This window comes from Notothenia rossii (genome assembly GCF_949606895.1).
Source record: "Notothenia rossii genome assembly, chromosome: 3".
Taxonomy (NCBI): Eukaryota; Metazoa; Chordata; class Actinopteri; order Perciformes; family Nototheniidae; genus Notothenia; species Notothenia rossii.
The window spans coordinates 10,296,048-10,356,995 of record NC_136901.1 but is presented as its reverse complement, the minus strand read 5'-3'; the positions used below and the strand labels follow the sequence as shown (position 1 = coordinate 10,356,995).

General features: G+C 42.7%; 3 protein-coding genes across 5 annotated transcripts; 2 read left to right on the top strand and 1 right to left on the bottom strand.

Moving 5' to 3' along the window:
- Positions 1-2,695: 2,695 nt before the first annotated feature.
- On the top strand, positions 2,696-4,635 carry LOC307031571 (helix-loop-helix protein 2-like). Its single transcript, XM_079668784.1, has 2 exons — positions 2,696-3,025; positions 3,764-4,635. The coding sequence occupies exon 2, from the start codon at positions 3,801-3,803 to the stop codon at positions 4,173-4,175; it is 375 nt and encodes a 124-aa protein (XP_079524910.1). The 5' UTR covers positions 2,696-3,025; positions 3,764-3,800; the 3' UTR covers positions 4,176-4,635.
- Positions 4,636-12,744: 8,109 nt separating this feature from the next.
- On the top strand, positions 12,745-59,368 carry LOC307031544 (vang-like protein 1). Of its 3 annotated transcripts, none has more exons than XM_079668742.1 (9): positions 12,745-12,872; positions 26,837-27,062; positions 34,161-34,296; positions 47,567-47,998; positions 48,598-48,773; positions 53,301-53,461; positions 55,696-55,843; positions 56,103-56,337; positions 56,639-59,368. In XM_079668742.1, exons 2-9 carry the CDS (start codon positions 26,992-26,994, stop codon positions 56,897-56,899), a joined length of 1,620 nt encoding a protein of 539 aa, XP_079524868.1. In that variant the 5' UTR covers positions 12,745-12,872; positions 26,837-26,991; the 3' UTR covers positions 56,900-59,368. The 3 variants fall into 3 exon arrangements, with proteins under 3 accessions (XP_079524868.1, XP_079524869.1, XP_079524867.1); XM_079668743.1 differs by lacking the exon at positions 12,745-12,872 and adding an exon at positions 16,251-16,408 and having other exon boundaries at positions 53,301-53,434; XM_079668741.1 differs by lacking the exon at positions 12,745-12,872 and adding an exon at positions 16,251-16,408.
- LOC307034610 (general transcription factor II-I repeat domain-containing protein 2-like) lies at positions 17,119-23,954 on the bottom strand (the record flags this gene model as incomplete). The annotated part of the gene is made up of 2 exons (XM_079673439.1): positions 17,119-17,159; positions 22,595-23,954. The coding sequence occupies 2 exons, from the start codon at positions 23,952-23,954 to the stop codon at positions 17,119-17,121; spliced, it is 1,401 nt and encodes a 466-aa protein (XP_079529565.1).
- Positions 59,369-60,948: the final 1,580 nt, after the last annotated feature.

The window sequence follows — 60,948 nt, the reverse complement described above, 5'->3', positions numbered from 1 at the left end:
TTATTATTTTAAAGGGGATGTCGATGTGGAAGAGAACACGTGATTGAATATGCAGATGAGATGTTGATATAGGCATTTTACAAACATGATCATAGTACATATATTATCTATCATTCTTGTTATTCTTTGGTGAATTTAGGAGAAATCTTCAGAAGCAAATTGACAAAAATAGCGATATCAACACCTTAATGTGCATTTTAAATAATGTCTTTCCATTTATCAGAAAGAAACATGTTAGCAAGAAGCACTTTAGTGAAAAAGGATGAACTGCATTTTCATGTTTCTGGATCTTCATGAAGTATTACATGTTACTGACATGTTCTAAAACAGAAGTATGATCTAATGTGAGTTTCAGGCCACCAACACAAAGTCTTTACCAGAAACATCTTGACTACAGCGAGTGTCACCCTCTGCCTGAAATGACCATCCTCTGGTGACTGCACCACCCGTGTGCACCGCCCTACATCAGCTGTGGGATGTAATTGCAGCAGGCACAAACAAAACAGCCTTGGAGGGGTCCTTCATGTCTTTGGCCAAAGGCCTGGCGGACTGAGGGAGGGTGGGGGAGGGGGGGGGGGGGTGACGCAGACCAGCGAGTGCAGACCATCTCCACTTCTCCGTCTGTGGAGCAATTAGGGTGGTGGGCCGTGTGTGTGTGTGTCCGTGGGCTCCAGCTGTCAGGAGGCCTCTGTCTCCTGGTCCTGACATGTCTCCGATACACCCCGCTGTGAGTCTCTCTGTGTCACACACACTCCGTGGACCCGGCCGGAGCCCACGGCGAGCTGTCCGTCAACTCACACACACACACACAAACACACACACACACACACACACACACACACACACACACACACACACACACACACACACACACACACACACACACACTCTCTCTCTCTCTCTCTCTCTCTCTCTCTCTCTCAAGCACACAAACATGCTGAGTTTTCACCGATATTGTCTTTCTGGCTCTATGGTACTTCTCTCTCACTCTCAGTGTGTTTGTGTGTGTGTGTGTGTGTGTGTGTGTGTGTGTGTGTGTGTGTGTGTGTGTGTGTGTGTGTGTGTGTGTGTGTGTGTGTGTGTGTGTGTGTGTGTGTGTGTGTGTGTGTGTGTGTGTGTGTGTGCGTGTGTGTGTTTGTGTGGCAATAAGCATGGCGGTGGCTGCGGGCCACGGCTAGTCATCCGTGCTTCCCCTTATCGTTTTAATCACCTCGTTAGGCGCAGCTAGTCCCCACACTCGCTGCCCACTGCCCCCCCCCCCCCCCCCTCTGTAGCCCGGCCCTCGTGACCCGGCGCTGCCACCGGGCACAGGAGGGCATCATGGCAAGAGGGCGGGAAGAAGGGAGGAAGAGAGGAGAAACTTTAGAGCATCCAACAGGTTACAATACATTTCCTTAAACTGTTTCTTAAGACACTTAATGTAATATTTCCATGTTATGCTGTTTTACATTTCAATGGGATACTCTACTTGAACTGTATTTATTCGACAGCTGTAATACTGAAAAGAGAGAGTAAAGTTCAAAGTTTTAAATATCAGAACTTCCTCTCTCTTTATTCTCTTGTCTTTTCTTTTTCTCTCTCCGTGGAATCGCAGCAGTGCCATGAAAGTAACATGAAATCAAGATTTGTTTTAACTTTGGCAGCACAGAATGGTTAAGGGGGCAGCTGTGAAGGCTAGTAACCCTTAGCATGGGCTTAATTTAGTCACTTTTAATATTTTCTAATAGCTCAAATAGTGCAGGAAAATAGGTTATGTGTTTTTCCTCACACTGTTTTTCCCTTGGGCTTAAGAAAATAATAAAAGTGTCAAACATGTATTTTCTTTTTGGTTGAAAGAGTGATTTGGACAGCATCAGTGTCTTTTCCCCCCATGTTGACTAACTTAAGTTATGAGTTATTATTGTCATTTGTTGTTTTTATTTAATCAGGCATGGATGTTAGCTATAACCAAAGACAATACTTTTTCTTCAGTGACAAACACCTGAGTCTGCTTCATTCCAATTTTCACCAAAACGTGTTAACAATCAAAGGGGCATTTTGACAGGACCAAATGTCAGTGTCGAGTGTCATTTCAAAATAAAATACAATAAGATTATGAAAACATTAAAGCCAACATGACACAAAGATGTAAACTAAACTGACTGACTTTTCCAGTGTTGTTGAATGACCCTCTTGGGGAAAACAATCCCTTATCTTATCTCATTTTATCTTAAATGACAATGAAATAGAAGTATAAAGACCCTTTTATAATCAGATTAAAAAACTCCCATACCTATCTGTATTTACTTTTTCCAATCACCACTGAAAACCTTCTTTATTTCCCTCCCCATCTTTTATCATGCACACATCTCTGCTTTCCCTTTGCCCACTGTACTCCCACGGGAGAAAGAGCCTGAGGGCTGAGGGGCGTGAGGAGGGAGGGGGGAGAGAGGGAGGGAGGAGGTGTGTGTTTGTGAGGGAGAGAGAGAGAGAGAGAGGGGGCGGCGTCAGACAATACCATTCCTCAAATATATTCCGTCCCTGAAGTGAGCCTTTATTAGCCGGGATCGTTTGGATCTTATCTTGCATATGACACTGTGTGGAAGAAAGGCTGGAGGAAGAGCCAGAGAGAGAGGGGGATTATCTGTGAGCTGCATCCGATCCTCTGCACCCTGACACGGGAGAGCCTCGCTTATCTCCCCCTTCATCCCCATCTTCCAGGGACGAGTTCTCCACTGTCTCTTCTTTTGTCTCTGGATCCCACGGACTGACTCATCACTCTTATCTCTCTTTTTTTGTTTGTATTATCACATTTGTCTCGTGCAGGAGCATTCACCCTGCCTGACTTGTGACCCCCCATGCTGCAAGTTTCCATGCTGACAGAGTCCAGATAGATTATTTTATTTCGGAGAGTCTGAAGGTGCATCTGTTGAACATCTGATGGTTGTTTCGGTGGAATATGACTTAATTTGGAGTTGAAGCTCCGCCAAAGCGCGCTTTTTAAGTTCGTTTCCAGAAGAGTTTTGCTTCCAAATTATTTGTCAAGGTGAGTCTCAATTTTTAAATGGATTTTTTTCCATATGAAAGTTTGTTATTAAAATGTTTGTCCCCCAATTTGATGATTTGTTGTGCTGCCAAGTTCTTTATTTTTACTTTCCTCGTTTTTTAAAAACACATATCTCCATTAGTTCCATGTCCAGCAGATGTCAACATTATTCTTCCTTCTTTGCCTCCATGCTGTCAAGTCTCTCTGGCCTCAGCCAAGCAGATGTGTTCATCACACTGTGACAGATGGCACATTCTGATTATGTTAATTCACAAAAAAGGGACTTTCTCCTCCTAAAAATGATCACAACTTACGCATTTCTTTATTGTAAGGATTATCAAACAAAATAATAATAATTTCGAACGAAAAAACGAGACTTTAAAATGTGTTTTCCTAATTAGTAAGGCCTTAGGCATTGATCAATTATCCATTACACGAATTGTTGGATGCATTTATTATTTATGGAGTTTAATGTTATTATGCAACGAACGTAGACTGATTTTGGGTTTATGGGGGGCCCTGGCACCCAGACAAGCCCCCGCTGGGGCATCTCTCATACTTGGGCCTCGGGGTGGCAGAAACACTAAACACAATTCCGTTTAATTGACATTTTCTCATTATTGAAGATGCATCGAGGAGGCTCGTAATTTAAAATGTAGAAATGTTTTTAGGACATTCAAGTGCAGTTTTGGGGAGAATATAAATAAATGCTTAATTGTTGTTCTGTCCTCACTACAGTTTCTCACGTAGGAGTGACAGCCAACAGAGAATAAAGATGATGCTCAGTCCGGACCAGACGGAGGCCGACCTCTCCTGGACTCAGTCCGACCCGGAGTCCATCCTCAACGGCCTCAAGTCCACCGGCTGCACCTCGGACGAGCCCTGCACGGAGGGCGAGGACCGGCCCAGATGCAGATCTGACCAGCCCCTTAGCCGGGAGGAGAAGAGGAGGCGGAGGAGGGCCACGGCCAAGTACCGCTCGGCCCACGCTACCAGAGAGCGGATTCGGGTGGAGGCGTTCAACGTGGCCTTCGCCGAGCTGAGGAAATTACTCCCCACCTTGCCCCCGGACAAAAAACTCTCCAAGATCGAAATACTCAGACTGGCTATATGCTACATCTCCTATCTCAATCACGTGCTGGATGTTTAAAAGTGACCCCCACCCCCCCATGAAACAGACATGCTTTGGTTTGGGCTGAAGACTCAAGCGCGTAAATGCTGTGCGTCAGTTGGGTATGGCAAGGTTGGCTGAGGAGGGGGACGGATACGCGATATTTTCGTAGCCTTTCATTTAGTGCAGAGATGACCTGGAGAAAATGTGTTTAAAAAAACAGAATAACGTTAAATGATTGGAGGTTAAGGACAATATTTGTGTGCTACAATATGAGTGAAATGCAGGGACTCAAATTCAATATTTAGGTTTTAATTACAACAGAATCAGCTCACTTAAAATACAAATCTATGAAATATTCCCCTCTTGTCCCCGGATCCTCGGATGCTGGGACTTTGCCATACCTGCCAGTTGACTGAGTTGCCCCCCCCCCTCCCCCCGCAGTCTTGGTTATTGTGACGGGGGTTTAAAAGTTGTGGGAAAAAATGCACAACTTCCAGCCCAGACCTGTGAACAAAAAGCAACAAGCGCCGAGGAGCTGTTAGATGCAATAATGAGAATTATGATTATCACCCAACATGCAGTGGGGGGTGGGGGGGTGGGCTGCAGGGGCCCCGCAGGCATTCATGTCCCCCTCCCGGAGCTGGAGGAGAGGAGGGAGAAATGTGGAGGGATATCAAGAATTTGGTTTTGAAATGATATTAGTTAAATCCTAATGTCATGGATATATTTAAATCACAGTCCTGCCCTCACTGTACAAATCTGAGGTCTAATAATTAACACATTTCACATCGAGAGGAAGGATGTAAAGAGATAGCTGCTTTAGATCTAGTTTAGATGATGTGTTCCGTGAAGGAAGAAAAAAAATGCGTAAGTGCCACTTATGACATATACAATTGTGACCTTAATAATTTTTTTAAAGTGTATGGAATTATTTATTTAATTGTGTTTATATTTAAGGCTAATGTATTTATGTTTATATCATAGGCTGGCGTCTTTTTGTATAAATGTATATTGTTTTGTTGCTTCTATATTTTAGGCTGTGAATTGAACTTGGAAAGTGATGGTGTTCTGTTACAAAAGGGCCGTTCTGTTACTCCATCATTTATTCGTTTGGTGTATGTTTGATGTATGTCATTTTTATATTTATTTTAATGTCACGTCTATTGCCTATCAATAGCAACGATAAGCACTTCAAGATGGGGTCCAATGGCCCCATAAATGTTTATTTCCCTCCACCGTTGTGTTGCTCGAAGAATAAGAAACGGGCTGCTCAAATTTGCAATTTCAAAATGTCAGAAAAATGTAATAAACGGGCTCATCAGAAGCAACCCTCTTTTTTGCTGTTACCAAAAAATAACACTGATCATTTTGAAATAATAGTCTGAATTTATTCTCCTCAATGCTTTGATGTTATATTTTGGTTTATTTATTTATTTGTGTCATGCTTTGTATTACGAAAATCCAATAAGTCATTTTATAGTGAAGGAAAAAAACAAACATATCCTCTATCCAAAGATTTTGTGTCTCTTCAGGGTTGTGTAGGCTACTTGTTGCTTTATGCAGATCTTTTGTAGTAGAGGTGTCTGTGACAGCTGGTTTCTAATGAACAAACTTTCATATTTTCCGCTTTTATTTTTAATTAAAACGGAAATACTTGAAAAATCCCTCTCCTGGTTTGAAATATTTTTGTTACAAATGTTTTTGAAATGCATGGAAAAAATAGCGACAGCTGTAAATATCCAGCTGATTGGCATGATGGATACTGAGCAGGATGACGTAAGGCTCGTGCTCTTTGACGCGCGTGCACGTGCACATGCGCTGGGTGCTATAAGTGCAAATCAGTCCAACATATAGTCTACTGTACACACACACACACACACACACACACACACACACACACACACACACACACACACACACACACACACAATGCATGGGGAAAGAAGCAAACCAATTTGGCACACTCACACATATCCTACTGTACACACATACAATACAAGAGAGTGCACACCAATACAGATATTAAAAACAAATCTGTGCGCACACACACATATCTCTCTTTCTCTCTCTCTCTCTCTCTCTCTCACACACACACACACACACACACACACACACACACGCACACGCACACGCACACACACACACACACACACACACACACACACACACACACACACACACACACACACACACACACACACACACACACACACAGTGGTCAGCAGCTAAAGGCAGTGGTAGCCTCCATGTGTGCTCCTGGCTGAAAGGCTCTCCTCCCCAGAGAGGGGGGGCAGGTGTTACTCCAGACGAGCCAAGACAACCAAATTACTGGCCGTCTGGCACCTCCCGTGGGAAACCCGGGAAGAGAGGAGGGATGGGAGAGATGGAAATTTATGAGCGAGCGAGCGCCGAGATGTAATATTGCCAAATGGTATGAACAAAAAGATCCAAATATTTATATTCATCTGTGATATATAACGGCCATTCCCATCGATTGGGCTATAAAAAGCGTGTAGTTGAGTTACAGAGCAGGAGATGTGTGAATGCTTTTATCCACATCAGATTATCATTTTACTGAACCTTTTATTTTATTTTGCACAAGCATTGGTTGGCCCTTTGGGAATCAAACCCTTCACCCAGGAAATGCCACATAAGCTGTTCCAATTGGGGAGCAGAATACATAGGTCAAATTATCAAAGTCTATCTATCTCTTTTTCTCTCTCCCTCTCTCTCTCTCTCTCTCTCTCTCTCTCTCTCTCTCTCTCTCTCTCTCTCTCTCTCTCTCTCTCTCAGGTGGCAGCTGCAGTGATTTTAGTGAATCCATGTTGCCTGTTCCAAATCTTTTTATCCGTGGAGACCGAAGGTTGCATGAAATGTACTTTGCTTTTCAGCTCAAGGGCCCCCTGTGTGCTTATTCTTTTCCATTTGGCGCCTGTCAGTCTGTCAGTCATCCACCTTGTTTTACCTTCAGCTGCACCCACACGGGCCCCGGAAGTTTGTATGGGGACAAGGCTGCTGTACAAGTCAGATTGACATTTTTGGAAACTAACTTTAAAGCAACTTTCCACAGAAGATATGGCACAATGGTTCCTCTCATGAAAAGATGCATTCATGAGAAGTAAAACGCAATTTTGCTCATTTCAATACCACCAGGGGCCTTGCTGCTGCAGGATTACTCGTTCCGGTATGTCCAATAACTTGTGGCGGGTAAAAACTTGAAGTTGTGCAATAGACTTTACTGAGTAAGCTTGCTGCCTTTAATTTATCATTCTTTTAACAAGTATGTGACAGTTGAGAATCTCAATCTGCAATCCCTCGACATACTGAAATGTACACAACTTTACTGTTCGCTTCACTCCCACTACTAGACCATGTGCATAGAACCTCCTCAGCAAACACACACATGTAGAAACTAGCTAGTGAACATAGTGGAGTATTTAGCATTTAAAGAGACATATTCTCCCCTCAGGAGTTGTTGGAGACCATAAACAGAGCTAAAATAGAGAGAATACTGGACACTCTAAAGGTGAAAATGTGTCAATGTTGTGTTAACAGTTTCTGAGGCTCGGTAGTAGCAGCTTGGGGCGGATTTAAAGCAATAGACTGAAGAGATATGTTGGGAAATATCATCCTGTTATATGTAATGCTACATTGGACACTGTTAGCAAATGTGTGCCGTTGGTCATTCGCACCAATGGACTGTTGGTGTTAATTCGCCCCAAACAGCCAATACACCAACTGTTCAGACGTTAGCTTCAGGCTAGCTAGCAACGGGTGCTCCGACTGTGTTTGGTTTAGCCCTGGCTTGAACTCAGAATGCAGAAACTACTACTCTTTCTGTTATTTCCTTCCAGTTTCTCTCCTTTCTTTTTCTTTTTCTTTGTATGTTTATGATGCAAACACTAAAACAGGCACATTTTTCGCTCACGTTGTAACATTTTGACGCATTTTTGTGTCATTGAATTTGCAGCCAGAGAAGTTATGTCATTCTGATTCCTGGTCTGTCCAAAGACACAGTTAAAATATGTCACTTAGAAGAAGACTGTCACGCAAGTCACAAAGTAAAGGCGGCATATTTGTTTCATTCTTCCAGCACTTTGCATCACATACAAAACCATTCATTTAAATGTTTGATCATCATTTGATCATCATTTGATTCTAATTAGACACCATTCCAACCGGACTGGTCCAATATTAAAGACAGCTCTGTCTTTAAAAAAAGAAAAGAAGCCCAATATGTTGCATCAACAGATTGTCCTCTTCAGAACACAAAACAAGCTCTGTGATTCTGGCAGGGGTGGACATGGACTTCTGCTGCAGCTTATTGAATGGAGGAGTCCATCTGCACGTCTCCGTGAAGCACTACAAGGCCATTTGTGCTCCTCATCCCAAAAGCTTCCGTAGCACGAGTCCTCTTCAATTTATTCTTTACAAACCCCCAGAAGGGGCAGGGGAGAGGAAAGTGACAGGCGAAGCCCAAACTGCTGAGGGCGGCGAACAGCCTGGCTGACAGTGTGGCCGCTGCATGTGTGTGTGTGTGTGTGTGTGTGTGTGTGTGTGTGTGTGTGTGTGTGTGTGTGTGTGTGTGTGTGTGTGTGTGTGTGTGTGTGTGTGTGTGTGTGTGTGTGTGTGTGTGTGTGTGAGTGTGTGGTGTGTGTGTGTGCGTGAGAAAGTACCATGTTTCACCAAAACATCCCCCCCCCCACCCCCACCATTATGCACTGTGGGTTTATGTAATGGTGGAGGCCAAGGAGTGACCATATGTCAAGAGGTGTGTGCAGACAGCAGGGGATTATACAGCGGCCATTATCAGCGTCAGGGCATCCTCCTCATCACCATTCAGGTACACACACACACACACACACACACACACACACACACACACACACACACACACACACACACACACACACACACACACCCACACACACACACATTTAATTCTGAGGGCTCACTAGCTCTGTGTAAATTGGACAGGGAGGGAGAGTATGACAACAAACAGCCATATGTTCACAGTACGAGAACAACACTTGGGGCTTTTGGTGCTGCCTCATTTTTGCGCCCTGGCTTTTATTCTTCACATATTATGAAAGTGTTCATGTTCAAGGGGAGAACTCCCCCGTTAATATTGCAACCTCCCGCCCCATCTTTTCTCCCTCATAGAGGTGTGTGTTTGTAGGTGAAGCCTGCACATCCCAAGTGTGTGTGCAGCATGAAGGGTGCTCGTGCAGCAGAAGTACAAAGCCTGGTCCATGTGTTGAAATGCAGCCCCCGGGATGGGCCGTATTCTTCCTGCCTCCTTCACCAGCAGGGTCCCGGGGCTCGAGCTGGCTCATGGCCCTTTGTCTCCAAACAGATGGAAATGGGCAGAGGAGAGGAGAAGTGGAGAATCAGAGAGAGAGGAGGGGGAGAGGAGAATGGTCGGAGGATGGAGAAGGGGAGGGGAGGGAGAAAGAGTCAGTCTGTTCTCATTAAGTGCTGTATTGAAGACGACGTCCCCCCACAATGCGTCAGCAGCGCGGATGGTCCCCCTCTCATTCAGACTCACGCTCGGACCATCTGTACCCGGCCTGTCAGGAGGTGTGTGCATGCATTAGGCCCGGCACACGGCCCAATCTGCCCAGTTAAAACACTGATATTCATTGGGTTTCAATTTGGTTAAGATCTTTAAATCCAATTGTTGGCCTTTGTTGTGGTCGCCTCAGCGCTTGTGAGTCACCATGAGTCAGGACGGAGTTTATTCAACACCCTGCTGTCCCCTTTCCCTGTCAAAGGGGCCACAGCCAAGATGTAGATTTGCAATTAAAGAAACATAAAGACATTATCTCAACTTTAATCCCCTGTTTTAATGACTCCAAAATGAATGATTTGCTTATCTGTCCGACTCAATTTCAAAACATTTAGTCATTATTGCATAAAATAATTTTCTTAATTGACCAATTAATCAGATGATCTATATACAATGTCAGCAAATAGCAGCAAATGCAACTATCCAGACTCTATTTTGTCGTTTTTAAGCGTCTTGTTTTGCTTGTCAAACAGTCCAAGATATTTAGTTTGCCATCAAAATACAAAGATAACCACAATTGATCTAATTTATCTCAATTTAACTAATGTGCCCCATAAATACTCATCTGTGGGAGTATTTGCAAATGATCTGAGTGATCACTGTGCTATAGCCACAATTAGGGACACAAAAGTCCAAAAGGGTAAACCTTGCATTATCAGTAAGAGAGACAAAAAACATTTTGTGGAGCAGGGCTTTGTACGTGATCTGTTTGGGTTTGATTGGGGTAAAATTGATCTGTGTGCTGATGTAGAAACTGCATGGTCTTATTTTTATCTTGGTTTTATGGAAATTATAGATAGACATGCACCCCTGCGTATATTTAGAGTGAAGAGAGTTGGTTGGTTTTCTGCTGAATTGTCTAGTCTCCTACATGAGAGAAATAAGGCCTGGGCAAAGGCTAGGAAATCAGGCTCAGAGGTAGAATGGCTGCGTTTTAGGCAGCTAAGGAATAGCTTCACTTCACAAATAAAAAGTGCTAAGTCTAAGTATTATCTGTCAGTTACCACAAAGAACCTGAATAATCCTGGAAAATGTTGGAAAGCCATAAAATCGATATCCACCGGTGAAATCCGTAATGAGCTACCTCTGTGCCTTACCACAGCATCTGGCACCATATCGGACAGGGCCACTATGTTAAATTGTTTTAATGAGCATTTTGTGTCCTGTGGCTCTCTGTTTGATTCTGTTACTAACTCTGCTTCTGTGAACACCACAGTCTGTGACTCTGAAAAATGTGTTTTGGAAAATCCTTTTAGTTTTACTCCTTTTACTGTTGATGTTGTTCGTGAAGCATTAACCAAGTTAGATCCTAAGAAACTGGCTGGTCCGGACAACGTAGAACCTTTCTTTTTAAAGATAGCTTCAGATTGTATTGCTCCACCTTTTACTACTCTTTTTAACCTCTCCCTCAGCTCAAACACAATTCCAAAATTGTGGAAGTCAGCGTATGCCTTTTCTAAAAGGTGGGGAGGCCACTTTATTAAATAATTATAGGCCCATCTCTAAATTATCAGCTCTGGCTAAGGTTCATGAACGCCTAGTGAGTGAACAGGTAAAGGTGTTTTTATGTACAAATGAAATCCTGTCTAAACATCAGTCAGGCTTCAGAAAGCAACATAGCACCATCACTGCCACAATGAAAGTGGTGAATGATGTGGCGAGTATTTTTATTGATCTTTCCAAAGCGTTTGATACCGTCGATCATCGCATCTTAAAGCAGAGGCTACTCAGTATTGGCATATCCAGCCATGCAGTGGGGTGGTTTGTGAACTACCTCTCTGAAAGGTCCCAATCTATTCATTTTGATGGGCTGTCTTCTGAGTGGTTACACATTACTAATGGTGTTCCTCAAGGTTCTGTTTTAGGTCCAGTTTTATTCTCCATCTACATCAATAGTTTAGGTGAAAATGTCGATGGAGCAACCTTACATTTTTATGCGGACGATACCGTGATGTACTGTGCAGGTCCCTCCATTAAGGAGGCTGGTGTTGAATTGCAAGCTGTTTTAATATTATTCAGACTCAGCTCTCTGAACTAAAGCTTCTTTTAAATGTTGATAAAACCAAGGTAATGCTCTTTTCAAAAGCTAAAAAGACACCAGAGCCTGTTGTAGATATTGTAACTACACAAGGAATAAAACTTGAAGTGGTTACCTGTTACAAATACCTTGGTATCTGGCTTGATGATTGTCTCTCTTTTAAACGTCATGTCAATAACCTGCTTAAAAAGCTGAGGGTTAGGCTAGGTTTCTTCTACAGGAACAAGTCCTGTTTCTCACTTGAGGCCAGGAAAAGGCTAGTCACTGTGACCTTTTTACCTGCGCTGGACTATGGTGATCGGATTTATATGAATGCACCGGTCAATTGCCTGGTCAAGTTAGATGCTGCGTATCACAGGGCGCTGAGATTTGTGACAAACCGTAAAGCATTAACCCATCACTGTACCCTGTATGCAAGGGCTGGTTTGCCTTCACTAACTGTACGGAGGCTCAGTCACTGGTACATTTTCATATACAAAGCCATGTTAGGGAAACTTCCATCTTATATCTGCTCCCTGATCTCACGGAAAATTGTAAGTGGCTACTGCCTGAGATCGAATGCTGTGGTTTTATTAAATGTGCCAAGTGCTAGGACTGTCTTAGGGAAGACAGCTTTTAGATGCGCAGCTCCAATGTCTTGGAATATTCTGCAACTGAAATGGAAACAAAAGCAATCTGGTGCCACTACATGTTTTTAAAGCTCGGTTGGATGCTACTCAATCGGAAGCTGTTGGTATCTGCTCATGTGGATAGAAATTGTAATCCCTGTAATGATGCTGTATGATGTCCTTTTTGTTGTTCTGTTTATGTTTTTTGTTTCATGTGGAACCTACTTGAGCAGTTCTCCCTTGAAAAAGAGATCAATGATCTCAATGGGATACACCTGGGTAAATAAAGGTTTGAAATGAAATGAAATGAATTTGAGAAGTTGGAATAGGTGAGTTTTTGCTGGGAATCTCTTTTTTTGTAAGCTTTTCTCATCCTAACAATTGAATTGCACATTTTGTATTTAACGTTTCTTTTGTCCTCACATTATTTGCAGCTCAACATGCTTGGCAAAATATGCTGTGGCCCTTATGGATCACGTTTAGATGGAAGAACTGCTTTGAGGCCTGCAGCATTTCAGGTAATATCGAACTTCAGTCACTTTACCTCACAAATTGAAAAACCAAAAACATATTGCCATAACGGATCAACCTTGAGGGCCTCGAGGGTCTGGGGCCCGGATCATTTTCCTGTTTTTGTTAATCCAGCCTTGCTCTCTCCTTGTCATAATACAGTTTATGTTGGTTCTATGTAGTATTTGTTCCTTTTTAATGGTAGTATTTATTTTCGTATAGCAGCCTACATAAACAGAAGACTATGTTCATAATAGACTGAAGTTTACTATCATTTTTTTACACCTACTTTTGCTGCGGTGACATTTTGTTCCAGACGTTCACACGCCAGTTCAGTCACCTTTATATGAAACCTATGCATTTACATATATATTTATTTTAAATGTCATTCCACATCCCACCCTCAACTGTAAACGGCATACATGCACCTACTTGGATTGGCCCTTTAAAGCTTATTCATCAAACACTGAATGTAATTGGCCCCTGAACATAGCATCTCATCTGACTGACTGTAAAGTGGCTTTTCCCGGGAAAATATCCCATTTGCACAGCTGTACACTGAATATAAGTGTGTGGGGGGGTCTCATAAACTGCATCTCTTCCCACTTCGTCTTCATTTTTACACGGGTTCATTTTTCTCCCCTATTTACCAAAAGCCCCTGTAAACTCATAAACTCCGTGTCTTCGGGGAGGGATCCATCCATCTTCCGGACACCAAATTGAATTGATCTCGAGGCCCCCACCTTGCCTTTTCAATAGGGGCCATCTGCGCGCGCTTGCTGCTTTGAATGCACGTGAAAGAGTGACATATGACGCGCGTTCCTCTTTGTAATCTGATTTCAGAGCAGCTGATTGATTCACACACGCCTCTTTTGTTAACGTGTAGATGCCATATTGACTTTTGAGTTATTTAAATTAAAACTTCTCCTTTTTAATTGTTACTTCCAACTCTTGACTGTTTATATTGCTTGGCATAGTTGTTATTTAGGGCCATTGCAAATTAGCAAACGATCAAAACCCAGAATATCGATATACTATTGTACTGCTTTAAAGTTCGGAGCAAATACATACGCTGAAAAAACTGAAACATTGGCTTTAATTAAATGTATTTTGTCACATAACTGTATTAGGTTAGTTGAAAGCATATTAAGTTTGAATAAAAAAATATTAGGTTCAACTTAATATTAGTACTTTTTCGTTTCAGTTTTTTCAGTGCAGATTCATTTCTGATATACATTTGTCTTTCATTTTAATGACTGTTTTATATGTGAGAAAGAACTGTCAGGATTACTTGACAATGAAACAAGTCAAATTAAGTTTGAACTCATGTAATAGTGAAAAAGAACCACATGGTGGTGCACTCATCTCAAACTAGGATGCTTGACAGCTTATATTCATATTCTGAGAGAGTATAAGTATAACAAATATATGAATAATATACTTTATTCATATAGCACCTTTCAGAGAGAGTTTCAAAGTGCTTTCACATGAAAACAGAACACATTTTATACACACAGAAAAAAACACTTTGTAATATGTAAGAGTAAATTGCAATTAAAATATTTTAAAAAATGTCATAATAGCAATTTAAAAAAAGTGAGCTTTAAGAAGTAAGTAGAAGTAAATGTATGTATTTGTTAACCTTTCAATACATGTGTGTATGCAGAAATATTGAATTAAACACTCACCCCTCCCCCCTCCTTGACACGGCATCAGTGTTTATTCTTCTCTCCATGGGGTCGTGTCCCAGTCATGACCTCCATTGTGTTCTGGAGGGGATGAGATATATCTCAGGGCGTGTGTGTGAAGTGTGTGTGTGTGTATGTGTGTGTTTGTCGGGGGCAATGATGCAGTTCAAAGGAGGACAAAATATTGATTCATATACAGCCGTGTAATTGCTGGAGGCATCTGTTGCCTTGTGGTTTGAACTTCCATGTGTTAGGAGTGTGAACGAACTGGTGTGAGACCCCTTTGTCTGCCAACACAATGGCAGAAACAGCTGAGTAATGTCAAATCAATCGCTGGGGATATATGTTTTTAATTGCTTGTCGGGACCTTTATTTAACAAGATACAGGTGCACTATAGGAACTGGAAATGGTGACTATTGTGCATGAGATGTTATGAGTGTGTGATCGCTTGAAATAAAATCAAAGTGTGTACATTATACAGCACGTTTCTTATAATTCTGATTAATACCAAGTTTCAGCCAATCAGGGTGCAGCTTCCAGACTGCTGTGGTGCTCAAACCCCTACACTTTATAAGAGAGGATCAGCGTTCTCATTTATTTTCTGACAGAGAAATTGGACATTGGTTTGCTTTCCCTTTTAAGAGTGTGCCTGAAGGCCTCAGAGGCTTCTTTGTGTCTCTGTCACTGACTGTGTCCAGGCCAGATTGTTATCTCTGCTCTGTTGTGTTCTGCTTTGAGTGAGTGAGTGTTGTATCCTTGTTTACCTTGTTCAGCTTCATGAGCTGTGACCAAAACACTCTCTTTGCATGGCTAGATAAGAGCATGATAGTTGATTTGTCTAAATATTTGAGAAACCTCTGTTAAAAGTAAACCACTAGTACTTATAGGCTTTGTGTTCTGAACTGGTGTCTTCATAGTAGAGCAGACAGAAGACGTGGTTTCCATGGCATCAACAGTTTATTGATCGATGTCAAATTGTTGTCGTTGACATGTGTGACATCTGTAAGGCAAATCTAATTCTTGTTGAGGCAACACCGCTGTCCTGTCAACTTAGTGCCCATCTGCTTCTTTGAAGAGACATGCTGATTTGTCAAGTAGTTTCTAGTGATTTGGAGATATTGATCAATCGGCAGTGACATGCATGGAATTGTATTTTTCCATAGACATACTAGTCATAGGTCAAAAATACTTATCAAATTAGTGTTTTTATTTAGATGAGTATAAATGTGTTGGCTTACCTTGAGCTTTATTTTGCAGAACATTATAAAGCTGTTTTCACTGTTTGAGACGTTTTCTTTTCATACAAAGAAAATGAAATATGATGCAAAGAATCTATAAAAACAGATCAACAAATAATAACAATGATATTACATCTGTAAATACAAAAAGGCAGAACCCATACTATAGCATGCAACTATAACTTTTTTTTAGAAAACCACTATGGAAAGAAAGACATTATCATTTTAAGGCAGTATCATTACATTTATTGTAGCCATATGCAGTAAGATCATATGATAAATAAATAAGTCAAACTACTCATCATTTGGACTTGTATTGGTGCGCACATAATCTCTCGTGCCCCTCTATACCAAACATTACTGTAATTAACCAGACCCGTTTGTAATATTGGCAGTGGCTTCACGTGTTATAGACGCCTCCTAGCGGCATGTGTCCGCACTGTAGCCCATATGCTGAAGCACTGCCCCCTGTGAAATTCCTAACTGCCAGGGTGATTCCTCCGGTCACTGAGGGCTGCTTCCTACTACAGCCAGCCTAGCGTGCGCTCTGGGACAAACTATTTAATAACCTCTGGATAAATGATCAACCACTGGAATGATATCTCCAGCGATAAAGGGTGAGTTATGATCCAATAACGCAGTGTCAGTCATATGTATTCTGCAGATCATAGTGCGGACTCAGTACACTATAGTGTGAAGCTCTGTCGTACACTATAATGTCCTGATTCTTAAAGCCTATTAAATGTAGGTTACCGAGCCTTCTTATTTTTATTTCTACAGAACAAAGGCTGTTGCTCAGTGTTAGTCTGAAAGCGTCTTTTTAAAGAAAGGCTAGGGAACACGCCCTAGCTGTCTTTGCTACCTGTATGAAAGGGAATGCTTTCAACTTCATGTGAATGCCCTCAAACTGCGGGCACAAACTGACTGGGGAACTTAACCGTATTTGTTAATGTTTCGAGTTTGTTACATAGTCGGTGTGTCGGTTTATGGCTCCTCTTTCAACCAGAAAGTCAGACAGCCACTGCGAGACAGTACAAAAGTCAACTATGTTGCATACGGGTTGACTGGATCCGCAATACCCCCGTGGTGCACCGCAGCTCAGCTGTAAACTGTAACCTGCGGCGGCGGAGTTGACGCGGAGGGATACATTGTAGCAATGCCATTTATGCAGAAAACACGGAACACCCGTTTAAAACCGCTATAACGTGGTTTGGTGTTTCAAGTAGCCTCACATATAGGTTATTGAGGTTAGGGGCATGAGGGGGGGCTTCAGAGGCCACGGTGATACCAGGGAGTTTCCTGCCGCTAGGTTCGCCTGCCTGACGGGTCACAGGTAGGGGCTGGGCAGGGAAACCTGCTCTGGAGCTCCTACAGACAGAGAAATTAGAGATAAAGACAGACGTATATTCGCTCCTCTATGTCTAGGCTTATGAAACTCTTCCTTTTTGTTTGACTGTTAAGACTGGATATCTGCTCTGTTTTATTGACCCACTTCTGATGTAAATTGACAGAAATGTAACTTAAATAAAATGACTACTAAATACTAGGCGTTTGTTGTGTTGGGCTCATGATATTTGTTCTTGATTATTATTATGCAATTAACATGTGCTTTATCAACAAATTGTCAAGATAGAAGAAATAAGCCCTTCCAAAGCCAAATATACATTTAAAAAAAATACTTTTTGTCTTTCAAACTGTCCAAAACCAAAATATATTGTATTTGCCATTTTATAATACAGAGGTAAGAACAAAACATCACATTGAGATGAAATGTTCGGCATCAGTGTCAAAATAGTTAAATTGAGTAACTATAGATTTTCAACTTATGCCAGAAAACAAGGAAGGTTTTATCATTACCTCAATAAACATATTTGTAACAGATGGCAAAGGTATTTATAACTAAATATCACATTGCAGTAGGAATGCACACTGTATCTGACATCCTTGTAGCTGTCTTAGCTAAAGCTGCATGGGAGCAGTGTGACATTGTGAGAGCCAGACCGACATTAAATGGTGACAACAACTGTTCTTCCTCTCTTTAAATGATGTAACAGCCTCATTATCATGAAGACATGTATGTTCTGGATTAGCGTTATGTTGGAGAGTTTATGGATTCTCATTCACTTTTCCTAACAGAATTATTTTGCATAACAGCTGCAGAGAATATCGATGGCGATGATGACACCTGTCAAGAGCTCTCAGATGTGAGGGTGTGTTTGAGCGTGGCGTGCTACATCATGTGAGAGCTCACAGCATGTGTGTTAATATCAGTTATAAGCATTTAATGTTGCAGGGTGAATATGTTCTACATGACGAACTTTAGTTGGACAGAGTTATTCCAGTCACATCTCTTCTGTCTGCAGTGCATAGTTCCGCATTAGCTGGTAAGGCAAGATGTCAGTCAACTGCAACAGCCTTTGTGTTGCCATGGTGATTCTAATAAACATTATCTCCATTTCATGGAAAGGTCAACAGTCGGACGTCTTAGCCTCTGGCTTGTTCTCAGTGCTGTATTAGAGGGAAAAAGTTGAGAAATGTTAATCCCTTGATAGGAAATATGTCAGTTAATTGTTTCTTGCCGTCGTCTGTTAACTCATTGCTATTCCACTCCAGCTATGAAGAGCATGTTCTTGTGACTTGCTCGATAGATTATTAGGTCATTTTGGCAGCAAAAAAGTCATAATTCACAAAGTATATCAAATGTGTCCACACGTTACAAGAAAATAAGACTCTGTAGAAACCCTAGTTATAAAATCCAATTTGTAAAAGTAACCTAACTTTGTGCAAAAGAAGGCCTACCTAAATACAGTTCTAGTTTTCATCATGATGCATTGTTTTTATGCAGTTCATCAATATTCTATGGTGCCTTTCTTGTCCTATTTTTGTCACGTGACTAACAAACCAATTTGTCTCAATTGAATCTGAACACAGAAACATGGATACACACATTTGTACATCCAGTATGAGTTAAACTTCTTAAAGGGGCCCTATGGCCGGCTCTGTTGTGATTGATCAGTAGGCCCCGTGGTATTAAACACCCCAGGTTTATAACAACCCATGAGTCCGTTTACTCACTGACTCAGGATCAAATCATTGTGGTTGCCTAGTAACACCAGCAGAAAAATGCAACAGGTAAAGGCCAAGTGTGAACGAATCACAAAGGTGTGAGTCATCGTTAATCACACATACCTGTTATTGAGAGCAGACAGCAGTTTGTAACCAACACTGCACAGAGTTGACATGCTAATGATGCTATTTATAAGCAGATATAATAACCACGACCTCTTTAAATGATAATGATAAATAATAGCCCGTGGTTCTGCTGCTGTTTCTCCGATCCGAGGGGTTAAATACTATGACTCTCAGGAATGTTGATTGAATTCCTCAGAATTAATGAGTCTCATTTGCTCAGTCATGGACAGCAACTTGTGACCGGTCAGACTTCCAAAGTGTCTCGCTGTAATTTCCCCACGTGGCCTGGCACGGAGTTGCCTCCTCTCGACCTGAAGTGATATCATTAGCTTATTTTCTTCAATTATGGCGTGAGGAGAGGTGTTATCACGGTGCTGATAGGGGCAGAGGGCGTCATGGTTACGCAGGGTGGGATGAGGCGATGGGGAGAAGTGTCAGTATGGCTACTTTCTAATTATTTATCATTTCTATGATTAACAGATATTTTTTAGAAGATTATTTCAAAACTCAGGTCAAATCACAGAATATTTATTTATTGTTTTCGCTGTGGTTTAGTTGAAATGATTATTCTACTGAAGTAAAACTGTTGTTTCCATAGCGGATCAGTGAAGAAAGCAGTGTAGGAAATCAAAGGCGTGCCATAAAAGGCTGAGGGATTTGAGGATGAATCACTGCTGAGTGTGAATGAGCTACAGGGGGCTTTTCACAGCTCGCCTGAAAGGAGGGTACGAATGAAAACATAGGGGATCATCTGATCTGGTTCATTAGATGCTTGATTTGCCACCAGAAGTTCTACTCTATAATCAGTGGTCTGCAGAGGTTCACTACTTCACTAACTTCACAGACTCCCTTTCAAGGTTTGTCCCTGTGCTATAGGCTCAGTCAATCCAGGAGGTCGTGACTCCTCCTTCCCTAACTGCGTCAGAAAGGTCAGTTTGAAGCTCCAGACATTTTCCAAATCAGCCCTATTGTCCAAAAAGGGATTGAGATGAATGCTGATTGTGAGGTTACACTACATACTGCCATAGGTTGTCAAAGCGTCAGCATTTCCATCATCCAGCAGTTGAAGATGGACTGATGTATCATACGTGCAGCGGATCAGAGCTGATGGGTTTACGGCGGCTGACAGCAGATGTCTTGTGTCTCCGGAGTAACTCTGCTCCAGCTCCCCTCTCCGACATGAAAGTGCATTCTTGGGCTGTTTACGCACCGCTGTTTGTTCACAGTTTATGCCTCTGGATGTTTACCCTTGAGTTCCTCGAGTCTATGCACAGGTTGTTACACCTGTTAGCTTGTGGGTTTTCAAAAGGCATTTGTAGTCCTGAAGTTTGGCACACAGTACGGCTATAAACATGATTCATATTTCCACACACCGAATAAAACGGTCTTGTGAGACTCTTCCCTTCATGCTTGCTGTAGCCCTTCCTCCTCTTCGCTCCTAGTTGCCAGTGTTTGCCAGGACAAACAGACAAGCCGGCGGCTCAGCGGGGGGGCTTAGATTACTGTGAAGAACCTGCCAGCCCCCCCCCCCCCCCTCCCTTCCTACCACAGTTGGGGGATTCCTGTTTCAGCGCCGGACTGGCCCTTAAACTTGAAGTGGTTCCGCTTACCAATTTTCTCTGACACGGCAAAGAGAGAAACCACATGTGAGAACGCCCTCGGATCGTGTTCCACTTCCACATAGACCTCAGAGCCTTCCTCTAGTGCTAGTGAGGAGCGCAGTGCTCAGCGGGAAGTATCTAAACAAGTGGGAGACTCCAGATTTTAGCGAGGAAACACACAGGGAATAATCGATGAGTTTTAAACCGAGCTGCCCTTTGACTGAACCTGGAGCAGACCCTCATGTAACCCTATTAATCCCTCATTTAGCCCTTGCTTTTAAGAGGATTAAAACAGGTGATGGAAATGCCTCTGTGATTGCGCCCAGCTTGCGTAGCAGTCATTATTCATCTGCTACATTCCTGCAGTACAGCATTAGCAGTGTCTGCTTCTATCTTGGTCCCTTTAAAGCAAACAGATGGTTCTCCAACCACCTGTAGCTGTATCAGGGGCCGGACCCAGAATCCATTATTATAAGACCCCAGACATGCAAATCCCTTGTTGGTGCTGTGCGTTGCATGTGTACTTGTCTAAAGGTCATTTACGCTTTGAGACCCCTGAGTCAGACTTTCATATGAAAATAAGTCAGATAAAAAGAAAGTAATTAGTCATTTTTACATCTCGGAGGAAAACTGGAGATGCCATCGAGTAAAGAAGTACACCAGGGGTGTCAAACTCATTTTCACAAAGGGCCACTCTGGGAAATTGGAATCACATTAAGGGCCGGACATATGCTTTACTGACATGCCTTTTTTATTCAATAAACAACATAAAAACATATCTTTCAATGTATTGTTGTATGTACTATATAGCCTTCCCATATATATTTAAACACATTGCTTGGCAATCATAGCATTGGGTAAAGCAAAATAATGCTTTCTGGCTAGCATACAGCCAACTCAGAACCTGTTGCACAGGCCTGAATATGACAACAATATGAAAACATTGTTGTGTTGAATAATAAACAAACACAAATCAACCTAATATAAAAGGAGAAATATTGAACGTTGTCCCACATTTCAACAGATATCACAAGCCTTGATACAACAATTAAATGGTTGTGTGGAACATTGTATAAAAGTAAAACACATCTCAACATGTTGTCCCTTGCAGTCTGTCCCATTGGCATAACATCAGCTGCAAATAAAACCCCCAACATTTACATACTAACCTCACTGTCAAGCAAAACACACATTTAACCTAATTCACAGACCAGTACCATATGTACATTTATATATATATAAATATATATAGCCTTTTCACATTAGTTGGTCAACATAAAGCCCAAACTAAGTCGACAAAAAACAAAATTTCTTAGCATCATAGCATTTAGTCAAGCAAAACAATGCCTTCTGAATACATTTGAACTGGTAGGCAGCCAACTCAGAGCAACCTCTTTCACAGGCCTGAATAGGACTATTTAAAAAAAGGTTATTTGGGACATTATATAAAAAGGTATGGCCTGATGTAAAAGCTAAATAATGAATAGTGAATGATCTTGCCCACATTCTACAACTCTCAAAAGGCTTGTTTTAAAGTCCTGAATATGGTTGTGTGGGACACTAAATAGTAAGCAAAAAAGTAACAGTAACAGATCTTTGATCATATTGTTAACACGTCCCATATAAACTGTAGCCTTCTGATTTGCAACCAGGTGCACATAAATGTCAACAAACGTACAAATAAACTTTTCAGTCAAGGAAAACTCACATGCAGCTAATTTCCCAGATTTGACACATCAATATTGGCATGCTATTTTAAGCCACCAGACACCTGACATCTTTTCTTTGATGCAAGTTCATCTATTCTTGGCTGAAAGTCCTGAGCTGTAGCCACTTTCAGAATGGAGCCAAGGTGTTTGTCTGTGAGTCGGGATCTGTGAGAAGACTTGTTGATCTTCATCAGAGAGAACATCTGCTCACACAAATATGTGCTCCCGAACATGCTCAGGACACGGGCACACAGAAGGCGGAGCTGTGGCATTGTGCTTGGGATGAATGTAGCAAACTCACCTGCCCCAACAGAGTCAAACTTGGCCTTTAGTGGCCCATTGCATTGTAGTTCTATTAGTTCTAACTGTAAGTTATCTGGGGCGCTTTCCACATCAACTGAAAATGGATTTGTAAAAAGGTCAAACCTGAATTTCTGGGTCTCAAAGTCGGAAAATCGCCTTTCGAATTCGGCTTTGAGTGTTTTCAGTTTTTCTGCGCATCTCTCATTCGGGAAAGCAGTGTTGAGGTTGTCTGCAACAGACTGACAGGTCGGGAAGTGAACATAGTTTCCCTGCTGCATTTGGTTCTCCCACAATCGCAGTTTTGTCCGAAAGGCTTTCACTGCATCGCGCATGTCCGTGATCAGCTGTTTGCGTCCCTGCAGTTTCACATTCAGTGCGTTGAGATGGTGCGTTATGTCACACATAAAAGCCAAGTCATGTATCCACTTTTCATCGGCCAGCTCGGGGACAGCTTTCTCCTTCATAGCCATGAAACTAGCAATATCCTCGCGCACCTCATAAAATCTGTGCAACACCTTGCCACGGCTTAACCAGCGTACTTCTGTGTGGTATGGCACATCTTCATACTCCGAATTTCTCTCCTCCAAAAGTGCCCTGAATTGGCGGTGGTTCAAGCCCCGTGCTCGGATGAAATTCACCGTTTTCGTAACCACTGTCATGACATGTTCCATACCTAGCACTTTTCCACACAGGGCCTCCTGATGAATAATGCAGTGGTAAGCAGTCAGCTCTCCTCCCGTCTCCTTCATCTTCTCTCGCACCTTTGCTACCAGTCCACTCCTTTGCCCACACATAGCAGGCGCCCCATCGGTCGTCAGCCCCACAAGTTTATTCCATGGTAAGCCGGTTCCACTGATGCACTCATCCACCTTTTTGAAAATATCCTCGCCGGTGGTTGTTCCGTGCATCGGTTTTAAGTCCAAAAGCTCCTCAGTAACAGACAACTGTGCATCCACTCCGCGGATGTAAATCGCCAGCTGAGCCGTGTCTGATATATCCGAACTTTCATCCACAGCAATTGAGTAGTTTACAAATTCTTTTGCTTTATCTTTGAGCTGTGATTGCAAATCGTCAGAGAGCTCATCCACACGGCTGGCTATGGTATTTCTTGTCAGACTGACATTGGCAAAGTTTTGTTTATTGGCGGGGCAGACAATGTCACAAACTTTAAGCATACAGTTTTTTAGAAAGTCCCCCTCGGTGAATGGCTTCCCTGATTTAGCGATTTCCTCTGCTATGATGAAACTTGCCTTTACAGCTCCATCTGTTAAAGATTTGGCCCTATGAAACATATTTTGCTGTTGTTGCCTGCCTTTTTTGAGCTCCGTGACTTTCTGAAGCCTCTGTTCCCTGTCCATGGTGGCATATTGCTGCTGGTGGGCCGTCTCAAAATGACGACGCAAATTATATTCTTTGAACACGGCTTTTGTCTCATTGCAAATAAGACACACAGGCCTCTCTTTATACTCACTAAAGAAGTATTCTATCTCCCACCTCTCTTGAAATAGCCTCCCTTCAACATCAATCTTCCTTTTTTTTGACATTCTCTGTGTTACTAGCTAACAGGTGCGGGCTAGCAGACCGTTAATGCTTCTGTGTTGGCTGCTACGTAGGCTCCGCAATTGGCCATAGGAATTGAGAGCGTTCTGCCTGTGCCAATCAGGTACCAACAACGTAATTTGCGTAGCTTACGGCGTAGGCTCTTCGTGCCGCCAGAACAGTATCATACATTTAAGCGGGCCACATTGTATTGATGATATAAATTGATATGCGGGCCTGATCAAAATTGTAGACGGGCCGGATTCGGCCCGCGGGCCTTGAGTTTGACACATGTGAAGTACACTAACACTCATACACTTGGATGAGTAATCCATTGGTTGACTTAATCGACAGTAGAGTAAAGCCACGTTCTTAGGAAGACCCTGCTTCGCTCTGCGTGTTGTGCGAGATGAGCAGCAGCAGAGTTGAGCGAGGATTTGTCACCTTGTGAGGATGATTCAGGCTTTTTAAAATGATTTGCACAACCAGCACATCAAAATATGCCGCTGCACAACCTTCAAAGCGTTTCAGTCGTCTGTCAGTCACGCAGACTTGCACATACACTCAGATGTGCCGGCACCACAGAACTGGGTCACACTACATGTCTTGTGAGTGTATTTCTGGACCTGGTGAAGTGTGTTTTCCCTCGGATAAAGATTCCAGTTTGTGCGGACTAAATCTGAAGGGAGTCTTCTTCCTGAACGCAGATAAGCAGGGATGTCTCGTGAGCATTTCTCAGATCGGAAAGTATTTTAAAAAACTGGATGATAGATGCAGAACAATAGGGATGTGTTCACTCTAATACTGTAGAATGATAGTCTTAAACATGCTGTCACTTCAAAGGACAGCCTTCTGGTTTAATATCAGCTGTCCTCCTCTTCATAGGATTTATGGAATTGTAATGCCAAGTGTAGGCGTGCTGGATCAGAGTCCATGTGTGCAGGGGAGTTGAGTTAGGTGCTTTTCACTTGGTGATTTAACATATGTTTGTATTTCACACTTCACATTTTTCACCTCACCCAAAGCACTTTGAGAAGCTGTGTGTGTGTGTGTGTGTGTGTGTGTGTGTGTGTGTGTGTGTGTGTGTGTGTGTGTGTGTGTGTGTGTGTGTGTGTGCGTGCGTGCGTGCGTGCGTGCGTGCGTGCGTGCGTGCGTGTGTGTGTGTAGGTATTATAGGAGTGTTTACAGCCTGCCTCAAGCTACACGCATGACTCACCTCTCTCCCGTTGTGCAGTTAATCACATGTGCGCTTTTAATCGGACTCTTTTGAGCCACATGTATCTCATTCCAACAGCTCTCATCTTTTACTTTTTCCCATAATTCATCTCTGCACACTTAGTCTGACCCTAGTAAATCAAGTGTGCTCTACTACAGCCTCTGATCATCCACCATTTCCTCTTAATGCAGTCTGGAATCCCCCCCCCCCCCCCCCCCCACCTGCTCCAGGGACCCTACATGTTATTAGTCCGTGGCTTTTTACTGCTATTAGAAACAATTTGACGCTTAAGTGGGTCCTGCATCTGCACGGTTATCCTCTGGGGGAAAGAATGCAGCTTGATTTGACTGGAAGTGACTTAATGTAGTCCAATCAGCAATTCCCCTGTAACAGCCACTAATAATAATGCAGAGATTAGTGGATAAAAGCATCAATCAATTTAGATTTACAGTTGACGGCTCACTCTCCAATTGTAAATACCCATGCAAATAGATTATCTGAGTTTCTTTTGTAGTTTCTTTCTTGGAATAATATTTCTAATCCATATGTATTTATTCTTACAATGGCCCTAATATGCTGTTCCAGATATAAAATAGAGAAAGAAGAAGTAACTCTTGTATTGTATAATGTATTCATTAGCTTACATTGAGGTGGAAGCTGAATTGTACACTGTCCTTGGTTAGCAGATACATGTAGATTAGATTTCTGGGGATTGACTAATCAATTCATAACATGTTATTTCCACTTTAAAATGTCTCTGCATGTCTTGGCAAAGGCTGAAAAAGATCATAATCAATCTTAACAAACACATCCTTGGGTTGTGTACAAGCGTTTGTACAGACATCACGTAACGCGTCGATGATAGACTTCCATTCTTTTCAAATGAAGCATGTCCTAGCCACAAGCAATTCATGTTTTCACTTTCAGACCTGCCATCCTCTGAGCATGTCTGCCGTGACGGGCTCCGGAGCACAGCAATGCATTATATACTGATGCAATCAACAGTTTATGAAAAGTAACCACATGTAGGTAGAACGAGGACACCTTTATCTGTGAGTCCCTGCTTCGCTCCCAATCTGGCAACACCTCCATCTTACTCCTGTGAGAAAAACAGGCTTTTATCTCCCCCACACTCTCGCTGTGCTCGTCTTCTCTGAGCTTGTCAGTGTCAGGCTTAAACAGTTTGCTGTGTGTCAGAGACTTTAAACTGCCTCTGAACAACAGTTGTCAGCCGCGTGGGAATAAGAGCAAATTGCTCCTTCACGGTAGCAGTGTTTCTTTTATGCTGAACGCTCAGCTGTACCCTCCTGAGAGCTGCATATAACAGTGTTGTTACTGCAAGTGTGTTGCCAGAACATCGCACTTTAAACCTTGAGACTTGATTGATGTCAGACGCTGTCACGGTCTTGTCTGCCCCTCCTGTGGGCAGGTTTCCTTGACATTTCACATTTTAAATTCAGATTTCCTCTCCGTCTCGCCCTCCAGGTTGATGTTTCCACACCGGGCGCCCCCAGGGTCGCTTTCCAGCCTGACTGCGGACCGCTCTCCCCCCCTGTCAGCCTCCTGATCAGCCCGCTGACCGCCTGTAGCTCGACCGCACCGCGCACAAGGTTCCTCTGCCTGGACAGCACTGCGTCGCCATGGACACAGAGTCCACCTACTCTGGCTATTCCTACTACTCCGGACGCTCCCGGGGGTCCCACAGGCATGGGTAAGACTCAATGCTACTTAGTGAACAACTCCTGTCCTGCCCTGCCTTTACCTAAAAGAGTCCCTGCCACAGTGTCACTAAACGCTTACCACCTGCAATAGCCCCTCCTCATTTGCAAACATGTAATGCCAAAATGTTAGACCAAAACCATTTGTATAACCAAGAATAAAATATGGCCATACGTTTCATGTTTTCTATTTATTTATTTTGTTGTCTCTATTTATCTGTCAATGCTTCACCATTGAATTGTGCAGTGTTGTTTCTGCACAGATTGAAACATGTAAACTGTCAATCTACTAGAGATCATAAAATCATGTTAATACATGTCACCCCACATAAAACAAATCAGACCCTGTTCTTGGCGTTTAAAGCCTTCCTCCTATGTCATGAGAAACAGAGATGCTAAATTCCTCATCTTAATTTATTCTTCTAGTAATTCTTTAAGCAGGAAGTCCTATACATGTGATACAAATAGTATTGTTTCATTATTAAAGCCTCCTTTTTGGATAAACTGTATCAGAAAACATCACAGATTAAAGAAACACCAGTTTATCTCACTCCCCCCCCTCCTCTCCGTTCAGCATGCTTGGAGCCCACAGCTTGTGTAGGGGCATTAGTCTGTCAGCAGTGAAATGGCTGTAGCTGACAGGCCTCAGGAAGGCAGCGGGGGACAGGTGCTGAAGAGGGCCCACTGACTGATGAGAGGGGGCTCCTGTTCCACAGCGGCCCCTCCCTCCTCATTGAAGCCCCCCTCTAGCTCCTTCACCATATATCTCTTGGTTTTTCCACTCTTGCTGCCACCAATTTAAAGGACTTTTGGTTTCGTGCCATCGTCTATATTTTGTCCTACGCGCTTTAACCCTCATGTTTCCCTTATCATCCCCTTGTGTCCGTCGTGACATGAATTCAGCAGCTGCCCTCTTTCTCGTTCGCTCTTGACCCCCTTGTGTGTGTGTGTCGTCCCCCCCCCCACCTCCCCCTTCTTAAATGGATTCCTGGCTACTCTCTGAGGATGGGTCGGCGCAGGCGTCTCACTTGTTCCCCACTCGAAGCACATTCCCCCGGGCAGGAATGTGCCCGTGTAGCATAAAGTTACGATGAGCAAAAAGTCATGTCGCCTCGTGGCAGTGGTTGTGGTGCGGGCTCCTATCACTTCTTTTCCTGAAGCCTTTCAAGTGATTGACAGGCAATTGGTTAGGAACATATGGGGGTCTCCGCTAAACGCCGTTCCCCCCTCCCTTGCTCCTTCACCCCTACCAAGACTGTGCCAAAACCACCCGCTGGCCTCTAATTTGATGTTGGAAAAAAAAGAATGGTTGCTTTCGAAACCATCTTGCCATCGCCCTGTGAAGGTCATCTTTCGACGCTGTATGGTGCCCCGCGTGAGACAGATCTGCATCGCTGTCGTCTCATTACAGTGAAGCCCGGAACAGATGCAGGCACATGGGAGCACATTTTCATACAACATATCACACAGTAGTGTTTATTTCAAAGTCATGAAAACATCATCATTTGTCAGAATAGAATTGGACAGGCTGAAGTGTTCATTTACAGACAGGGTTTTTGGAGTTGTTTCCAGCTGGCTTTTTGCCCCCCCCTCCTGTGTCAAACAACCCTAGACTAGTGTCCAGGATACTTCCACTAAAGAGTCCTCCTGGCTCTTCAGTAATGGCAGAGCTCCATTTCCTGCCAAAAGCTGCAACGACACACACTGATGACACGGATTTCTTTATTTGCATGTGGGAATTCCTTCTGTTCCCGAAAGACCTTGTTCAGTTCCAATTGAGCGAAAGACTCAAACACAAGAGAGCAGTCTTTTTAATAATTAAGGATATTACAGTGATTCCCATCCACTGTTTTATTTATACAGAATCCAGAGCATCACTTACTGTGTAAGTGTTGTGATGGCCATTTTTGGATGTTTCATAGAATGGATTTTAAATAATTGGTAGTTACTGCTCTTATTTTTGTGTTAATCCAAATAATTTGGTTTTAATCTCAGCATTGGGTTCCTATAAGGAGCATAGTAGTTTGGTATTGGGTCAGTTTAATTAAATCCTGAAACTTTCCTAAAGCTTGGCTCCTCCACTCTGCCAATTTGGAGTATTTAAATGGTTATGAAATTGCAAATCTCTTATGAGCAGCTGCTCATGTGGAACATTGGTTCTTTTGATTGGTATAACTCCAATTATTGGGCAGCATGCAGAATTCTCATGGGACGGAGTGAGTCATTTAAACTAATTAATTTACAGTTTTAGTTCCATTTGAGGGTCATGGATGACCCGCCTGCATTTTATATACATTTCTGAATCGACCAAAATATGTCATTATTAGTTTATTAACCAAGAAATATGTTTTACAAGGAATTTTGTTTGATTTCAGCTAACTTTTTTTCAACCAGCTATATTAACTTTCCTGTTACTTTCAAAGGGAACAGCTGAGTGATTATTGAACACTATGTATTTTAGGAGAATATGCTCGTTATCACGAACACGTCTCCACCTTGCACTGACTCTCTTGGGAACACTTCTGGTTTCCGAAATGCAGCCAACACGTCGCACAACCCTTTTGTTTCTAACACAACCCTGACCCTCATGAGTCACAGGAATGTGTCACCTTACTGCAGTGTTATCTGTAGGAGGCTAACCCTAAAGAAAAAGGCAGGCCACATGACTGCTTATCACACGAGTGCCCCTCCACCTCAACATGGATCAACTCCAAACTGCACAGGCTGATTATATTTATACAATGCAGCTTATCAGTGACTTTGAGGTAAACATTTTAACACCAAGAATATTAAACTTCATTTGTAGGACCTATTAAGCTAAATATATTGCAATTTAAAGTAAATGCAAATGGATCATCTTTTTGCAAACCCATCACACAGAGCTCTTTATATCTTGATAGCTAACGGTTTAAAATGGCCCTTGAGTGTGTGCTTGGTCACTTTTTATTTGGCTTCATGACTCAACCCATTTGGCTGAGTCGGAGCTACACGGGTGCCACAAAGCTGTGTGTCACACAGGTGTGTGTGTCTGTGCCCTGCCAGCCACACACAGAGAACAAATTGATCCTCGGACAGTTGGCCTGCCGTGCTAGTTGGCTCTCCATTAGCCGCCCCGCTATCAGTGAGAGGTGGAGAACGAGACCGCACTCATCCTCAGGTGTTACAGCCAAACTGCTTCCAGAGACTAATTGGCAGTACTGTGCCCCCGCTTGCCAGGCATCTCTACCCCCCCCCCCCCCCCCCCCACTCCCTCTCATCCTCACTGTTCCAAAAAGCCATCTTCGTTTCAGGGAACCTCGCTGGAAGTCAAATTCCATTAATCAAATCATAGCACAGCACGCGGTCGGAATACCAACGAGCCGGGCTGCATGTTAATGAGGCAGGAAGAGGATGTGGGAAGGCTGGTGGTGTGTGTGTGTGTGTGTGGGGGGGGAGGAAGGTGTGGGTGCCGGGAGCGAGGTTTCCACAGTGCGATCACCCCACAAGCATGCTGGAGGGGGAATGAGAAAACGTGCTGGGGGTGTCGGGGGGGGGGGGGGGGGGGGGGGCTGGCAGACAGAGGCCGATCTGTTCCAACCCCTCCCTGCTCACCACAGGTCTGCTGCCCTGAGTTTCCTGTCTGTGTGCATATACAATTTCAAAATGCAGTTGTAAACAGCAATCTTTTTTTATGTCCAAGTCGTCTTTTTCACATTTGTAGTCTCGCCAGCTCTCCAGGAACCAGGTGTTCCTTCACTGTCTGGTACTGACTTTCCCAATGAATCACGCTCTGCTGGGACTAGCGTGTAAAGACACACATTCACACGTTGTTTTCAAGTGGTTCCCAGCCTAAACGTGGAGCGCGTGTGACTCCTCATTACAGGTTGTCTTGTAAAGTGGATGTGGGTTATGTCTAATTACAAACCCTACTGCAACTCAAATAAGCATGTGTATTTGTTTTTGCATTTCTTATTGCCTGAAGAAGAGTATTCGTTTCTGTTTTGTGTCACACGCGTGTTGGATATCGGGTATTTTTAAAAGAATACAAATCAGTTACTTATTCAGTATATTTCAAACTCTCTAAGCACAATGGAAAGACTAGCAAAGACGGTTTTAATATGTTTATTTGGTTTTGGTCAATTTTAAATGAAGTTTTCTGGCTTTTATCTTTCCTTTATTTCCCCCGGAGATGCTTACTATTCTGCTGATAACTTTGACTCGCTGCTGCTCCTTCCCAATTAATAACCACCATCACTGACAGCCTTTGACTGATGATCCCTCCCGCTGCAGAAACCATTTACACTGATGATGATAACCATAATAACACCTAAAGTAATAATGATGGCTGTAATGTATTTAAAAGCTTACACGGCCCTAATCTCCTGGATTTATTAGACGAGAATATGTCAGTCACTCTGTCAGTGAGAGGAGTTGCTGCGGGCTGTTGTAAAATGAGCTTTCTTTCACTGTGTGCACGTTTGAAGCATTGTGATGGTAGGAAACGGTGTCCACGCTCAAAAGGAAGTACAGGAATAGAGGCGGAAAGCAGACAGGTTAACACCCTTTAATCAAAAACACTTCCATCCATCCAATGTGAGACTGAGCTGTCAATCATACTGCGCGACCCCTGCAGGCAGGATATCCTGAGATATGGTTATGAATTGTTATTGTGTGGGAAAGTAGCGTTCAAGGTTGTCACTTATACTTCACTAAAAGGCTATTGTTAACGGGCACCAGATCTTATTCAGCTTTGTCAGACTCAATATCAACACTTGCTGATCTAATCAGTGTTTGTTAAATTAACAATGTAGCCGATTAGTATGTGTAATGGGAAAGGTGTTGCTTGTAGCGGTAGACAAACAGAAAATGGTTGCCTGCTCATTGTTTTGGTTTTAGGCTCTTAGCTTTGATGGATTGGTTGAGTCCCACAGCTCTCATCAGCGTCCATTTTGACCACATAACAACACAACATAACACATGAGTCCTGGCAATTGGCTACAAGAAACATTGGCATATCGGATTTCACCAAATTCTACTTTTGTGTATTGCTACTTGGGGTTGTAACATGGCTGGAAACACCAATCTAATTCTAACGCTGTGCTGCGGTCATCGTGTAAATCAGGGGTGGGGAACCTTTTTCCTCTCAAGGGCCATTTCAATTTTTACAACATCCTCCGAGGGCCGTACAATTTACAAATGATTGAACTCAACGTCTGCTTAAAAAACTAAAATCACAGCCCATTCATTTCGCCTTTCTTTCATACTGTGTAAAGAAAAAGCAACCTCTTAATCCAGATATTTGACCATGACCCGCACATGCATGCACCGTGGCATGACCACCAAAACAGAAATATATGGACACAAGATGTGTGCAAATGTATTTAGTTTCATATCCATGTGGATATGATTTAAGTGGGGGGGAACGTTTGACCTCTGTCATTGCCAACAAAGGGTATATAACAAAGTATTGATATGAACTTTTGTTATTGACCAAATACTTATTTTCCACCATAATTTGCAAATAACCAGGAAGATTTATTTTTCATGTTGAAGTTAAAAGCATCAATCTCGTGCACTTTGAGAGTAAAATTAATAGATCTATGGATACATCTCTCAACACCTATGAAACAAAACTGTAAGCAGATTTTTTTTCTTTATGGATATTCTTGGAATAAACGTCCCGGCCCGGAACCGCGTTCTGGTGCTCTCCGTTAGAACTACACTCCTGTCAGACGAGACATATACCACGTGAGGACACGTTAGGCTCGTGTTGTGTTCAAAGACCCTGACCTTGGCCAGGAAAAACAGGCACTCGCTTGTTATTTTGCGGTCTAAATTTCTTGAATTTTTTTCTTTTTTGCGTGTGTTTAGAAATTACCTCGAGGGCCGTAGCAAATGTTCTCGCGGGCTATATACGGCCCGGAGGCCGGAGGTTCCCCACCCCTGGTGTAAATAAACAAAAACTAGAACATTCAGCTTTAAACAGAAAGCCACAACAGCCTGTGTTCATCTCTTGAAAGACAGAGCATTATGGAAAGGAGATTTGTTACACTTTTTTTCTTATTTCACTTGCAATTAAATAACTTAATACAAAGGAAATATTACGCGTAGAGACTGCAGGAAACTCAATTAGCATTTAGAAAAGACAATCAAGAAATGCCCTTTGTCTTCTTCAGGCGTGCAGCTGTAAATAAGGACTCCATGATATCTCTTTCATTCACCTGCTGTCCAATATGTTAGTCCATTATTCTCTTTACAGGATGTATTATCTATATGAAATCTGACAGCCCTGCCTCTGGATTCTCTATTCGGTCGGATGTTTCCTGTAAAATACTGTATGTATCACAGTATGTCCGTGATGTCAGCAGCTGGAAGGGGGGGGGGGGAGCCAGATGAGGGATTAACTGAGGCTGTGGTAATGGAGCTGCAGAGTGGGCACCGTGCCACGTGGTGGTGTTGATGCTGGGCGGAGAATATGAAGACCTGCCATTCACTCTTTGCAGGATTAGGGCTGTAAGTGCAGTGGGTCAGTGTGGCTAATGGAGCTCATATGTTAGGGACACAGGGCCTTGTAGTGAGAGTGATGGTTAGGGGGGTGTGGGTGTAGTGAGGAAGGATGTAGAGGGAGGGGTTTAGAGGGCCAGAGTTCATATGGGCTTCAGGGAAGTAGATGAAACAAAGAGCAGTTTAATTTCTCCTCTTTCACACAGCGATCTGCTTATCTGACTCAAACAGCCGCTTTCGCATTGTGTGTGTGTGTGTGTGTGTGTGTGTGTGTGTGTGTGTGTGTGTGTGTGTGTGTGTGTGTGTGTGTGTGTGTGTGTGTGTGTGTGTGTGTGTGTGTGTGTGTGTGTGTGTGTGTGTGTGTTTCAGCATGCATCTCTGGACAAAACCACAAAAGACATTACACAACGGTTATTACTCAAACTTGGTTGATTAGTTGAACCTCAAAGTGTATAATCAATGTATCATTTAAAGTTGTTTCTTTGAATGAAATGTGGCCCAAAACTCTCAATCTCAAACGTTTATACTGGATTTCTTTGATTTCAAGGTTAGTAGGGCAACAGGTGTACTGCACTAACTGCAATTTATGAATTCTTCTTGTTTTCCAGGGAGCGAACCCGGGACAGAGATCGCCACAAGTCCCGCAACAAAGACAGCCGCTCAGAAAAGTCTGTAACGATAAACTCGCCGCCCGCTGAGCCACTGCTGGGCGACTCGTCTGTCCGGGGGGGGGAGCAGGTCCAGGTAGGGCTGAGCACCACTGCACCGTCACACACCTTTACACTCACCATTTAGGAACCAAGTTGCTTTAGATGGGATGCCTCTGCTAGTGATTTACAAGGGATTTAGAGGAAAGGCGATTGGAAGTGGCAAACTGTTTATTTTCCTGCTGGGTGGGGGCCCGTTATGGTGGCCCCTGCCAAAATGGACCGGACCAAGAAATAACAGCAGCTAAGCTGTTTCTGACTGTCAGTCAAATTTAAAGTCTACCCTCAGAAAGCATGCTGACTCTGATGCTCTACAAATGGATTATGTGATAGATTATTTGATAACGGAGAAATATATGGTAGGACATTTCCTATTAAATCATTTAAATTAACTAGTAGTGTGCCTCACTACTGTATCCAGGTCAGATTGACCCGAACATCTTAAGAAGGAGGTAAATGTGTAGGTGCATTTTAGTACTTTACAGAATAATCTAATGCCATGAGGTTTCAGGTAGGCTGCATCGTCAGGATGGGTCGTTTGGCAATTTGTGCAAACGCGTTTGTTTATTTTGCCAAAATGGAGTCTGTTGAATCATCTTCATTTTTATATAACCGCTCTGGGATTTTGTTACTTGGAGTCAGATAAAAGGCAAACTGAAGACATGTTGATCAGATAGCACTGTGTTAGCTGAGCAGGTTGGCATGTCGAGACGTGAACTTCCTGGTAGCACTCGAGGGATACAAGAGTTCTTGGCCAAAACAGCCGTGGTGAAATAAAATGAGTAATTGCCAATTTGTAGTGGTATTGTTCGGGTAAACCTGATCTATCTGTGTTTTGACGAGTTGTGCAAAGTACTAGTCTTTCCTTCCCAAATATCAGCTGAATAGCGAAATAAGAGAATTCAAAATAAAGCTTTTCTAGAGCTATCAAAATAAGACACAGTATTTCTTACATCAGTAAATCAATATAAATGAGGATAATATTAAATTCATGTTAAGGTCCATTCAGCTTTATTTATTGACCAAGGTTATAAATCAATACATTGTTTCCTTCTTGTGTGAAATGTTATAAACGGAAACAGCATTTGAGTAATGTTGTGGTGAGCTGCAGGGTTATTTCTGAGTCAGGGGTTTGGTCTAATTGCTGGGGTCTGCGACTGTAAACACTTGTAGGTGCTTATTGCATGGTGATACTACAGGTGCTCAACGTCGTCTGTGCTAGTTCCCATGTTTACTGCCTCGGTTTACAGCCCTGTGCAGATGCTGTCAGACAAACGAGAGGAGGAGAGCTTCATGGCATTTTGATGAGCAGTCATGTAAAACAGTTTAAATGTTTGCCTTGCTTTGTGCATTGAAAGCAGGACTTCTAACACTTGCTGCTGGCAGGAGTTAAATGCATAATAATAAAAGCGATTTTAGCACACTTGGCTAACCCGAGAATGACCCAAAACAACTTCAAGTCAAGTGTTGGGCTTAACCAGCTAAAGGGAAAACATGCACCCAGACGTTCCCCATCCTTCACTGACCTACTTGGCGTTCACTTTCCCTTGTGGCAGCCCTCGTTAGCATCGCCTGTGTATGTGTGACTGTTTTTTTGTGTTTAATTTGAACACATGACAGGATTTGCCACAGAGCACAGCCCTCTTCAGTATTTAGCTGTTCATGTCTTATTCATGCCGTGGCCTGCAGTGGTGCCTCTGACAGGGCGGGGGTGTTGGCTTTAGTTTTAGTAATCAGGCCCACCAATTCTACTGAGAGAGGCTCAGCACAAATCCCTGTGTGTCTGCGTGTGTGCTAAGGCCTCGCGTACGCTCTCCGTCTGTGAATATTTTCTGTGTGAGTCCCAGAGTCTAACTGTGCAGCGCTCATTACTCCTCTGCAGGGACTTAATCAGAGCGCTGGCTGACAGAGCAGCACATCGCTCCGGGCAGGGATGTCCTCACAATCCGGCAAAAAAAAAAAGTTTCTCATGACTGTGATGTGTCTGTGATGCCTCACCACAGGAAAGGATAAAAGACGAGCGCTCGTGTTACATGGGAAATGTGTCGAAAAACACGAACAGAGATTTCGAGATTAACACCAAACCGAATAAATGTTTAGAGACGGCTGTCGAGGGATGGTGTTTGTATGTGTACTTTTTTAACAAATCACATTCATAGAAATTGCTCAGGATCTTGGGAAATGATATTTATTCTCTTGCCTCATGTCTGTACACTGCTTATGAAGCTGGAGCCAACAATTTAGCTAAGCCTGAAGGACTGAAATCAGGGGGAAACAAATAACAGAGTCCAGCTGCAGGCACCTCTTTAAGCTATTTATCTTTGTTTAATCTGTAAAATAAAAAAAGGGCTTCATTTTACAGGGGGCTATTTGAAACACTTCGATACGGCCAATTATCAAGGAACCAGCAGAGATTCGAAGAAGCTACATGACTTTTACACCTAATTATTTAAAATAAAGCTAGCTGTTCCCTTCCGTTTCCTGTCTCTATGCTAAGCTAGGCTCCATCTCCAACCCTCAGCAACAAAGCAGATGAGGGTATCTCTTAGTGTTGAAGACTTTTTAACTTGGCTATAAACTACAAAGCTTTTTGGGGCCAACTTTGTACTTGGAATGGGATTTCAACACTGCTTGTAAATTCAGCTGATCATACTGTTCTTCGATTGCTTGATATATTTGAACAGAACCCTTCTAGCAGATTGCTATAATTTCAGGAGGGAGGCCAAAGCTCCAGGTTGTCTGTGTGAATGTGAGAAATACTCTTTAATTGCTCCTTCGGCAGGAACACCTTCAGGTTGGAACCAGCGCTGTCAGTTAATGTCTCTGGCATGTCAATGTCTACTGTATTTTGCTAGCTGGGTGATGGTAAAGACCAATGGAGACGAATATAGCCTGTACTGAGCTATGAACAGACAATGGCAATAATTGGCTGAATATACCCTGCTGTTATTGTTGCATGGAACTGAATAGTGAGAGGTGTAGTGGAGTAGCTCAGGTCAATGTAGCATGGCATGTCGAACAGGGGGAATGTGATATGTTTAAACCATGAAGCATTCTTTGGGAATTAGCGCCTTCATATACCAACAAGTGGAGCGAAAGTAGAGCCAGGTTTATTTTTAGATGTTCATACGCACTTTGAAGATGGAAGAGGCCTGCTGCCTGAGAAGTAAATACTGAAATCTCAAAATGAAGTAACATGGACCTGGTTCGTCTGGGGCCAAACCGTTGTAGCTTATTTCTAAATGTAAGACTTTTAAAGAGGACATATTGTGTTCATTTTCAGGTTCATATGTATTTTGTGTCTCTACTCAACATGTCTCCATGCTGTAATGTTCAAAGAGCTCGTTATTTTTCTCATACTACCTGTCCAATCCTCTTCCACGTCCTCCCTCGGCTCCCCTCACTCACACCTTTTTAAACCTCCCATTGTTTCACCTTGCTCGTCCTCCCTTCAGCTCAATTCATTAAATCCAATTAAAGCTGCTTTGTACTCTCAGCTGCTAGCGCTCTCAAGCAGGACCCTCTGTATGGTAGCAGTAGCACTCATGGCAGACCCCAGCACTGGTAGTTTGGCCCATATCTCCACAGCCATGTCTTGGAAGGCGCTGAGCTCTCATGTTTGGCACCTCTTCCCTGGGGTGAGTTTGTGTGTGTGTGTGTGTGTGTGTGTGTGTGTGTGTGTGTGTGTGTGTGTGTGTGTGTGTGTGTGTGTGTGTGTGTGTGTGTGTGTGTGTGTGTGTGTGTGTGTGTGTGTGTGTGTGTGTGTGTGTGTGTGTGTGTGTGTGTGTGTGTGTGTGTGTGTGTGTGTGTGTGTGTGTGTGTGTGTGTGTGTGTGTGTGTGCTTGTTGTGAGATGCGTGCCACTTGTAACCCTTCCCAAGCTTTTATTCCTTTATTAGTAACTCGTGCACATTAGCAAGACATGCAACAAACTGCCGTACACGGTGGACGTTCATGACTTTAACCCTTAGGCCTTTTGGAGGAGATTGACAGCACTCAGTGATTCACTTGTGATTAACTGTTGCTTTTAGACTCTAGGTTAGGTCAGCACAATCAAAGAATATTTCAACTGGTTTCTGGATATACTAAAGTATAGTATTTGAAGGCATTTTAATATTTAAAGCTGTGACAATCCTCGTCACTGTTCACTAAATATGCGCTTCGTTTTTGAACAACTTCAACTGCTGTGATTACTGCTAGCACAGCCAGGAACATGCTAGCACTAGCCACTCACAATATATCTCCCATAAGGAAAAGCTCTCAGTGCTAACTGCCCTGAGCTAACCTCTCTGTAGCATGTTAGCTTTGTTGCTAATAGGAAAATATGTTCACTCAGTTAATTCAAACACAGACATATTTCGAGCCTCTGGTAACCATTCCTCTTTGGAAACTGACAGACAAGGTTACATAATAGATTGCAATTGGCCCAAAGCATGGACATGCTACTTTATTAGAAATTGATGAATTTACCCCAATTTTGATGAGTTTTAAATCCTGATTTAAGGGCTTACATATTGTTTTCTCATTGTAAACAAATCCCATGAAGAGACCTAAGTCAACAATGTCTATCTCTCAATATCTTCAAACATTTATATATTTAAGATAGATACTTTCCAGAAACAACTAGGCACCATTGTTTTAAGCATGCATTTATTGCATTGGTTTGGGGATAGTTTAAGCTGCGGATTAATCCACATGTGGAGCTCTTGGGATTATTTATGAGAGCAGAACGGTGGTGTGTCGGATTGAATTGAAAATAAACAGTGTGTGTGTTCATGGTAATGAAAGAAATGGAACCCAGAGCAACAGTGTGGGTCACTGATGTGTTTTTGGACCACAAGAGAGAAGATAATCAGACCCAGGTTGTTGTGTTCTAATTCTGATCAGTCGGTTGGATGAACAGGTTTTGTCTTACCTTTTTCCGATCACACACACACACACACACACACACACACACACACACACACACACACACACACACACACACACACACACACACACACACACACACACACACACACACACACACACACACACACACACACACACACACACACTCTCTCTGACACACATGCAGCACCATGACACCACAGTGCTCACTGGGTCAGAAGCAATTGACGGAGAGTGGCGCTGAGGCAAGAGGCGAGCGGAGAATGAGGAAGAGAATTAGAGAGGATGCCTTCAGGGGGAGACGGATAAAAGGAAGTTGGGAGGGAGGGAGAGAGGAGGAAGAGGAGGATGATGATGGGAAAAACACATTTGGAGTACAGCGATGGCACCTAATTGCTTTTTTTTTACTCTCCTCTCTGGACTTTATTTACTGTATTCCTCCTTTCCTTTTCCCCTCCCTCCTCTGCTTCCCCCCTCCACCTCTCCATCCTCTTATCCCCCCTGCTGTCAGGACGTCCCATGTGATCATCTCATCCCTCTTCTTCCTCTCTCCCCGCGCTCCATCGCTCTGTGCCCTTCTCCATAAAGCCCCTGACATTATGTGGCAAGTGAGCGCACAGTGTCCCATACGATACCTCCTGAGGCATGCTGGGAGAGATTTCTATATAAAGACGGATAAAAGGGGCTGGGCTGAAGATCAGGAGAGAGTCAGGGAGGTTACACACACACACACACACACACACACACACACACACACACACACACACACACACAAACACACACACACACACACACACACACACACACACACACACACACACACACACACTCTGGGATGGATCGGGGGAAGGAAAGCAGCACAGAGACGATGTTTGAGAGAGCGGGATTGAGCTAAAGTTTAGCGCTTGAAGATTTCAGGATGCAGTCGCCAACGGTGATGGATGCCGAGGAGGAGGAAGTGTTGCAGGTGCTCGAGGTTTGCCAGACTATAGAGGAGTTTAGGGAAGTGATTGTCAGCACCATAGAAGAAGACTCTAATAACTCTCCTCCAGTAGCCAGCTCGGGAACAGGGACTAAACCAAGCCAGGTAAAACTGACAGTTATTTACATAAACAAGTTTAATGAAATGGCTTTTTCTTTAGGCAAAATGCAGGCATGCACAAACACGTTAGCTTTACAAGACGATAGCTTCAACGCTTCTTAATTATTATCTGATGGCTTTTTTTTGCACATCTATTAATTGTGTTTAGAGCCTTTATTTCTGGAAAGTTGCATATTAAGATTTGGCTGCTCTGTTTTTATTAATATTATACTATTTGTAGAATTAGATTCTATCGGTGGGTGTTTCTGACTTATGTCATCCAGACGTTTCTAATAACACATATTTGTTGCCATTAAGCCTTTCAATAAAATTGATAATAATGATGATAAAGAAATGTTTGCTTGCCACACACAAAATCAGACACCAAGGGATGTAGCAGTTTCTGAGTTTTTACCCCAGATGAATACCACCATGAATTCACTGTTTCTGAGCCATGGTGCCAGTGTAAGTGGTCAGGATTAAGAACACAGCGATACGTGTAGTTGTCTTTAGCTGCGTTTCTTTCATTTGATTTGAACTTAGAAGACGATGCATCTTGTAACACCACAAATCAGGCATTGACTTTTTGACAAATTCCCTATTATTTTCTCCCAATCTTTCCTCCATGAATGTTGTTAGAGTACTGGTTTGTTGATTATGTCACATGTTAATTGCATTAAAATCATTGGTGATTCATTGATTATTAATAACGTCAATTTGAGCTGTAGAATCTGAAAAAAATTGACATATTGTTGATACAAATAATCCTTAGTTGCAGCCGTAGTGGAGATACTTCAGACACATAGAATAACTCCTAAGGTTAAGATCTAATTACCAGCTTTAAAAAAGAGTTCAAACACTTCAATTAAAAGCCACACATTTTTCAATCAAGTGTAATCTACAAGGTCAGCCCAGGTTTCTGCATCAGTGTTTAGCTCAATTCGAAGTTCTCTTTTCCCCTCGTGGTTACCTGGCCTTTCTGTGAATAACCCACTCTAACCACACTGCAGTTCCCCTCTTCACAAAGTGCTCTTCAGCTGTCAGTCTGCCATTGTCTCACTGTCACTCCTCTATCCTGAGAATTAGTCAAGCAAACTTTTTTAAAGTGCTTCCCCTCCTTGCCCTGACAAGTTCTTGGCAGCTTTGCACACTGCCCACTGTTTGAACAAAGGTGGCTTTAAATGGCTGTGAAGAGCTCTTTGGGAATGCATGTTGCTATATTTTACACACACACACACACACACACACACACACACACACACACACACACACACACACACACACACACACACACACACACACACACACACACACACACACACACACACACACACACACACACACACACACACACACACACACACACACCTTGCCTCCCAGGAGTGAGTAGAGTGCACTTGTTCCTGCGCTTTGTTTGCAGCCCACTTACGGCTGAACAACAGAAAAACAGGCTTTTAGTGGATATTTGATTTACTCCAGGAGACAATAGCTGTTATTTATACTTTGCTGGAGAAACAATGCAGGAAATACTCAGCTGAAAGCTTTGTGAAAGCATGCTGGCTGACATGGCATGCTATACATACCTGCTCAGAGTTTATTTGAAGTTGAAGTGTAGGTATTGCTGTTCATTTGACGTTCTTCAGGTCAGATTGTGCAAAGTATTCCAGTTTCTCTGGTTTTAAATGTTATTAGAGTCATCCAGAGTCGAATATTGTAAGCAAAAGTGGTATTTCTTAGTTTGTTGGCCAAAAACAGCTAGAACTGTCATGTAATGTATCATTTAAAACACCACGAAGGCCTTTTGAGCCAAGGCCAACCCCAATAGGAAATCCCCACAAACCATCATGTAACTCGATATGATCCAAGCAAGCGAGTGTTCGGTTCAGATGACGTGCTGGATGTGTTTAAAGCTCAGCAGCTTCTGTATCATATTGCAGTACTTTACAGCCTGGCCGACATTTCATCAAAGAAATACTTTGATGGCACATTCCTCCTCTTATCAAACCGCTCTCGCTGCAACTCTTTTGAATGATGTCCTCTCTATGCTCGGATGCAGAAGGTGATTTTCTCAACAGTCGCTGCACATGTTGCTGTTGTGGATGTCTTAGAGCTAGAAAACAGCTCTTGTTGGACCTAGTATTATATATTCACTTCATTTTCTCCTTTAGTGAGTTTTAAAGGTGCTGGTAGACATTTATTTTTACTTATTACAGGCCAGGCTAACTTGTTCCCCTCTGCCATCAGTCTTTATCCTAAGCTAACTGCTCCAGGTTTCACCTTGATATTACATACAGCTGAATTAGACACATAAGTGGTATTAATCTTCTTATCTAACTCTTGACAAAATCACAAATAAATGTGTTTTCTAACATTTCAAAAAATACTTGTAAAGGGATATTTTTAGCCAGGCTTGAGTAAACAACGAAAGCTTCTACGATGCTAATACGCAACCCATTTGTGTATCCTGAAATAAGTAACACATGGAGAAGATACCACTAACTTTAAATCTCCAACATAGAAGATGTACTGTCTTCAACCCCTCATTATTATTAGAGTAGTTTGATCTGTGTTCCCATTTCCCCAGCCCTTCTCTTCTCTCGTGGAGTGGTATGTGAGAACACGTCATATCGGATGTTTCCATTATTTAGTCTCCACCGGAACGCCTCAGTTCCTCCCAGAGTGAGGAATCGCTTGTAAAACCTTCTCCGATGAATAAATCACAGCAGACGTAGAACAAGAGCAGACCTGACAGGTGTTTAGTTGAAGCGAATAAATGTAGTAGTGAGCGAAGGGTTTCACAGGCTGGTGTGTGTGTGTTCACTAATCCTCTCTGGCCCTTGAATTTACACCGCCCCCCCCCCCCCTCTGGATCAATCCCTCTCTTTAATTGGCTGTCTTGTTATCGAACATGTTCCCTGCTCTCGCCCTTCTCCTCTTTGTTCCCTCTGCCTTCACTGCTTCTCTGTTTCACCCTCTTTCCTGTAATGAATCGTGCTCCTGGTACTGAACCAGATCAGCCTGTAGTTGTTGGTTAATCCCGTGAGGAAATGTGGGTCACTAATACCTATTTTTAGCCTTGCAGGCGAAGGAAAAGCCCAGGTGGAGTAGTAGTAAAGTTCACAACAACAAAAAACATTGTCCTATATTCACTTCTCATTTAGTCAGGTATGATTGGGTGGAAAAGGATTGGGCGACTATTTGGATATTTGTTTAATCATTTTTGATTGATTTGCTGCTTTTTCAGGCACTGTAAGTTTAATTGGATAGCACCTCTCAACAACACAATTCAAAGTGCTTAGAATGCAACACAAAAAGACTTTAAAGGACTATTTTTGACATTTTTGGATACATGCTAATTTGCCCTCCTAGCTTTGAAAATGCCTCCAGTTATCACTCAATAAGACCCTGAGCAAGTCTTTGCTGTGTGAAAACGGTGACTCCTCGAAGAGTCCTTGAGCAGTGAGTGATTCAGAGGTCTGAAACAAGCGGTGACTGTTGATGAGTGTCGGCATGAGAAGCTGTGACTCATGTCTCCCCTGGGTGCTGTGCAGGTGTACACTGTGGTCAGAGAGACACTCTCTATATACAGCTAATGCCTATTGATTTCCTTCTCTCTCTCACACACACACACACACACACACACACACACACACACACACACACACACACACACACACACACACACACACACACACACACACACACACACACACACACACACGCACACACGCACACACTAACACACACACGCACACACACACACACACACACACACACACACACACACACACACACACACACACACACACACACACACACACACACACACACACACACACACACACACTGGTCTTCATTAGCTAGACTGGAGTCAAATACGATTAAGACTTGAGAATCTGTCAACAGTCAAAGTGAACTGCACTCAGCACCATGTGGATCAGTTGTGTCATAATTACTCATGCAGAAAAACACTTTCTAATTAATGGTAAACACTACACATTAACAGGGTTAGCATTCACTCTTATTAATAGATTACTCAAGTGGGGATTTCTGGCTCAGAGTTTGAAAAAATTGCATTTTTAAGGTATATATTTTTAAATACCTAACTAATACATATCTACATGAAGCTTCCCCAGCTGAATACTAACATTTACATCCTTTTTAAAATTAATTATAAGTGTCTAAAAGGCAAAAAAAGGCATTATTTACTGCGTTTGGTCAAATTAGGAGAATTCTTAAGACCCAAATAAACAGAAGTCGTTTTTCTCATACTGATATTCTGAACAAACTGTGCTGTTGTATTTGCTGTAAAGTGTCTTTACTGTAGGCTATTTTTATTATATGTACATCACTTTGGCTCGACCAAAAATCGTTTATAAATGTGCTATATAAATAAAACTTGATTTGATTTGATAAAGTTAGTAAAGAAAAACAGCTCAATGTGCATTTTGGACGTTTTCTTTCCTCTAGTGCGGAAGAAAGTTATACAATAGCCCCAATGGTGTGTTACAATGCCTGTGGTGTCATACCTAACAATCAGGAGACATTAAAACATGTATTTAAAGGATGTCAGACGTCTCACCCATGCTGCTGCGTACCTGCAGGCGGACTGGTTAACCTTCTGCTGATTTATGAATCTCTCTATGACCCAGGCTTGTGGCTCACCTTTGGCCGACCACTTGTCTCTGCTAATATACAAAGTAAATAATGAGGTTGTGCTTACTCTTCTTCTCTGTAGGGGATAATTGCTTCTTGTGAGTAAAAGGCTTGTTGCATGAGTCTCTGTGGAGAGGCCTCTTCAGTCCGCTCGCTCATTATTAACAAAGTGGCTTTCAGTGTTCTCTTTCTAAAGCAATCTCCAATCCAATTGACTGGACTGATATATACATTATTTAGGTGTGTTTGAGTTGCATTTTTGTTGTACTGTATTCTGTCAGATATATTTATGACCTCCAGTTCTCAAGTTCAATACACAGACATTATGAAGTTAACCCAATGTTACTTTTGATTCATAGTTTGCAACTTGTTCGTCGCAGTTTGAAGGAATACTGATGCATGTTATTTCTTATTCTTCATTTGATCCTTTATTTGACATTGGTTAGTTCAAGTTAGATTATATGACCCCACCCATGGCTATGAAAAATACCCACCCCACAACAAATAGACCTGTGACACCAGTACTGTTTGTAATACAGCCATATCTCTTAAATGCATACTTAAGGTTCATTTCCTTGCATGAAGGAATGAGATGCAGACATTCAGCACTCCCAAATGTCAGGCGGCGTATCAACATCTTCCCTCTTTGACCTTTTGAACCCGAGCCATGCATTCCACCGTCTGGTTTACAGCTCGCGTGACGGGACACACCTGATGTTTCACTTTTTTTTCTACAGCATTGCAGACAGTCAGATGATTATTTACAACCGCATTGTCATGTCAAAGGTCAGATGGGACTGAGATCGGTTTCAGGGGGCTGCACCTCAGACCGACAAGTCATCGTGAAGGATAGTGCTTTCAGGAACAGCAAATGTTTGGATGTTTGAGGCTCATCATTTTTGTTTTTCAGCCTAAAATAATGGCACAACTAAGGTGTTTCTCTTCTTTGCCTTTGCAGTATTAATATCCTTTGTGTAAATTCGGTTTTCAGTATACTTTGAAGTATATTTCCAGAAAAAAATAACCTGAGCATTCTGCCTGGTCCTCCATTGTTCCCCTTTATCTGCTGTTTTAACCCCTGAGGCCAGTTGGCTACTCTCTGTCCCAATGCACCACCCTCCCATCCCCCTCAGTCTGAACTCACTATCATTTCCCCTCTCTGCTAATACCGGCTGAATGGAGTGGTGCGGTCATGATGTGGCCGACACATAAGTCAGCCTCTCAAGGACTCCCTCAAAGAAATCAACCATTGTATTTCGAATAATGCAAAAAATAAGATATTTGGCAAACACACGTTTATGACACTCGTCTAAAGCTAACGTAAGGCTATCAGCCAACTGCATCGTGGTCACGTGACTTTACGGCATCTTTGCTAAGCTAAAGGTGGCTATCTTTCAATGACGTTAAGTCGTCTCGTTTAGCTACACGTTACCAACCGCTGTTTTTGTGAGACAAATAAGGTTCAGTGGGGTATTTACTATTTACAAGATGTATTTTATATCGTAGAACAAAATATGAAAATCTCTTGTGTTAACCACAGAGCTGCAGGCGTTTAGAAGGAAACATGTGACCTGAAAACCTGAAGTGGTCAAATTCTAACTCATTCCTACACACATTTGACTCCAGTGGTAATACGTTTCGGTTGCAGTGTCTACGGTTCATTATCAGTCCCTTGTTCCCTTGCAGCGGCTCACATAGCCTCGTTAGCTCTTGTTATGACTGCAGTGTAAAGAGTTGTTATCTTTCTTGTTCTCGCGCCTCTGCTGACCTTCACTATCTGCGGATGCAGTCAGACCCAGACGTCAGAGTAAAGCTCAGTTGGCAGCTCGCTCTGTTTACTTTTCCCACTTCCTATCTATTCCTTTCTTTCTCACGTGTTTGGAAATAACCTCCCATGTCTTTTTTGTTGAGCTGACGTCAGAAGTAAAAAAAAACAATCCACTACACGAGCCCCAGGTATTGTAACATGTTTCCCCTTCTAATTCACTCGAGTGAGAAAAAAGCTCAGATAGGAGCTTTAATATTTTTCTATCATCTGATGCTGTCTCTCACATTTCCCCCTGGAGCAGAGTAGCTGTACTGGGCCCACTCTGCCATTGTGGTTTTGTTATTGTGCATTTGCTAGACCTGCTGAAGTCACTGGGTGCATCTGAATCCCCTTCAATGTTCCTTTCACTGAAGAAACATCTGTGAATCGAGGAAAACACCTCGATGATTGGTTTTTATGCTGCTGTTGTGAATGGATCAGCACATGATAAACAGAATGTGAAATATTAGTGTGCATGATCCCACACATGCATTTAAACCATGTATTCACTATACTGTCCAAACATCAGTTCAACTGGTTTGTTAATGGACTTTACTGCTCACTCACATGCACACGAGACAACGCTTTTTACAAGTATGTGCACCTTTTCATGTGTTCAAGTTACAATTAGAATGCCTCACAATCTGTAGAAAATAATGTATTTGCCTAAATAATCGATTTAAGTTATGTAAATATCCCTGAATCATAGTGGCCTTTACCTTCTCAAGTGAATACAAAATGATGATGGAAAGGGACTATATTATTATGAAAAAAAAAAAAAAGAAGTCCTTTTTTGGTCTAACCTCATTATTTTAAGCTAGTAAAAGTGAGGCATGATTAAAAAAAAATCAAAAATTCTTTCATTTATTTCCAGGATGACAACTGGGGCGAGACCACCACGGCGGTCACGGGCACCTCGGAGCACAGCCTGTCCCAGGAGGACATTGTGCGGATCACCAAGGACCTGGAGGACAGCGTGGGGCTGGACTGCCGGCGGTACTTCACCCTGACGCTGGCCGTGGTCATGGGCCTGCTGGTGTTCCTGACGCCCGTGGCCTTCCTGGTGCTGCCCCACCTGCTGTGGCCGGAGAAGCTGCAGAGCTGCGGCACGGCCTGCGAGGGCCTCTTCATCTCCGTGGCCTTCAAGCTGCTCATCCTGCTGCTGGCCGTCTGGGCGCTCTTCTTCAGGTCGCCAAGGGCCGGCCTCCCGCGGGTCTTTGTGTTCCGGGCGCTGCTCGCCGTGCTGGTGCTGCTCTTTGTGATGTCATACTGGCTGTTTTATGGAGTCAGGATACTGGACACACAGGTGAGGGGAAAGAAGGAAACGCAGGCATCAATAATAATCTCTGTCATTGCTTGTGAGTAAGCAGAATCACAATATTCTTTTTATCCCAGGGGTGATAAGGTTGTGTTACAGTTGCTTCATTTTAAAATAAAATAATAAATTATTATATAAGAATGTACATAAGATGTTTAAGTTAGAAATGCTGAAAAAATAGATAAACATAAGAAATGTAAGGGACATGTCCGATAAAAGATCAAATAAAATGCAAAACATTTTTAAACAATTTGATCAACATAAAGCTAATTAAAAATATGCAATACTTTTTGTTACTCACACAGAACCAAGTATTTCCCATAGCTGTCTGCACACATATTAACTTTTAATGCCTTTAGAAGATCAACAAACAACCACAAGAGATATTTGGTTTCCCAGTGCTGTGTTTTATGTTTGAGTCATCATTTAAACTCCCTGTTGGTCCCTCATTCAGAATGCATCTACATATTAATTTGCTCTACATCTTGTCTTACATGTGTATGATCTCATTTAATATCCCAGCAGGAGTACTTTGTGTATGGGAACATGTTTAAATGTAGTCTGAAAGAGATACATTATTTTTTCAGGACGACAACTACCAGGGCATTGTGCAGTACGCGGTGTCTCTGGTGGACGCTCTGCTCTTCATCCACTACCTGGCCATCGTGCTGCTGGAGCTGCGGCAGCTGCAGCCGTGCTTCTCCGTCTGCGTCATGCGCTCCACCGACGGGGAGAAGAGGCACTACAACCTGGGCCAGCTGAGGTGAGGAGCTCACAGGGGCCGGTGTCCTCTGAGAGGAATCACACCTGCTCAGGGATTTGTGTTGTCAGAGTAATTCATTATCCAAAGGCTACATCACTGCCTGAGAGACAGCTGGGTCTTATAGCACACGTAACACGTAACACTACATTTCATAGGAACTATTTGCAGAGGCGGATTCATACTTCTGGTGCTACAGTATAGTCAGTGTCATAGTTTTTACTCTTTGACTTTTGAATTTTTGTCTTATGATTATGACTTCTTTTTTATTTGGACTATTTGTCTGCTAGATTGAACTTTTGTCTCATATTTTGGATATTTTTGTGTGGCTTTTGTACTATTATTTTGACTTTGGTCTCATTATCGCAACTATTTGTTTAATAGGATTACATTTTTGTCTCATACATGTAGTTTTTACTCTTTTGCGACTTTGTGTGATACGGTGTAAAACTGTATCAGTAGTTTACTTTGTAATATACGCTGATCAGTGCAAATCTTACATTGGTAACTGTTACTAATGACTGTAGACTAGTATAATACTCACACAGGCATTCATGTATTCTGGAAGCATTGAGAGCAAGATGGCAGAATACCCAGATGACCTCTGTGCATGTGGAGATTAAAGACAGAAGTAGTAAGAGGACAGAAGGTAAAGAGACTCATGTGAGCGACAGGGGGAATGACGAGGAGAACGTGGGGGGATGAAAGAGAGGGAAAGGAGGACATGGGGGCGAGATGAAGGCAGAAGGAAAGATGGAAACTGGGACACCAAGCGAGAGAGGAGGGAAGGAAAACACTAGTTACACACTCTGAAGTAAAAGAGTAGAAAGGGATATAAAATGTTTAGCCAGAAATGGGAGAAAAATGCAAACACAAGAAGGCGTGCAGACACAGTGGCTGAGAGGAATCCGTGCCAGGAGAAAAAGGAGAGGGTGGGGGGGGCTGCAGACGGAAGGGCGGAGTACAGAGGAAAGACCCAGGAGACGGAGGCAGCGAGAGACAGGAGAGAGAACGCTGGATTCATTATTAATAGGAGGGCAGTGTCAAAGAAACCAATGTGGGAATGAAAGAAAGGAGAGGTGTGTGTTTAGGAGAGAACCGCTCTGACTAGACCCACCAGGCTTTTATGACCTTACTGTCAGAAAGAACCGGAAGATCTCATGTTTGGAATCAATATGCAGCACCGAGTGTCCAACACACGCCTGCTGAACGACAACTACTAAAACATGATGGATTTATTGGGGGACTTCTTTATGACAGGATACTATCCCGTATCTACTCTTACATGTATGTGTTTTTTCCCCGTAGTGGACTGGTTAATAATTGATGTACCTTTGTTTATGTCAGGATGTCGGCTGGTAGCTAAAATCCATGTGTGCCTTTTTTTTTTTGACAAGGCATTTTTCAGCTAACCCAATATGAGTATCTAGTTCGAGAAGTAAAATGTCTTCTCAACACATAAAGCAACCTTTAATTTAAACATTATTAAGTTGACGATTGTAATTTAGAATTCACCCTAAAAGAGTATAATGTTAGAAGGTCATCTCGTATCACTTCTTTCTCTTTGGACTATTGATATTTCCAATCTGTCATTTATAGCTTGCGCTGAACCTTTACCCTTTAGGCTGAATGCGTATTGATATCCAAGTTGTCTTAGCATTAGCAGAAACAGGTCAGACGTGTGTGTGTGTGTGTGTGTGTGTGTGTGTGTGTGTGTGTGTGTGTGTGTGTGTGTGTGTGTGTGTGTGTGTGTGTGTGTGTGTGTGTGTGTGTGTGTGTGTGTGTGTGTGTGTGTGTGTGTGTGTGTGTGTGTGTGTGTGTGTGTGTGTGTGTGTGTGTGTGTGTGTGTGTGTGTGTGTGAAGGCCTGGTTGGTGCGTTAGCCTTGGGGCTGTTGTCCTTTGTAAGCTGTGCCATTCAGGGTGCTTGGCCGCAGCAGCAGGCAGTAAACTCAGGGCTAATGAGAGCTCCCATCTGGTCAGCCTGACACACATGCACGGACACGACCTAGCATAAACATGTGTGTTTGCATGCGTAATTGCATCATATACATGCAAATGAGTCACGAACAATGCATCATAGAGAGAAAGCCAGACGAGAGTGTGTATTTTCCTCCTCTACTTCACTGCCCACATTCCTGTTTCTCTGCCATTCATCTTTCCCTTATCATAAAGGGGACTCGGCCCCGGGGCCTTCAAGGCTTGTCTCTGTCTGCCTGGCCTTTGATGCCAATCTCCAGAGGAAGCCTTTTTTGTCCCCTTGTCAGACCAGAGGAGTCGAATATGAACACATTCCTTCCAGTCACAGAGGGTGGGGGTTAAACACTCACTGCTGGGGACTTCCCAGTTTACACTCCCTGACCGGTCACTCTTCCCAAACATTACAGAGGGTGACTACCTGGAAAATCTCACTAAGTGCTCTGCAATTCTTGAATTCCATGTAAAACGCCAACATGGTTTTGTGTCATGTTTGCTCGGCTTAATAATTGATCGTAGTCCGAAAGCGGCAGGATTTCTGACTCAGCAGTTCTGCTCCAAACAATGGTCCTGTGTGTCTGCTTAATGGATCAGAGGGCTGCCCGGGTCTCTTGGGTTAAACATGGGAGATGTTATCAATCCTCGGAAGTGAGCGCGCCTCCAGTTTGCTGATATACCCTCTGTCGGGTTTTCCTATGGCTGACTTCAAGTCTAACACACACACAATTATTAAAAAGCTACACTTGTTGTTCCGTGGGAGGGAGTTTTGTGATCAGGATTACTGAACAACTTCTGGCCTGGTTTTCATGAAACTTGTCGGGCGTGGGCAAATGAAAAATGAAAACTACACCATTGGCCTTGTAGCTTCTTGCTATTTAACTTACTTAAATGGAACATATTTTCGAAAGTACCTATTCATGACCTCATGTAAATACACAAATCTAATCATGGATAATCTAAACGTTATCATGGGAAAAGGGATTCCTTTCATCTTTAGAAAATGTGAAACAGGGGACTTATTGGAGGCTTTGCAGTCCCATTTTAAAGCCATGAACAGACGGTCCCTATCCTCTCATCACTCGTTCATCTTTTGTCTGTAAAACAATCTGAGTATCTGTTCAGTAACTCTGTTAGCCTGTCATGATGCTTCTTACATGTGACTGTCAGCAGATAACAGTAGAAATGAATTCCTGGGTGCCCTGTATGTCTCTGTGGTCTAATGTAATGTATTTCAGATATCTGCACTTAATCTAGAGTTTATTCTGAGTGAGGTATGGACATTACAAGAGGTCAGAAAACATATGGACTGCTTTCATCGGTGGCTCAGAGGTCATACAGCATCCTCCTCTGGGGTAATAGGAAGCGCATGCTGCCCGAGTTGTTCATGTTCATGTTTATTGAGTTAGCCCTCCACGTGGCCTAAAGAATGACACAGGGTGCAGTGAGGGCTTACAGACCAGTGAATACACACACACACACACACACACACACACACACACACACACACACACACACACACACACACACACACACACACACACACACACACACACACACACACGCGCACACACACACACACACACACACACACACACACACACACACACACACACACACACACACACACACACACACAGCCGGAGAAGAAAAGGGCCGTTTTGTGTTAAGCACTGCAGTCGTGTTTTGGGTCAGTTAACAGCTGTCAACATCTGCTGTCGTCCTGTTGGATAAATGCAGGTCAGTGAACTGAGCTCTGGGTTGTAGCAGCAACTAAATCCCTATACTGTGTACACTGTGAAGTACTGCTAAGTAACGGGGGGTTTCATATTTATATCTGCATTTGTTGGCTTTATTTCTATAGTTTAAGTCGATAAAAGCGAGCATTGTTGACTGGTTTTTAGCTTTACTTTGGAAGGCCAATACTAGCTGCCAGATTTCATTTCTAAATGCTACAAGTATTGGTATAACAGAGCACATGGCCACTGATACATTTTCTATTCAATGACAATTAATACATTGGTGAATTTGCAATAAGATATTTATGCTAAATTGCTCAGTTCAGAAAAGCTTTGCTGCTGCTGATGCTGTGGTTACTGCCAAGTCTATTGACTCAGAGCCTTACTGCCCTAATGTAGCTTCCAGGAAAAGTGAGGTTGTGTGTGATAAAAGACCTGATGATTTATGTCATGTGACATGTGGAAATGGCCTGCTTGTGTACAGTTGGTTTAGTAGCGCTGTGTTGTGAAGGACAAGCCCTGACATGATCCCCACTGTGAAGGATCAGCATGTGGAGCCACATCGACTCTGAATGCTTTCTCCTCCATAACATCGATATAAACAGGGAGAGCTAAAGACAAACGACATGCATAGGGCTGCAAGGAAATGCAGAAATCTGATTTGCTCTTTATAGCCAGGAGCTGTGGATGGAAGTAATGAAGTTGCAGTGAATTGTTGATTAAGCTCCTCTTTTTTCTCCATTGTTGGAAGACACACTGTTTTTATCCAGAACATTTCCCTAAAGCTCTTCCTCCTCCTCCTCCTCCTCCTCCTCCCCAGCATCCAGCGGGCGGCTCTGGCCATCTTGGAGCACTACTACTGCGACTTCCCCGTCCACAACCCGGCGCTGCTCTCCGCCTCCAAGTCCCGCGCTGCCAAGCACCTGGCCGGCCTCAAGGTCTACAACGTGGATGGTGAGTTCCCAGCAGCCCTGGCTGATGGTGAGTGGGACGCTCTTTGATCTTTGTTATGTGTCTTTATCCGTGCTTTGGTTTCTCTCTGTGCTCCGGTGTGGTGGGGGGTCTACTTTTTCTGCTAATGCGTACACACATAGATGCTTGTGTCATCGTCATACTCTTTTTTGCTTATATAACTGCTGCAATCATTCACAGTCCCTGGGACAGGTGACCCGTCTAAAGCACATTTCAAGTCACTGCAGGATTTCCATACAGCGCTGGAATGTCTGCCTGGGAGGAAGAAAATAGATCTAAGATATAATTGTTGAAAATATTATAAATCATGGGTGATTTGTAGTGAATGGGCTGCAACATGCAATAAAGCCAGTGTGGTTATGTGATATCCGCGTCCTCTCTTTGAACCCTTCTTAAAGCTTTAACAGACAAACTGAAGGCCTACCTGCTGGACAGTAAGTTAACGCTGATGCTATCTGAAGCACCTCACTGCAGCCTCACTTTGTAACATCAACGCTCCTTCACTCATAGCTCTCCTCTCTGCATGCCACAGGTTGATTCGTCACAGCAGCTGTTGGAATGTAACACCAACCCTCTATATGAAATCATTGCTGTCCCTGAAGTGTGCTCAAGCTTCTTCACTGAAGTGCACTAACTGTTCTTTTCCCTTCCTCTGCCTCTTCTTAAATGTTAGTGGAGGACAGTTGCGGATAAACCCACGGTTACAATGCTCATCTCATTTCTCTCTTGTGTCTCTTCCTCCTTCCTTCTCGCCCTGCAGCAGCTGCTCAGGGACGTTCTTCTCCTCTTTTTTTTACTTCCCACTCCGTCTTTCTTGTCGCAGCAGCAGTGTAATAAATAATACCAACTCGGGGACAGACAATCATCTTTCCATGATTAAACAGTGTTGAAGCCCTGAGCGCAAAGCGGCCATAACACTCAATTACACTGCTTCCAAATGTGCTCGGGTGATTTTATGATGCCTGACAAGCCATTTGGTTTTCTCAGCTCCGTAGTTGGAATTGGAAATGAATCCCTGCAGGATATATGGAAGCGTTTAAGTGCCTTCAACAAAGCAAATCAAACAAGTGAAATAACACACACGCATTGTTAGATTTATGCTTTCACAACTAATCTGAAACAGCCATAAGTTATCTATTTTATTGGGTTCAATGTTGATTCATTCCACAGTCAAAATGAAATCAGACAGATGTTTTTTTAAATGATTAATATTGGCTATTGTATATGTTGTAGGCACAAATAACAATAACAAATCAAACGGAAAAGACTCTAACCATGTGTTTTCTTACTTTACAAGGGACTTTTACTCTACTTGAATTTAATGTTCAGTAGAAAGAAACAGGAAATGATGGCACGATTTGTCATTTTTGCAAGATAAACGATTAAATAATGATCATAACATAACAATGGCGATTATTTCACACCTCTCCATATCTTATTGTCTTTGGGAAATGAATTGTTCTTGTTGAGTAATTTAATCAAGCATACTTTTTTATTCTTATCTGATTTGCTGATTCAGGAGACAACGAGAAAGAATGAATATGTTACTTGTCGATTTGATAAATAGAGAATAATATGATGGGAAACGTGTGATCACACTACGAGAGATACTTCTCCTAGTGTATTTGTAGGCTATGATGAAATCAGCATTTCAAGTCTTCCGTGGTGCAACAGTTTCTCAAGTTACCTGCTCCTCACATGGTTTTCAACATTGTAAATCGTACCCATAAATCCCATCTAAGTGCAGTAACAGCGAGGGTGTAAAGACCCCCCCCCCCCACCCCCACCCCCCTGCCATGAATTATTCACTCTCGATCCCCGTTAATAATTCAGCAGCCCTGCCTTCTTTAGCATCAGGCGGGGCTCATCAGCAGCCTGTAATTCCGAACATGTAAACTTGTGAAGTTGCCCGAGACACTTCTTCTTTAATTGGCCTCCTGAAGGCTGCGCCGTAAAAGGGAATGTTTGCATATCAATATGTTGGTGTGCTTTTCAGGCTTTCCAATGATCACAGGACGATTAAAATTGACGACTTTGTGTGGCTACTCGCCTCAGCTCCTGGGGATTTTATATTGCCGGTGATAAAGCCAAATGGACCGTGGGTTTATGTGCATCCATAATCTACTGCTGCTCTAAAAGCATGTTGCACTTGATGTCATCACCCCCAGATGTCTTTGTTCCTTTACCTGTGGGACATGCACACACTCGGTAAGCCCTCCTGTGCTCTCTGTGTGTCTGGACAGGTCCGGGGAACAACGCAGCAGCAGGCATGGCTCACTCTCAGTCCAGAGCCATGATCGCAGCCGCAGCCCGCCGCAGAGACACCAGCCACAACGAGCTGTACTACGAGGATGCGGAGCACGAGAGGCGCGTCCGCAAGCGCAAAGCACGGTAATAACATCGAGCATGAATGGAGCAATGCTGCAAGGAATCTAAAATGAAAAGCCAGAAAGCTCCTAAAAAATGCATTTCATTTGTTACACGAGTGTAACCAGAGGTGGGAAGTAGTGGAGTACAAATACTCATTGCGTGCCTATTGATTTGAACTCGACCCGTGTATCCATCATTTCCTGTTCTTCTCTAAAGTAGAGGGACCAATGAAAACGTTTGTCATGTTGCCGTTCTTCACTTCTGTTTGCTGTCTCCTCAGACTGGTGGTGGCGGTGGAGGAGGCGTTCACACACATCAAGCGCATGCAGGAGGAGGAGCAGAAGAAGACCCCGGTGGACGTGATGGACCCCCGGGAGGCGGCACAGGCCATCTTCCCCTCCATGGCCCGCGCCTTGCAGAAGTACCTGAGGACCACCAAGCAGCAGCACTGCCACAGCATGGAGAGCATCCAGCAGCACCTGGCCTTCTGCATCACCAACAACATGACGCCCAAGGTCACCCCTCTGACCTCAAGACATCACACTCACACAGGGGTGTCCAAACTACGGACCAGGAGTCAGATGCGGCCCGTTGTCCAATGGATTTTGCTCAATTATAACTATGCAATAATATATATATAGTATACAATAAACCTCAGGTCGGGTGAGTGGCCCAGTCCTTTGTGTATTTTTCTGTATGCGGCCCTCAGTGAAAAAAGTTTGGACACCCCTGCTTTAGCATAAAAACATGATATTTTTTTAAATAGACTACCGTTGAATATAAAATAAAGTGTGTTTATGTCCCTTCCCCCCCCAGGCGTTCTTGGAGAGCTACCTGAGCGCGGGCCCCACCCTGCAGTACAGCCGGAGCCACTGGTTGGCCCGTCAGTGGACCCTGATCAGCGACGCCTCGGTCACCAGCGGCCTATCGGACGGCTGCGTCTTCCAGCTGAAGTGTGTGGACTTCAGCCTGGTCGTAACCACCAAGAAGATCCCGTACATCCAGATGTCGGAGGAGTACATCGACCCCAAGTCACACAAGTTTGTCCTGCGGCTACAGTCGGAAACCTCCGTGTAGCTCTCCAAACGCTCTCTTTTTTTATTCCTCACCCTGTCTCGGATGTTTTCACTTTGGGTTTGCAGTTTTTATTTTTGATATATTATATATGAATATATATTACACTCTTGTTTGAATATATTGATCTTTGTATGTTTGATTTGGACGAAATCAAAAGAGACGCCTCGGACATGGTTACGCGTGTATCTGTGTGTGCACGTGTGTCATGTTGTGTCAACACAATCACTCCTTCCTTTGGCTGGAGAGAAAACCACTAACGACGTCGATTTTATGACTTGTATTTAAATATTTGAAACATGGAAACCCAAGACGAAGATGGTGCCTGTGTTGAATAATGTGTACCCTCTTTTGGATTTGGCGTAAAAACTTAAATCAGACTTTGTATCAAGTGCACATTTATGTTGGTTTCTAAATGAAAAGACCGAAAGGATGATCGCAGCCTGCTCAAAGAGGACGTCAGACTGTTTTCCTCATCACTACTCCTACACCTGAAGAGCTCCATACACTTGGGTGCTTATTCTCTGATCTTCTCCAGGTGCAGTGGTGCAACATGAGGGATATTTCCACTCCAGTTGGGAACAACACACACATGTTAAACAACGGGTGAACTCCCGATGATGCGGATCATGAGAGACGCTCATGGCCAAAAACATTTGCCCTGCCTCATCGGTTCACTAACCTTCTCCGGACGCGATGGAAGGGGAGGGCAGAGAAAGGAATAACCATGTCACCAAAAAAAGTACTACTGAATACTCCCTGTGCGGGTTACTGAAGTTTAAATACTGTATATTCTCATATAAAAGGCCACATTTGATTATCCTTGACTGATCCCTGATATAAACACTGCAGCTCACAGTCAATCTAGTATAATAAGTATTTCCACTGAACTATATATCAGTCAGGTCATGTTGTTGACATACAATATTGTTTTTATAATTTCGTACTCCTGCTCAATGTCAAACTACCGTCAACATTTCCTGACGTTTTTCACACTAAAAGCCCAGCTAAATGTAAGCAAAGGTGTAACAAGTACAACTTTAAGGTACTTATACTTTACTGACGTTATTTTTTAGTTTAGTGTGAAATATTGTACTTTTATTCTGATTTGCATTTAAATCATTTACATTTAAATTTAATTTTTTGGACTATTTGTCAGGCAAATCAACTTTGGTTTATTGTGACGGAATTTCCAATTTGTTCACAATTTTTAACCAAAGATGTAGCTTGCTTAATCCATAATGATTATAATCATACATTCAAATTAATTGGATTATTAATAATGATAATAGTTTAAACAGTCACAGGAAACCTTTCTGTAATGCATTTGTATAGTTAAACTTACATACTTTTTAAAGGTAACATTTTCAAAACAGGACTTTGACTTTTCACTGTGTAATATTTATAATTGGAATTAAGTAAAGTACCTTCTCTACAACTGCTGGTTAGTGCTCGACTGTAACGGCCAATTCATTCGGAAATTCTGGAGGAATGTGACAAGACCCTCTGCAGTGCTGTGGAAATACACATTAATAATAATAATAATAAATGGGATTTATATAGCGCTTTTCTAGACCCAAAGACGCTTAATTACATTACATTCCATTACACTGACTTTGCCAACCCAACAGGACTAAATAAGGGCCAATATTTGAGAATGTACAGTTTTTAAAGTATGATTTTATCCTTCAGGGCTCACACAGCTCACTTGTATGACTAGAATACATGCAGTAAGAGATGACAAAGAGTGTGTGTGAAGGGCGGAACCTCCTTTTAACTAGTCTGTCTGGTTTTCTTTTACTACCTTGTCTCACCTCTTACACAGTTTCTAAATCTTTCTTTCACCTGATTAAGCCAGAACAATGCAGTTCAATGAAGCTAAAGGCACAACAATGACACTTTAATTTGTCATAACTGACCAGGCATATTAACTTAAGTATTAAAAGAGAACTTCTAGAAGAAAAGTGAGAGATGGTGATAATATCTTCTGTCTGAGAGCAGGGTTGTCCAGTGCTGCCCTCTGGCTGGGAAACCTGATATAAGCAGCAACACACTGCTCATTTTAGCAAACTTTTCCACTGTACACTTCTAACTTTTAAACCACCTTGGGAGAACTTTTTAAAAAAACACACTTTTGCTGTTTTGAAAGATGACATTTTGTACCGGCAGAGGAACTTTGTACGAACCCAACGTGACTGTGCCTCCTGTTTTTACACTGTATCTATTTATGTAAACATGCATGTGTGTCTGAATGTATATGTATGCCATTCCAGTTCACACGACAACCCACCCCCCCCCCCCCCCCCCCACTCCTCTACATCTCCACCATGTGTCGCGCTGTTGCCAGGTTACAGTCCTCTGTTGTGGGGACGGATACATGATGATGCTTTGGCGTTTGTAATGTAAGACATGGTTCAGTTTCACAGCATTAGCATTTGTAAAAACAATAAACATTTTTATGAACATTTGTAACATTGGACTTTTGATATCCCTACTTTTCTACCTCCTTTTGTGATTTCCCAGAAAGCCTCTCTTCAGTTATATGTGACTGGTTAGTTTGTGGATACTCAAACTAACCAAACATGCCTAATAGCGGCATTGCATTCTGGTCTATCGAGGCTTTTGGTGTCATATAGTTTGAAACGTCTAAAAGGGTTTTTGGTTTTTTTCTACCTTAAAAATGTGATTACGGTATTTGTAACTTGATTGAAATGTTTTATTTATTGAACAATTATTTAATAACACTTGATCAAGGTATTTCTAATGGATTATTACTTTAGTTTATATAATTGTATTTGATTAGCTGCCTGATTTCAAAACCATTGTATTGAGTTTTTATCTATATATCGTTTAACCCCTTCAACCATACATATAATCCACTTGAAATATCTTGACATATAACATTTTCTATTAATTTATCAATTCTTTTTTGGGATTTATTTTGCTATCACTTGTATTTGTAACCAAACTGTAAGATTGAAGTCCTTTTGAATCCAAATTAAGAGGTATTTTACATTATTTTGTCAATTGAAGGTGGTTTTACCTCTTTAAAACCTCTTACAATTGCACATTCATAACGAGATACAAAAAACAACAAAATATGTGACTATGGCATTATGGGCTCATTATAAATCAAAGTTAACTGCTGAGCATTTGATATTTCACCCTAAAATCTATCTTCATTGCATTTGTTTGCCATTGTAATTTCAGATGTGTTTCATGACCTGTCTCTCTATTCTCTCAGCCTCTCCATGTGCACTAGTTCCCCCTCGGCTGCTGGCCTGCTAACACCCGCTCTGTCGCTGCCCATTAAGCCTCTGCTCCTGCTGTGTGACATGTTGGAGGAACATTTTCTTTTTTGGCCTTGATTTGGCGGCTTTTTGTTGTCACGAAGCTCAACGGTAATTGGCTTGCCATCAGCCTGTCAGAGCCTTGTGGGTAAATGAATGTGGGTGTCCGGCGCTGGAAACAAACAACCTCGTACCCCTGAGAGCGGGAGCCGCCTGTCGGAACTCATTTGTCCCCGGCGTAATCCTCCCGTACCCTGCTCTGTCCGAGGAGCACATGTGGAGAGAGGGAAATGAAGAACATTTGCATCTTAATGGGATGTTTTCCTTCCCCTTCATTCCTCCCTCTCTATCTGCTTGGTAATGACTCGTGTGCAGAGTGAGAGTCTTGAACAGAAACCTTAACACTCTAAACTGTTAAACCCTCACACCCTCTGTGTTGCTGTCATCGCAGCACGGATGTGTTTGTGTGTGAGACTTCAATCCTCCTCCTGCCTCCCTTTTTGTCATGTTAAACACCAGCACACTTGACATCAACAGGATTATGTAAACCCCAGAACATCCTGACACTGTCTGCTTCCTTTTCCTCAGGAGAGAGCGTGTCACGTCTCCTTGCCTCGGGTCACGTTTAACACTTGGATGATGTTCTTATCTCAAATCTGGCTGCATGGATTATGTGTAAATCCCACAGTGTGACACACGCATCCTGTTTACATACACACACCTCCGGGGGAATAATCATTCATGCATGGCCCTGTATTATTA

What these genes read in the sequence shown, in the direction of transcription:
- LOC307031571 (XM_079668784.1), top strand. Translation starts at nt 3,801, where the DNA reads ATGATGCTCAGTCCGGACCAGACGGAGGCCGACCTCTCCTGGACTCAG.
- LOC307031544 (XM_079668742.1), top strand. Translation starts at nt 26,992, where the DNA reads ATGGACACAGAGTCCACCTACTCTGGCTATTCCTACTACTCCGGACGC. An exon ending in CGGGGGTCCCACAGGCATGG is followed by an intron (nt 27,063 to 34,160) that starts GTAAGACTCAAT and finishes CTTGTTTTCCAG; the next exon opens with GGAGCGAACCCGGGACAGAG. An exon ending in TCAGGATACTGGACACACAG is followed by an intron (nt 47,999 to 48,597) that starts GTGAGGGGAAAG and finishes TTATTTTTTCAG; the next exon opens with GACGACAACTACCAGGGCAT.